The sequence below is a fragment of the Ursus maritimus genome, unplaced genomic scaffold (assembly GCF_017311325.1).
Source record: "Ursus maritimus isolate PB19 unplaced genomic scaffold, ASM1731132v1 scaffold_10, whole genome shotgun sequence".
NCBI lineage: Eukaryota > Metazoa > Chordata > Mammalia > Carnivora > Ursidae > Ursus > Ursus maritimus.
The window spans coordinates 6657984-6729832 of NW_024423344.1; the positions used below are offsets into that span (position 1 = coordinate 6657984).

The 71849-nt window shown below is 44.1% G+C and overlaps 2 protein-coding genes across 2 annotated transcripts in view; one reads left to right on the forward strand and one right to left on the reverse strand.

The window, feature by feature from the left end:
• Positions 1–15518, forward strand: part of LOC103664303 (phospholipid-transporting ATPase IB) — a 565982-nt gene extending 550464 nt beyond the window's left edge. Inside the window, exons 36-37 of the mRNA XM_040621665.1 lie at positions 8904–8995; positions 15148–15518. Coding sequence (XP_040477599.1) covers positions 8904–8995; positions 15148–15245 — 190 coding nt within the window. The 3' untranslated portion in view covers positions 15246–15518. The remainder of the gene's footprint in view (positions 1–8903; positions 8996–15147) is intronic.
• A 17105-nt stretch (positions 15519–32623) lies between these two features.
• On the reverse strand, positions 32624–38731 carry SHISA2 (shisa family member 2). The gene is made up of 2 exons (XM_040621666.1): positions 38333–38731; positions 32624–34832 (listed from the first exon to the last, which is right to left on the reverse strand). Exons 1-2 carry the CDS (start codon positions 38664–38666, stop codon positions 34279–34281), a joined length of 888 nt encoding a protein of 295 aa, XP_040477600.1. The 5' UTR covers positions 38667–38731; the 3' UTR covers positions 32624–34278.
• Between the last annotated feature and the right edge of the window lie 33118 nt (positions 38732–71849).

Below are 71849 nucleotides of genomic sequence, written 5' to 3' on the forward strand. Positions count from 1 at the left end.
TTGTTTGTTTTTAAATTATGGCCATCCTCGTAGATGTTAAGTGCTGTCTCTTTGTGGTTTGATTTGTGTTTCCCTAATGACCAATGATGTTGAATATCTTTTCATGTGCTTGTTGACCATCATGTTTATTCTTTGGATCAATGTCTATGTAAGTCTTTTGCCCATTTTTGCACTGGGTTGTTTGTCTTTTTTGTTGTTAAATTTTGGGGATTATTGATATATTCAGAATACTAGACCCTTATCTGATAAGTGATTTGCAAATAGTTTCTCTCATTTTGTGGTTGCCTTTCTACTTTCTTGATAATGTCCTTTGATGAGCAAAAGTTTTTAATTTTGATGAAATCCAGTGTGTTTTTTCTTTTGTTGCCTTTGCTTTGGGTGTCATATTTCTGAAACCATTGCCAAATCCAAGGTTATAAAGATGTGTAGTTGTTTATAAAGATTAAACAACTCCTTTGTTTTCTTCTAAGGTTTATATAGTTTCAACTCTTATGTTTCAATCTTTTATCCATATTTAGTTAATTTTTGTATATGATTGCAGGTAAGGGCCCAACTTCATTCTTTTGATTTGGAAATCCAGTTGTTCCCAACACCATTTGCTGAACAGACTATTCTTTCCTCATAAAATGATTTTGGTCACCTAACCAAACCAAACCCAACTAACCTTGACCATAGATATACATGAGTTTATTTCTAGGCTCTTAATCACATTACATTGATTTATATGTCTAGCTTTATGCCAGTGCCATACTGTTTTTATTACCATAGTTTTGTATTAAGTTTTGAAATCAGGAAGTATGCATCCTATAACTTTGTTCTTTTTTCAAGATTATTTTGGCAATTTGGGGGTCCCTTACAGTTCCCTATGAATCTTAGGATAAGTTTTTCCATTTTTGCAAAAAAGACTATTGGGATTTTTGTCTAACTACTTTGATTAAAATTTCCAACAAATTCATCGAACAGAAGTGGTGAAAGCAGGCTTCCTTTGTCTTGTTCCTAATTATAGAGATGTGACTTTCAGTCTTTCACCACTGGATATGGTGCTAGCTATGGGTCTTTCATAAATGACCTGTGCTGTGTTGAGGAATTTCTCTTCTATCCTTTGTTTGCTGAGTATTTTTATCATGAAGGAGTGTTGGATTTTGTCAAATGCTTTTTCTGCATCAATTGAGATGATCATGTGATATTTTTCTTTCATTCTGTTAATGTGTCTTATATTACATTGATTGATTTCTGTATGTTGAACCATCCTTGCATTGCTGGGATAAATCCTATTTGGTCCTGGTGTATAATCCTTTTATTATACTGCTGAATTCCGTTTGCCAGTAGTTTCTTGAGGATTCTCTCTCCTTTTTTAAACTAAAATCTCATAGATTTAAATAGTCCTCCCCTGTGCTAATATATACTCCTTTATTCTCTTCTTCCGAACATTATTCAAAATTAACCAAATATTTGGTTGTATTTCCTTCACCTTTTTTCCTATGTCTTTGTGAGTAGAAAGCTTCCAAAACATATGTAGATTACAGAATACTATGAAGGGCAAATGTTATTATCACCCCTTTCTATCTTGAGCTTTTTCAATATTATCATTCATGAGAAATTTTAATAATATTCATTCATAATGCTTTTTTTCTTCCACAGAGAAGAAAAAGGGAAATTGGGAAAATAATATTCCTTTGCATTTTTTTTAAAGATTTTATTTATTTATTCGACAGAGATAGAGACAGCCAGCGAGAGAGGGAACACAAGTAGGGGGAGTGGGAGAGGAAGAAGCAGGCAATAGAGACAGCCAGAGAGAGAGGGAACACAAGCAGGGGGAGTGGGAGAGAAAGAAGCAGGCTCATAGCGGAGGAGCCTGATGTGGGGCTCGATCCCATAATGCCAGGATCACACCCTGAGCCAAAGGCAGACGCTTAACCGCTGTGCCACCCAGGCGCCCCATAATATTCCTTTGCATTTTTGACATTGGAACACATAGAGAAGCCAGTGGCTCAAACATCTCCACTTCAGTGTTTCATAAGCTCCAGGACGCTTTTTATTAAAAAGCTTTGTCAAACGTGTTGCTATTTAAAGGTCTCCAGAAAGAGTTGTTTCTAAGGATGGCAAGACTTGAGAAAGAACAGTTCTATGACTTTGTTTTGTAGCCATAATGTTTTCCAGTAATTGGGTCAGGGGAATATAAATTATTCACAGAAACCAGATAAAGTCAATATGGTAGACTGATTCAGAACTTTTCCAGATGCATAGAAATGCTCAGTGAAATATGAACAAAGAAAGGCTTTTAGTATGTAACAAGTTCAAAAGAAACACACAGAAACCTAGGTGCCAAAAATGGAAGGACACAAAAGCCAGTGGGCTAAGAGGGAGATGAAGCTGAAGAAGGGACATCAGAGCACATAAGAGGCTCGGCGACTGATGGTTCAGAGATTAATGCAGGGAGAGGAGATAAAACGTCAGTCCCACATGAGATAGAAGAGAACCCTATGCATAATGCTGCAAATTTGGTTCGGCTGCTATTTTAATGAAACAGAAACTAGAAACGTTTTACTCAGTAGATTGACAAAGCAGCAATGCAGAGGAAAGAATTACCCACTAGAAACTGGAAGCCCATGCTTATGCATGAGGTCCAATTTTAGACTACTCCCAATGCTATAGGAACTAAGCTAAGATAATATAAAAATTGATGTAACCCATAGGATCCTGGCAGAGGCAAAAGAAAATCATTCTGAAGAATGATTTCATAACTAGAATACACACAGTAAATGAACCACAGTGAAGGAGAGTCATGGAATACTGCAGACATTTATTAGTCGCCGCCCCCCCACCCCCACAAGAACAGGAGATGCAAGGGATGTCTGAAAGAATCTATAAAATACTGAAGAAAGAAGATACAGAAATCAAAAAGCAAAGAGTAAGGCAGTATGTAAAAACAGGTGGGTCTGGAAGATAAACATGAAAAGGGTACTAATTTAAATTAAAGCATGCCAGTCAGCTGAATAATAGTTTAGATAAAGCCAAAGAAAGAAAGGAAATGGAAAATGTAGAGATGTAGGGATGTGGAAGATAGAATTTTATTTGTAAGAAGCCCCTGAATAAGAAAAAACAGAGAACTGGGGACAGGCAGCATTCAGAGTGTTTTCCATACGTGAAAATAAACTTTCAAGTTATAGTGACTTTCCAGGTCTGAGCAGCTGAGCAGGATATAAAACCAAATCTACACCTCGTCACACTAAGTGTTGTAACAAAACTGCAGAACACCAAAGACAGAGTAATTATAAAAATATCTAGAAGGAGAAAGACAGATTACCTGCAAAGAACTCGTCCTCTAAATGAGTAGATAATTAAAAAGAATATAAGAAAGAAGAAAAGGAGCAAAGAAAAATGTGATACACAAGAAACATAAAATAAACGATACTACCTAAACATATTTTAGAACATGATTAAGTATTACTTGTGTTGCTTATATATGTAAAACAAAAGTATGACATATAGATGGAAGATTATTTCTAACCTTATTATACTCGAAGGGAAAAGAATGAGATCTGAGAGGAATATAGGGACTTTATATTTGAGCTTTTATTGTTTTGTTAAAATTTGAAGTAGGGGTGCCTGGCTGGCTCAGTAGAGGAGCGTGTGACCCTTGATCTCAAGGTCATGAGTTCAAGCCACACATTGGGTATAGAGATTACAAAAAGTAAATAAATAAATAAATACATTTAAATATCTTTTTGAAGTAATTCTCACAACCAGGACAGGACTTGGTGCAAGAGTGCAAATGGAAACCAAGTCCCACGCCTGATTATGTGGAAGTTATAAGTCAAGCTAACAAATAGCCATATACCTTGATTAACATACCTTCAAAATGACTGTGGTGCTTTGTGATTCCCAGATTCTCTGGGGGTAGGAGCCAGAAAGTGGTGCCATGGAGAAGAGTTGGCAGATCCCCGCTTTGTATACACTGTGAGGGAGTTTGCACACATGTGTTTGGACATCCCCATCCATACATATCCCATGCAAAAAACCACTCATTGGCCACCCACAAGCCTAGGAGAGTGCACACTGGCTATAGGGTCTGCTCTTAGGAAAATAGAGCTAGTGAGGAGATCAGGTTGGCCTTGGATGCTAGCTTGGAGAGGTATCACTCAACAGGGACTTCTGGCATCCCAAATACCTGGGCTGGGGGACAGACATGGGCTCTGGGTGGACATATCTCCTTGGCCCTAGGTACCCTTTGCCACATGGAAGGAAGGGCTGCAGGACAGAGTGGGTCCCTCTAAAATAAGGGGTCAAATGGTGGAGCTACCATTTGCTAATGCTCAGCAGGTTAGTGGACATGCACTGTACTAGTTTCTATGTGTTTGGAGTGTTTCATCTTAAAAAAGAGAGAAGCATCCATCATTTCATGAAGGATAAGGACATCTGCCCAGCACAAAGGCAGGGGCAGGAACAGTGCCAGTAAGGCACCCTGTGTTTGGTACAACGGAATATCTGTTTCCTCACCTGCCCATTGAGAGACCAAGATGTGTGATTTCCCACTTGTGTGGTCCTGTGAAGTTCTCATTCGCCCCACCCCTAAGCAGAGCTTCTGGACCTGAGTGTGGAGGGACAGGGATGGCCAGGGAGAGGAGTGGTGTGCTAGAAGAGCCTAGGCTGAGACTGTCCTCTAGGTTCCTGGGGAGGGAGTGCCTTTCCCTGACCACAACCTGGCTGGAAAGCCTGTCCTAGGGAGCTGCAGCCCAGCCCTCAGGAGCCCCCGCTTCACACACACCCTGGGCAGAACCTGGAAGTGCCTTCCATGGAGGCATCCTGACCAGCGCTGGGTCACACAGGGAGCAGAGCCCTTCATTACCTTCCCCATGTGCTAAGAGCAGCCAGCACAGGGAGCCCCAGCCTGTCAGGGGGCAGCGAACTCCCCGAGGGACGGCACACGGCACACTTACAGGCTCCTCCTCGTTCATCTGCTCCTGTCTGCCTGCTGGCCAGGGCAGTTGCTCAGCAGGGCCCAGTGAGATTAATTTAGCCCGTGGAAGAAAAAGACATGAGGGAGAAGGGAAAGCCAGTGTGAAGGGATAGAGAAAGTGTTTTTCCTCATCAGCCCTCAGACATTTTGCCAAGCTTAGCTAGCTGAGGCTCACCTTTAATTGGTGATGAATTAAACATTGTCCTTTCAACCAACATAATCAGAAAATGTTCTGGAAATTCAAGTGCAAAGTGAACTTCTGCTCAGAGAATATCGAGAATACCTTGGGCCCCGTTCTTCTTTCGAGGCTCTTGAGGTTGCTGGGAAGTGAATTCCGGTCAGGAGCTCAAGGCCTGCAGACATGGGACAGGGGGAGGTGCTCGGGACAGCAGGCAACTGCAGCTTCTGTGCCCTCATGTTCCCACAAACAGCAGATCATGGATTTGTCTGCCATGGCTGCCATTGCAAAGTACCACAGACTGAGTGACTTAGCAGGGATTTATTTTCTCACACTTCTGGATGCTGGCAGTCCAAGACCAAGGTGTTGGCAGTGTTGGTTCTTTCTGAGGCTGATAGTCTTCTTAGTCTTCATATGGTCTTCCTTCCATGCGTGTCTGTGTCCTAATCCCCTCTCCTCAAGAGGACACCAGTCATCTTGCATTAAGACCCACCCTAATGACCTCATTTAACTTAACTACCTCTTTAAAGGCCCCATTTTCAAATACAATCTCATTCTGAGGTAACTGGAGGTTAAGACTTCAACATATGAATTTGGAGGGAACACAGTTCAGCCCGTATCAGAGGGCATTGGCAAACTCCCACACACCAGGAATCTCCTGTGGCAAGCAAAGTGATGTCATAATGATAAGAAATCAAAGCCCTCTGGCCTACCTGGGCAATTTTAAAGCACCCCCGCTTTCTGCTTTTTTTTTTTTTATGTTTTTTTATTATGTTAGTCACCATACAGTACATCCCTGATTTCTGATGTAAAGTTCGATGATTCATTAGTTGCATATAACACCCAGTGCACCATGCAATACATGCCCTCCTTACTACCCATCACCAGCCTATCCCATTCCCCCACCCCCCTCCCCTCTGAAGCCCTCAGTTTGTTTCTCAGAGTCCATAGTCTCTCATGCTTCATTCCCTCTTCTGATTATCCCCCCTTTCTTTATCCCTTTCTTCCCCTACCGATCTTCCTAGTTCTTATGTTCCATAGATGAGAGAAATTATATGATAGTTGTCTTTCTCTGCTTGACTTATTTCACTTAGCATTATCTCCTCCAGTGCCGTCCATGTTGCAGCAAATGTTGACAACTCGTTCTTTCTGATAGCTGAGTAATATTCCGTTGTATATATGGACCACAACTTCTTAATCCAGTCATCTGTTGAAGGGCATCTCGGTTCCTTCCACGATTTAGCTATTGTGGACAATGCTGCTATGAACATTGGGGTGCATATGGCCCTTCTCTTCACTACGTCTGTATCTTTGTGGTAAATACCCAGTAGTGCAATGGCTGGGTCATAGGGTAGCTCAATTTTTAACTTTTTAAGGGACCTCCACACTGTTTTCCAGAGTGGCTGTACCAACTTGCATTCCCACCAACAATGTAGGAGGGATCCCCTTTCTCCACATCCTCTCCAGCAATTGTTGTTTTTTTGCCTTGTCAATTTTTGCCATTCTAACTGGCGTAAGGTGGTATCTTAGTGTAGTTTTGATTTGAATTTCCCTGATGGCTAATGATTTTGAACATTTTTTCATGTGTCTGTTAGCCATTTGTATGTCTTCATTGAAAAAGTGTCTGTTCATATCTTCTGCCCATTTTATGATTTGTTTATTTGTTTCTCATGTATTGAGTTTGAGAAGTTCTTTGTAGATCTTGGATACCAGTCTTTGTAGCATCATTTGCAAATATCTTCTCCTTTTCCGTGGGCTGCCTCTTAGGTTTTTTGACTGTTTCCTTGGCTGTGCAGAAGCTTTTTATCTTGATGAAGTCCCACAAGTTCATTCTATCTTTTGTTTCTCTTGCCTTTGGAGATGTGTCATGAAAAAGGTTACTTTGGCCGATGTCGTATAGGTTGCTGCCTATGTTCTCCTCTAGGATTTTGATGGATTCCTGTCTCACATCGAGGTCTTTCATCCATTTGGAGTTTATCTTTGTGTATGGTGTGAGAGAGTGGTCAAGTTTCATTCTTTTGCATGCAGCTGTCCAATTTTCCCAGCGCCATTTATTGAAGAGACTGTCTTTTTTCCACCGGATGTTTTTTCTTGCTTTATCAAAGATTAGTTGCCCAAAGAGCCGAGGGTCCATTTCTGGGTTCTCTATTCTGTCCCATTGGTCTAAGTGTCTAGTTTTGTGCCAGTACCATGCTGTCTTTGTGATCACAGCTTTGTAGTACAGCTCGAAATCCAGCATTGTGATGCCCCCAGCTTTGTTTTTCCTTTTCAACAATTCCTTGGAGATTCGGGGCCTTTTCTGGTTCCATACAAATTTAAGGACTATTTGTTCCAGTTCTTTGAAAAATGTCATCGGTATTTGATCGGGATAGCATTGAAAGTGTAGATTGCTCTGGGTAGCATGGACATTTTTAACTATGTTAATTCTTCCAATCCATGAGCATGGAATATTTTTCCATCTTTTTGTGTCTTCCTCAATGTCTTTCAAGAGTGATTTATAGTTTCTAGAATATAGGTTCTTTACGTCTCTGGTTAAATTAATTCCAAGGTAACATATGGTTTTTGGTGCTATTGTAAATGGGATGGATTCCCTAATTTCTCTTTCTTCAGTCTCATTATTCGTGTATAGAAATGCAACTGATTTCTGAGCATTGATTTTGTATCCCGCCACATTACTGAATTGCTCTATAACTTCTAATAGTTTGGGAGTGGCTTCTTTTGGGTTTTCCATATAGAGTATCATGTCATCTGCGAAGAGAGACATTTTGACTTCTTCTCTGCCGATTTGGATACCTTTGATCCCTTTTTGTTGTCTGATTGCTGTTGCCAGGACTTCTAGTACTATGTTGAATAATAGTGGCGAGAGTGGGCATCCTTGTCGTGTTCCTGATTTTAAGGGAAAGGCTTCCAGCTTTTCCCCATAGAGAATGATATTTGCTGTAGGCTTTTCATAGATGGTTTTTATGAGATTGAGGAATGTACCCTCTATCCCTACACTCTGAAGAGTTTTAATCAGGAAAGGATGCTGTATTTTGTCAAATGCTTTTTCTGCATCTATTGAGAGAATAATATGATTTTTGATTTTTTCTTTCTGGATAAAATCTAAGACACCGATAGATTTGCAAATGTTGAACCACTCCCTTTCTGCTTTATAGGAATAAACAGTGGCTGTGTGCCATATTTCATTACGGTAGTGGCAAACTTGATGGGAACCATTTCCAGGAAAGGCAAGAAGAGCTCCTAATCCTTGTGTTTTCTAAGAAAACTCACCTTGATTTTAACTGTTTGAAAATAACAGTCAGGTTGTGCAGAAAGAAATCGGTCTCTTGCTGGAGACCCAAGGCTCTTGCCCTTGGTAATTTATTGGCTCAGGAAGAGGCAGCTGCAGGTGGAACGGAGGCTTTAAGACATTTACCCTAGAAACAGATCACTGCTTGCAGAAGCCTTCTGGAAAGCCAAGGGTGTGACTGGTATGAAAGGGCACTTGTAGTGCATTTCAATTAAGAGGAAGGCAGCGTTGAGAGGCATTCTGTACAGGACAGACTGGAAACAGAGCGCCTTTTAGAAGAGGGAGCAGCGCACTCAAGGTGTCGAGATAGCATCTACTGTACATAATAGAGCTGCTTGCCAACCTGGACATTTTTCCTGACATGAGGAAGCCTTTTTCCCCTGTCTATTTTATTTTTGCAACCTCAAGTCACTGGGTGAGGCCCTTTGAGAGGTGTGCACATGAACCGGGACTGACTGCGTTTGATCTGCCTACAGGATGAATGAACGTGACCGCCTACTGAAGAGGCTCAGCAGGAAGACGCCGCCCACTCTCTTCCGGGGAGGCTCCATCCAGCAGTGTGTCCCCCGTAAGTAGCCCTGGTCACGTTCTGTCAGGCCGACCCCGGGCACGCAGGGAAGGCCGTGGCTTCGTTAAAGCACGCCGGTGCTGACAGGGCTGGACCCCAACCGCTGCCAAGCCAGAGTGCTACATTTGGAAGGGGAATTTGTGTATTTGGCCCGATGCGAACGTGGCTTGAGTGTAGGTAATTCCCTGGGACCCCATCAAATGCCTGAATGACAAAAATCCTGAAACTTAAAATCCTGATGTAGTTGAGATCCTTCTGTCAGCCTTCCAATAGGATTTTGTTCTAAGGCTGAAATGATCGTACTTTTAGATTATTGCCCCCAAAGATAGCAATATGCACTGTTTTAGTTAATATAAGCTTATTAATTAAAACAATGACAATCACTGGGGGAAAAAAATCTCTGTACTTTTCCCAGGAAGGCTGCCCCACATCTAGCATTGGTGCCCCACTCAACACCAGAGGCCAGGCCTGGTTTCTGCTGAAGGGACCAGACCTAAGCCAGGGTCAGTGGAATTGCGCCAGACCCAGGGGAGCGGGCAGGAGGCCATGAGAGAGAGATGGTGGCAGAGCTCATGAGGTTGTGGGGCTATTTCAGCAATTCAGCCACTTGAATCCCTGCTTGGGAGGGGGGAGCATTGTTAGCATAGGTTTCCTTCAGGAGGGGGTCATCTGCCTTCCCCAAGGTGAGGCCTGTTGGCATGTCATCATCTGTCACCTGCTTCTGCCCCTCCAAATCCCACCTCTTTTTCCAGAATCCCCTCTCTTACACACGCATGTCACATCTCTTCAACAACACTGCTTCCTACTTCCCTTTCTCTCCTTGAGGTGTTCAGAAGGAAACAAGAACAGTTTAGGAGAAGTGAGGAATCTTTGTATCCATAGTACAGGCATTGAGGGGTCTGTGTCAGGTTCAGTTGAGCCCCTCCCAGCAATAGATCTTCACAGATTTTCTAAGAGAGAAGGAAAGGGGTGTACTCCCTCTCCTCGCTTCCCCACATGGAATACCAACATGGCAGACAGCTCCATGTGATGCCTCACATGCTTTGTGTGCCGTTCCTGGGAGTAGGAGGTTTCAGCCCCAAGAGCACCTGGCAGAGGCTCAGGTCACTATAGTAACTGGCCCAGTGGGGCCCAGTGATCTGCCTCGCAGCCATGGTCTCTCTGAGCCAGGAGAGAGGTCCAGTCATGAGGCTTGATGGTGCAGTCCAGGGAGCGAGGTCTGTGGGGCCCCACTTCTGGAGCTGGGCTGCCTGGGGGTCCTCTTCCAGCTCTGTCACTTTTTTTGTGCACTTAGGTAAGTTAACCTCTCTGTTTCTATATAGGTAAAATGGAGATGATGTAAGAACTGGGTTTTTGGGTAGAATTAAATTAGATCATTTATACAAAGAGCCTAGAATAGTACCTGATGATAATGGAGTCCAATAAATGTGAGGTATTACTGGTTTTTTTCTGCCACTAGTTGAGTAACTTTGGGTGATGTATATATTTCTCTAAATTTCTGTTTCCTCCACTGGGAGAAAAAAAGAAATCTAATAATATACATCTAAAAGGAAAAAAATAGTACACATCTTACACAGTCTTTGTGAGGCTTCAAGACAATGTATATAAAGTGCTTCTTTCTAGCAGACACAGAGAAAATGAGTACTGATTCTGTAAACAGTGAGGTTCATGCCATGGAGCCCTGCTGCTTCTCAAATAAATATTTCATAATAACCCTAGAAAGAATATATAAGATACATATATTAAGATCAAAGACCGAGTAAGAACTTTTACAGGAGAGTCATAAAATGTCTTAAAACAACTACTAAAAAAATTTTGTAAACTTGGGATTTTGAAGGACAAAAGAAAATTAGAATGAATAAGTACAAGAAATTAAAAAACCTCTAAAATCACACCAGATTTTAAAAATACCCATCAACTAATAGTTGAATAGAATAGAATAGAATAGAATAGAATAGAATAGAATAGAATAGAAACCGATCGATAACCAAACGTTCTGTCAGTAACAACCAGAGAAGGCCGTGGAGCAACCAGAGTGGTCCTGGTCTGTGAGAAGTTCTGCGTTCTCCTCTCAGCTTCCGCCTAGCTATCCTTCTGGGTCTGTCCTTCCGCTGTCCTGAGCCTGTCTTCCCAGGAAACTGGAAGGAAATCTGTCATCTTGGCAGCATTTTTAGTTCCTTACAGGACACCAACACACAGTATTCATAAATGAGATCAGCATTTCCTACAGTCTCATTTCCTTGTTGTCCTCATGGTCGTCCCCATTTCTGTTGCTCAGGAATCTTTTTCCAGACAGGAAACTTCAACTCTCATGAAGATGTTATCAGAGCTTCTTAAGGAGAGTTCTATTACAAAATAATGGGGGAAAAAATGACATGGTTTTATGGACTTCACCAAATGTTCTATCAGGAGAACACAAAACAACTAAGACACTCCCCTCCCCTCCATCTCCTTTCACCTACCCCCATTCTGCCCCCAGATTCCAGCTGCAGCTGAGCATTTAGGAAGCAGATACACTGGGAAGCCAGCCTGGGGAAGTTCAGGAGTTGGGTCCATGGACGGCTTTCCCAGGCCCCCACCATTACTTTCTGGCTGTCAGGACTTCCTGAAAGATGAATGAAAGTGGGAAAGGCTAAGAGCTGGAGGCTTCCTCTGAGCTCCCCATTTGGATGCAAATGGTGGCTAAATGTTCATCAGGCAGAAGCTGGTGACCTGATGGTGCATCTTTGTCAGGCTGGGGGTGTAGGCTGGACAAGTGGAGGCTAGTTGGGTGGTTAGAGTCTCTCTTGCCCCACTGAAGCTTTTCCCATTACAGCCCTAACGCCCACCAGGCCCAGTTTCTGAGAGGAAAATATTGTATCTGAACCAGGGAGATACGCCTGCTCCAATATAACCCTACCAAGCCATCCTCCTTTCCTCATGAGTTGCAGAGTTCACTTCAAGTCTTGGTGGAGGCTAAGAAAGTCTAGTGAGGAAAGTCTTAATGCATAACATTCTGGAAACAAGATGGTGGATGCAACCAATGGGAACTGCGGGACAAGCCCTTTGGTCGTGACCCCAGGGTACTCAGCTTACCCTGAGAGGAGAGATTTGGTATTGGGAAAGTCCTCTCAAGTAGATACCCAGAAACCCTTCCCAGTCTGGAGTGGCTGAGTAATCCAGCAGAAGACCCTTGTGACAGTGGGACAAATACAAGCCACAGATGCCTTCCAGCTATCAGCTGTGTCTCTGTCCCAGTAGGCATAGGCGGGATGCAAATGAAAAACAGAAGAAGCAAGACAAGGCTTTTGCTCCTTCCACTTGACCGAGAAGTAGGAAATTCTACATGCTAAGCTAACTTTCCCAAAAGGAAACTCCCAAAAAATGTTTCTTTTCTTTTTTTTTTTTTTTTTTTGTCTCAACAAGTCCCCTTCATTTCTTCCTCTCCACCAGGACCCCCTCCAAAAGCCCACTAAAAAAGATAGGTAGCAGCTATTCTATTTGGATGGGTTGTTGTGACAGATGCCCTTCTTCTTTGGTATGGAGGTAGAGGCTTCTTCCTTTGGTGCTGAGTGTGAATCACCCCTGAATGAAGGAGAGGGTTCTATGGCCTGGGTATAGTTAGCCATGGAGAAACCTGGTGCCCGTTGGGTGGGCGGGAGCTCTGAGGGAACTTGGACCTCACCTGGTCCCAGGCCCTTTGTTTCACAGAACAGTAAACTAAGAAGACCCAAAGAACTTAAAGAACCCATGGTCCTGTGGCCAAGTTACTGCCAGGCAAGGAATAGAAGCATACTTCTTGCCTCAGACTCTGGGCCCCTGGATCCAAGATGGAAGCAAAGCAGGAGGAGAACGCCGCCTTCAGGGTGGAGAGCTCACTAGTCCTCAGCCTGCCACCAGAAAGGCTCCTGGAGAGCATGTAGAAGGGGCCCCCCTGCTTGAGATCAGAGCCACATCCACCTGGGGTGGTACTGCAGGCCACAGGACAACCACTGCGTGGCCCCCACAGGAAAACATCAAATGTTTACTAGAAATGTTCCCTTTAAAGACCAAAGAATAAAGATTATGCACATTGACCACAGAACACAGCCTTGTGACTGGAGGAAACAGTGTGGTTTGCTAGATTCTGCTTTGAAACATCCCAAGGAAAGGCGTCTGGTCTTGGACTGCAGTCAAAAAGCTGCACAAAGAGCACCTTGTCTTAGAGGGGCCACCACAGCACAGGCGAGGGAGGGAGCCGCCCCTCAGAAGCCAGACAAAGGACGGCTCCTTGTCCCCGGGGCCTCACTGATCAACTCATCCCGGGAAAATCTAAAAGCTCTCAGAGGAACGGAGGAGAAAGGAGGCATTTCCTCCTCAGATCCCGTGAAGCCTCTGAAGGCTCCTTGTGTGGAAAGCCATCACAAGGAAGTTCAAGTGCCCCTCACCCAGCACCCTCAGGGCCTCCCTCTCTGGGCCTGTTCCTACATCGCAGCCCAGGGACACTGCGGGCTCCTGGAGGCAGCCAGACTGCACCACAACTGCCAGCTGCCACACAGTGCAATGTTTTGATTGGTGAATTTGGTTTTGTTAGAGATGGTGGTGAGCCAGTAGACGGAGATCTCCCTGTGGAAGACTCCTTTCTGTCCTAATCCTTCACTAGTTCTTTCTTCGCTCCCACCAGCCCCTGCTATCTAGCCCAGATCCTTCATTGCCTCCCAGGCCGGCTGCGCAGACAAACCCTCGCCTCCCAGTGTGGCCCTCCTGAGCCCCGGGGTTTCCTCAGGCGGTGGCCAGGAGAGCGGGGTCGCCAGCCCTGGGTCAGAGACTCTGGGTTACAAGCCTATGCGGGATGCAAAGTCACCCTGAGCGTCTTCTACCAGGGCCTCTTCTCTGCAACCCCCACCAAGACTCCGTTCCACGTGGCTGTTCTATGTCTTTATAGTTCAGGAACTTTCCTTTGTGAGCCAAGTGTCTGAGTAAAATAATTAGCAATCCAGGAGGTGATACATGGGCACAATTTCTGATTTCTTTTTCCTCTTTAAAGAATGTGACGGTGAACTAACCTGTCCGTTGACTAGTCATATATACACGTGGATGGGAGTTACCCTTGTCAGACATGTTACTGTGGTTGTCTTTGGGTCAGAAAGTCGAATCCAGCTGTGGGACTTTTCCATACCCCAGACCCAGAAAGGTTAGCCAACAGAGAGAGAGTCTTGTAAATGCTCCTTCGGTGGGAAGGACCAGATAGGAAGGAGGGCCCTACTTTGGGTTTTTGAATGTTGAACCTCTCCCTCAAACTAGAGATTTAGGAAGAGTGTGGGTCCTGAAAAAGCACTGCCTGGGTTTGGCTCCCAGCTCTACCACTCACTAGGTCTGTGAACTTGGGCAAGTCATGGGGGTGGGGATCACCCCTGCCTCAATTTCCCCATCTGTGAAATGGGAAGAATACTATCACCTGTCTCATGGGGCTGTTGGGGGGAACGAATGAGCTGTTTGTGCATCGTACATAGAACAGGCCCAATACACAGAGCATTTGATCGTGGTTGGCGGCTGCCGCTAGTATTATTCTTATTATTGGAACTGATTATAAGAACTGGCCTTCCTGTGGCCTCTTGACTTTATTTTGTGAACTTTTCCTTTATTTCTACAAAAATAAACCCTCTGTAATTTCTGATTACCCGTCCACATCAGTCCCATGTAAAAGCATCACGTTCCCATGGCCAGTTTTCCCTACTAGGGTTGCGTGTGTGTTCCCAGGCCTGTTTATAGCTTCATCAATTGCCCAGCCAGCCTGCAGTTTCAGGCAGCTTGAGACACTTCTGGAGCAGAGCAAGTCGCCTTCCCTCTTGATGGGCACTGGGAAAGTACAGACATGTACCAGTGACCCACTGTTTACACTTCCCAGGCTGAGCTCAGCGGCAGGGTGGCCAAACCCCTCCCATCCCAGCCTCGGCATCAGCAGCCAGAACCCGTCAGGCCCTGTCTGGTCAGGCCTTGTCCTGCTCCACCCCACACTCTGCCCACGTTTCCCTTCCAAGCCACAGGTCCGTCCCGGGTCCCCACCTGCCTGAGGCTGGTGAGCCCAGTGTGGCAAAGGTCAGCTGCCATCTCCCACAAAAGCGTTTTCTTCTAAACCCCCCATGCTCCCTGATTCTCCTCCTTACCAACCCCCGTGTGTGCTCCTCTTGCAGATGGGTATGCCTTCTCTCAAGAAGAGCATGGAGCTGTTACTCAGGAAGAAATAGTCCGTGCTTATGACACCACCAAAAAGAAATCGAGGAAGAAATAAGACGGGAGTCGTCCTGATTGGTCCCAGGAAAGAGATGCGGTTTGTTGCACCCAGTGTTAACACATCTCTGTCAGAAGAGACTGGTGTCAGCAGCCAAAACACCATAAAACCCAGTTCTGTGGCCTTAGCCAACCGGTTAGTTACACATTCCCCCGCAAACCTGGAGTAGATGCCGCAGGGGAAGCTGTTCTGCCCCTTCCGGTCCGTCCGCAGTGCTTGGCCTAACTTCTGTTTACGTTGTTATGAAGCATTCAACTGTGCTCTGTGAGGTGTGAAATTAAAAACGCTCTGTTTCATCAATATTTAAACATCCGTACTAGTTGTTCTGGGAGAAAGGTAAGGGAGTTTTATGTTGCGTGAGAAACCCATCTTGTGGAATTGGAGTGGGGGCAGGCTTCCTTCCTGTTTCGTTCGCTCACAGATGAAGTCCACCAGCTGCATGTGAACTCCGTTGTAGGCAGGTTGACACCTTGCTTTGATTCCTGTCTTGTTTGTACGAAGTGGACATAAACTTCTTGATTGCAGTGAAATCACAAAAATGTCTATCATCAGGGTGGTAACCCTGAGAATGCGTCTCTGAACCTCTTAGCCACACTCCCGGCAGGCGGGTCCGTGTTCTAGCATTCTCCTGCACTCTTCCCAGGTGCCTTCCGGGCTGTCGGGCTTCCCTCGTCTCAGACCTTCTGCATGGCTGACCGCTGTGCTCAGCGCATGGCAGCTGGTGGGCAACTACCCAAACGTGCATGATTTCTTGTCCTAACACAGATTCAGATATGATGCGAGATATCCCCTCTACCACCGCCCTTCTCCTCCCGTGACTAAGGAAAAGAAGCATAGCTATTCGAGCTGCCTCTTCCTGACCACAGAGAAGCCTGAAGGTCAGTGTGTGGTAGTTCGCGTCGGCGCTCCACTCTGGTCAGGCTCTCAATACTCATTCCCCATCCTCCAGGCCACTGGACCTTGGGCATTTAGTTCAGTGAGACCCACACGTGTTTGTGCGGGAGTTCAAAGCCCATTTTGGATTTTCATTGTGGGAAACCAGTGAACAGATAGCATGTCTCCCTAGCGAAGGGACACACCTGTCACTCTGTAACTCTAAAATCAGGCAGAATGAGTGTACCCAGTAGGAGAGGAGGGGCCCCTGAGGCTGGTGGAGGAAGATGACCATCGAAGGGGACAGCGAGAGACGAGGAACACGGAGACCCGGGGAGGAGGACAGAGAGGACATGTTAGCCAAGTCTCCCCAGTAGATACTGAAATCAAGCCCGGAAGCCCAGGCACTTGTGAGAATGCCCGTGGGAGGCTAGACAAGACTTTGACATGCAGTTTTAATCAGCAAGAATTCCAGACATTTCAACAAAATGCCCTTTTCTATATGGATGAGGTTTCCATTCTTATCCAGTCAGTGGGAGACACAGGCACCTCTGAAAAGAAAGTGTCCTGACTCTAAGACATGGAGGAGAAGTGCTGTGTCACTGACTTCCCAAACTGCGGAGTCCCACCTTCCAAATTTGGACGGAACTTGTGTGCCCTCGGGCGTGAATATGAGCACCTGGAGCCCTTAATAAATGGCCAGCCTGGAGGCACGTTCTCTCCTCTCGGCTTTGGTTGCCAAACCAGATTTTTGGATGGCTTAACATGAATACTTCTGGACAGCTGTTACTGCTTAAAATGGCACAGTTCTGGGGGATGGCTGCACTAAATTGGGAAATAAAACAATAGTGCACTTTCCTTCCTTATCCTTTATTTTTGGAGCATCCACATCTCACTGGGCATTGTAATAACTGAAACTGTGTTTTGCATTGACAAAGAAAACTAATCCTTTACTTATGATGTGACCAGGATCCAGGGAGGGCTTAAGGGGAAGCAGAATAATGCAGTGAACAGGTGAGGCTTAGAAAATTCCCATTCCTTCCTCCCCGAGGTGGTAAACCATTTTTAAATACTAGAGTACCCGGTGAGATGAATCCCTGAAGGACCATCATGTGGGAATTACAACCCCCTGGAATGTGCCTGGAATTAACACACCAGACCGAGGTCTTCATTGGACACCCAGAGAGAAGATGTCCTAAATATAGAGGAGAGATGAAAATTTGAATTGAATGTGGATTAGGCATCCTGACTCTTTGGTTTCGTTTGGAACTAAGCCTCTGCAAAGGGGACTCAAACTCATTCTTTGTCAGACACTTAGCTCTTTCTTAAACTTGAAGCCTTCTGAATTAGATTTGTGAATTACAGTCTGCGTATGTTTTGTTTGGGGCTTTTCATTTTTTAGTTTATTTTTTACATTAAAATACAGTTCACATTTTCTGAGATTCAAGTATAATTTCCGATTCTTTTGACAACTGGACTTAACAGTGTTTACAATAATGAAATGTGCACACAGAAGAAAACATTAGATGGGATACCTTTCTATTCTATCAATTCTCGTATGCGATTAAGCTATCTGATGGCCAAATGACTAAATTGGGCTTCAAGGAGGAGCAGCTGTCACTGTGTGTGATGTATGATATTTAGCCGTGGCCAACTCAGGGGCTGTGTCATTTGTCCTATCTTCAAACTGAGGTCAGAGTGTCACACAGGCCCCTCCCCAGGGAGCAAGGTGGACTGGAGTAAGTTGCATACTCTGGCTGTCAGCTCTGTGGAAATGCCACATGGGACATGTCACTCTGCCTCATGGTAAGTGACATACAGGCTAGCAGGCCATACTTGGTCAGCACTATAGGGCCGGCCTCTGGATTGGGCAAACGTAGCGGACTCCGCTGAGGCCTGCCGACTCTTATTTAAGAGAGTGTGTTCCGTTCTCGCCGAGTCTGTAGAAGGAAAAGAGCAGCCCTTCCGTGCGTTAGCTCTGAGTTCCACTACACGCCAGCACGGATGATCAAGGGGGGCCGTGGAAGTGCTCATTGAAAAGGCGGGATTGGAGAACAGAATAAACCAACCATTTCTGCCTGGTTGTCCAGGTTAGCGCTTCGTTGCTGATCAGAATGGGCTTGGTCATAATTTTGGGGTGTGGCTGATGTGTCCATCCTGCCTATCTGTGGAATATTCAGGACTTCCTGACCATGTTACGTTCTGCCATCTCCTGGCACACGTATGATCATCTTGGGGGGGGGGGTCAGTAGAGCATATAAAACCTGTGCTTTGGAGAAAGGATATGCTGTTGCTTTAACATTCGTGGAGTCATATCCTAAAACGTGAACCTGAGTTTTGGCAGAGCATGGCTGGGAACTCCGTTGACATTTTCTTTTCCTTGACAAGGCTTCAAGTCTTGCTGTAGGGAGCTGGCAGTAAAAATCAGTGATAACTTGTCAAGAAGCAGTGAATAATGAAAAAAAAGAGTATGAGTAACTAATGTCTGAAAATGCATATAGATGTATATATTACAGGCTTTACGTTTGAATATTTTTAAAAGAAAGGTATAGTCTGTAATCTCCGTTTGTTATAATAATGACCCTTAATCTCATTTTTTGAAGAGAATTTCTTATCCTATTTCTGTTCCTAGGGGTTTATGTCTTAGACTATACGTTGAATAGAATGTTTGCAAAACTCTGCAAGAGGATAAGGTAGTCTTTGGTCTTGAACATGGGAAGGAAATGCACACATTTCAGCTGGCATTTGGCTTACTGCCAAGGGTCAATGTCCCAAGGTAATTCAAGGAGCGATTCAGCCTCAGCATTTGAAAGGTAGACTTCATCTCCAGGGATCCATAAAAAATGGGAACAGGGAAACTGTGGTGAAGCAGAGCCCGAAATAATCACCTGGCAAAGAAATGAATTTATCAGGTCAAGGTAAAGGTTGGCATCCCCCATCATATTCGTTAAATACTTTCTTCATGCCAATGCTTGTATTAGCAAATTTAGTAATGATGGAGATTGTAAAAGGACACCCATCCCCCCTGAGAGGGAAAGCATACATCAGTTGGCTTTGTTGCTGGTTCTCCATTGGCTGAAGACAGTTGTTGTCTCAGTACAGCCTTGGAGGAGAGTATTTAGCCTCATCCTGGCCACTTTCCCATCCTCAGGGGCAATGAGGATGGTGAGAATGGTTTCCCGTGGGTCGTAGAGGTGAGAGTCCAAGGTCCCCCAAAATGTATTAATAAGTATCCCCGAAAGGAATAGACCTGAAATACTCTACCTTGATGTGTTGTACTCTTCATTTATGTTTTTCTCAGCAACCCGTGTTGTCCCGTAGTACACATTTCCCTTGACATTACAAGAGCTTCATTGAATGCCAAGCCTCCACTAGCACTCTGTGGAAAGCTCTGTCTTAGCTTGTTGGGTCTGAGTGTGGCCAACCGGCATGCAGTCTTCAACGGGAAGAAAAGGCTACTGAGCCAACATAGTGTTCAGAAGCTGTGAAACAAAAAGGGGCAGAAAAGAGGGGCGAGCTCACCCTGTTACCCCACCCTGGGCATAATCCATAGCTGTTAACTCTGACAAACACCTCTGCTCCCCTGAGTGAGGGGAGACAAAAGAGTGATTCTTTTACACCGGGCTGGCTCATTTTCAATGACAATCTCTTGCCCTAGTTGCCTTAGAGACATCCACTCTGCTCTTTCTCTCAGGCTCCAGACCAAGAAAAACATGCTCCCAAGATTAGCCCATCCGCATTTCTTTTGACCTGGCTAAAGAAAGAAAGGAGACCTGTTCCTTTTACAAGTCAGGAACGAAGTGTCAGGTGGCTTTGATTTATGACAGAAATAGGAAGAAGAAAGTTGAGGTAATAGCGCTATCCAAATAACCCTGCCCAGGAAACTGAGGGGTCAAGAGAGCTTATCAAGAGCCTTTTATAGGCAGGCTCTTCCGTATGGCAGAGAAGGGGCCAGATGGAGGGGGACAGCCTGAAGGTGAGGATGTGAACCCACTTCCTTCCGATGACGTTGGATTCATTCCCCGCCGCCCCACCCCCCCGCCGAAGACCGCCACGCAACTACAGATGGATCAGTAAACACCAGTTAAAAAGTGGAAAAAGAAAATCTGCCCTGTCCTAGGGCTTCTCTCCTTCCCACAAGATCCCTGCACAAGTAGATACTTTGCAGGTTTGTCATTAATAAAATGAGTGTGTGTGCTGACACGTGCATTCCTCCACCATCCTTCTCCCATGTTGCCGGTGATTGCTGAGTTCAGAAGTGTGCCCGGCTGCTTCCCTAGGAAGCCTCCCTCCGAAGGGCCCTGCTACCAGCTGCAGCCCAGCCAGCTGCAGGGGTGGGGCCCGCGGGGGCTCCGCCAGGAGTGGCCAGGTCTGTAGCCTGCCTGCGTCATCCTTCCCGCAGGTCACTGAATTGCTGTCTGAAGGCAACATCTTTTGGTGTCTTTCTCATGCCAGCAAAGCCGTGTGCCCTCCTGTCTGCTGTCACATCTGTGCTCAGATTGCTTAAATATTGTTTGCGACAGGGAGGTTTTAATCTGGTTATGCAGAGGGAAGCGGGGCTGTGGGGGCACGTTTAATTGGCTCCCAGCAGAGTAGTGAGTGCGTCTATGGAGTGTGGGTTTTTTTGTTCCCTCCCTCTAGAAGTGTTACCATTTTCACGTCCTATTAATGTCCTCTGGTTGTTAAATTACAGCCGCACGTTACAGCGGAGCTGGGTTCCCTCCTGGAGTGAATACAAATGAAGGGCATTTACTTGTATTTTTAGAGGTTTTGGAAAATGTAGTGATTTGTGGCTTTGATCAATCCTGTTGACTGGTATATGTCTGCACAAACCTGTTTCAAATAAATCTTTTGTTAAAGTAAATGATTGGACCGTGTTTTATTTTGGAATTTTCTCTTGCACTAATAAGCAGTTGCTGCCGTAGGGACTTGGGACGTAATACAGGGGTTCTGTCAGCAGGTGCAGGCCACGTATACGCTCTGCCCCAAGAGCCGATGGCCAAGGAAACGCTGTTCAATGGAGGAGCGCAGAAAAATGTGCACTGTAGATTAACATGAGCTCTGCCAGTCCCGGGACCCCTCATGAGAGCAGAGTCCAAGAGGCCACAATGAATTTGGGTTGACCACACAATGGAAAGAATCAAGCATCTAAGGGCGTCTCCCATCAGTTACTGGACTCCCCTTGGTTTATCTCCGTTTCCCTGCAAACTGAGATGTGAACAGTTCAAATTCTATTGTCAAGCATGAAATGACAACACCGTCCCTGAAGGGGTGCCGAACATGCCACCCAGAGTATGCCTCTCTGACATATTGATTATTTTGAATTGAAGGCCATTGAGAAACAGCAGATGCAGGGACGGCTCTTTGACCTCCCCCTTCTACCCAAAAGCAGGTCATAACATTGCCACTGAGAAAGGTACACTCCCTGCACCGGGAAGAGAATGTTCTTATCACTGGAGAGAGGGGGTGGACGCTGGATGGATCTGTACGAACGAACCTACTGAAATAACCCTGACCTTCCATTCGTTTCCCCTGTATCTTTCCCAAGGACGGTCCGACAGTTTACTGCCCCAGCCAGAGCCCCTTTGTCCGGTCCCATTCCCAATTTCTCTCTCTTTGTGTGAAAAGGTGTATAAGCTTCTAGATCTAATGGCTTCTCGGGGTCTTCATCTTCCTTCTGAAGATTCCCATGTACATGTAAAAATATTAAATAAACATGTACGTTTTTCTCCTGTTAGTCTGTCTTATGTCAATTAAATTCTTAGGCCAGCCACAGAACCTAAGAGTTTAGTAGAAGGAAGGAAGTTTCTTCTCCCTTCCGTTATTTTAAAGAGAGTAAGGGGACACCTGCCTGTTCCCGGAAGGTACCCTAAGTCACATTTAGGTAAGCATCCACTGTGTCAAGTTTCCCTGGGATAGACAAGTCACACGGCAGGGGCCACATTGCACCTGGGGTAAAAGGGGAGCTGGAGGACCCAGACGTTGGCCTGGGAAGCACGGAGGCAGGGCCCTTCCTCACTGGAAAGCAGCCTCAAGCTTGGTGTATCACCTGCTTGCCTGGCTTTGTGTGGGCAGTTCTTCCTTCAGCTGTGTGCAGTGAGGACAGACTCCAGGGGTGGAGGACAGAAAGGAAAGAAAGCTTTCGAGAGGTCGTTCCCTGCAGAGGCACCCGTCTGGAACCCCAAAATGTCTTCACGGCCCACTTCAGATTTACTATAGATTCGCAGAGCTGACTCTGATTCCTCCCAGATAATCTTATCACAGCTGAATTTGGCCATTTTAAGGCAGTCATGACCTCGGTGGCCACACCTGCAGGCGCGGGCAAGGACAGGAGGCGGGGCCACATTTCAGGCAGAGTTCTGCAGCTTAGGGCAGAACGGAGAAGGACTTCCTTCTGCTCTGCATAGGCCCAGCCTTATTTTCCTTAAATCATGCAAAATCGAAAATGATTTAATACAATCAATAGGAAAGTGTTATATTCTAAACCTTTGCCATTTCTTGGTCGTGTCTACAAAATCTGCCTTTGCTGCGGCAGTGATTTTTTTGAGATGTCATCCTTCACTCGTGCTCACCAGAATAAACTTGAATCATTGAGAGGCCATTAGCAGCTGAAGACAGTTTGCAGACCCTACATTTCTGCCTACAGCAATACTCTTTAGAATAGTTTTCCCTGTGACAAAGACTCCGGCTTCTTTGAAAAATCATTCAGATTCCACTATTTATTTTCAACATGTTTGTGTAAGAGACATATATAATGTGAGGGATTGAAATGTATATCAAAGCAACAGGGCACACGACAGGAACCCACTCCAGCCTCTAATCTTCTGCCTACATTCCATTCCACATATGACTCTTTCAAGGGAACTTTCCAGCAATTGTTGAAAAGGCCAGCCGTTGCTGTAACTGGGACTATGGGTGAGGTCTGCACTTTATTTTTTCCCAGAAGAGGACAAAATAAAATCCCTTCACCCACCAAGGCTAGAAGCACCAAACACACACAGTCCAGCTCATAAACATTAAGTTTTCATTTTCTTGAAATAGGCCATACACATAAATACAATTTTATTTTATTATACACATAGTAAAATTACATTTCTTGAGGGTGGGCCCCAAAGCTCCACCTTCAGCGATTTGCCTCTTCCAGAAACTGTGCTGTCCTTGACTTTCGACTGCAGAGTGATGGAAGTTTAAAGAAAGCTGCACAAGGACCCTAAGAGCCACAGCCTTGGCCTGAGCCGTGAATTGGCAGGGTCTGTCCTGGCAGTCGCTATTAGAGTTGTCGACATTGAATGCTACCTGTACTCTCTCCCCTGCTCCAAAGAAAACGTGTTTTGATTTGAAATATTCTAATTACCAAGAAAGTTCCTGATTTTCTCCCGACTTTCAAAATGGCAATTGTGCCTATATTAAGTTTTATTTGATTTAGAGCTCTTCTGCTGACCTAACACATCTTGCCCGTGGCTGGGGGGACCCATGGTTGTCCCTGTTGCTTTCCAAATGGCTTTGAGTGGAGGGTGTGGATAGAACAGCCTTCAGCCATAAACAAAGCTGTTAATGTCATTTCCCCCCTTCCCCGTGTCCTTAAGAGAAGCTGCCTGCTTCTTGTAATTACTTACAAAGATGGTTGCAGGAAAAGACCTTGGATTCGTCTCACGATTACATTTAAAATTGGATGGGGGTGGGAAGAGCGGGGCTGGGGGAGACCCTTACTCAGCTGTAAAAGAAACCACCTCCAAGTGAATTTCTTGGATACTTCAGCTGGAAAATGTTCTAATGGATTCCCACTTTCTGTGGATGCAGTGACGAGCCCCGGCAGGCTTGCTGCTGACGGGAATCACTGGGGAGCGGGGAGCTGAGGGTGCCCCCAAACCACCTGCACTGGTGCGTGAGGGAGATTCAGTCACACGTGCAGGAGGCCCTTGAAATCGTGTGTGGATAAACGCATGTGTGCGCAATCATGCATGCACACACGTCAGCTCTGTGGGAGAGAAGAAGACACAAAGCTACGTGAACACAAAAGAAAAAAATCCTTCTTAACCTCGAGAACTTCGCAAGGCAGCAACCTGCAACAACGCTATGGAAAGGGTATAAGGCTTAAAGCAGTTCTTATATTAGAAGACAGGAGAAAACCCGCTCCTGGCCACTGTGTGCGCTGAAAGGAAAATGTGGCAGGGCTCTATCAGCCTGGCCACATAGCCAAACATTTGTCTGAGAACCTGGGGCCTTCACTGCTAAAATGCCAAGGTCCCTGCTCCCAAAGCAGGGCCTCCGTGGGCCGGCATCGTGCAAGAGCAATGGGTGGTGCAGTTCAGGTGTGGTCCTGCGCTGACTGACGTCAAGGGAGACCCGCTAACGATCTTGAGCTCTGCCCATCCCAGGGAGCTTCAGCGGGGAGGGCATCAGGCACCCTTTCTCACTGCCCTTTGGAATACGAGCTATCTTCCAACACGGAAGATGTGTTGAGATGTAGAGGTGAACCAAAGTCCCCGCCTCACAGAGTAAGCTTATATTCTAGTGGGAGAGACAGACAATAAACAAAAGAACATATAATCTGACACCATGTCCTGCAGCATAGATGGTGTCTTAGTTTGGGTCTGCTACAGCAAAAGTACCATAGACTGGGCAGCTTCTAAGCAACAAACATTTATTTTGCTTATAAGCAACAAACATTATCTGGAGGCTGGAAGACCAAGATCAGGGGCCTGCTGATTTGGTCCGGGGAAAGCCTATTCTTGACTGATAACCTAGGAATGACTGCAGCAAGCCTAACGTGTGGAGAGATATGCATGCGTTTCGGGAACCAAGCGCCCTGTGGATGATGTCCAAGTGGGGCCCCTCACTCTGCATTCCACTGTACGGCAAATTAAGGCCACAAACACGCACTGAATGCCAGTGCGCTCCAAAGTGAATTGTAGCCATGAGGTTCTAACATAGTTCTAGCTCACTTTCTACTAGTCGTGGAGATGAATGTGGGCTTAAATACTGCTTGTCAATCACAGAGCTTTCTTATAAGTACATTGTGAAGAAGAGAAGTCACTGAATCACATGAGTTCCTGATACTTCTCAATAAAAGATTGCTGAAAGAATATTGATCATTAGATATTCAACAAACGAGTCTTTCTGTTCTAAGACATTTTTCATTGGATATAAAATTTTTTTTAAGATTTTATTTATTCATTTGACAGAGATAGAGACAGCCAGTGAGAGAGGGAACACAAGCAGGGGGAGCGGGAGAGGAAGAAGCAGGTTCATAGCGGAGGAGCCTGACTTGGGGCTCGAGCCTGACGTGGGGCTGGATCCTAGAACGCCGGGATCACGCCCTGAGCCAAGGCAGACGCTTAACGACTGCGCCACCCAGGCGCCCCTGGATATAAAATTTCTTAAAATTAAAACTAATACAGAAATTCTGGACTGGTTAAAAAAAAAGTGATCACTATAGATCATTCTTAGCCTTCCAATTTGTTATCAGGAGAAATTGTTTTAAGGTGGCGCTAGTGATTTCAAACTTTGCTATCCTCACATAGTTCTGTTGGGCCAAATATTTGGAGTCAACCTGTGACAAAAATCTAGATAGAAGCAGCAAATATCATTCTTACAGAGGTCACCACGAGAAGGGTCCAAGAACAAAGCAAACAGGACTACATTTCTATTCTGTCTCGGCCATTGTTAACTGAATGGCTATTTGAAAATTTTTGTAAGGGAAGAAAAATCTGTGTGCTAGTCCACATCATGTCAAGTTCTTTGGATGCTACTTTTCAGGACATGTGGCATTGCCTTGGCCTAAGGACGTCTCTTATTAAATTCCTTTTGAATACTTAGAATCTTTGTGTCCAAATACATTTTCTATCCTGCAGAGGTAAAGCGCACGCGCATGCGCACTGGACGCAGGCATCGTGCTAGGCGCCGAGGCGTCGTTTAGAGCTGAAGTCTTGGTCTCTAGCCTTGAGAAACTCGGCGTCGACGGGGACACGTACACGATTCAACACGGCACCAAGCACCACGACGCAAGGGGGCCAGCAAGTGCTGTAGAAAACAAAGAGGAATCCACACCCAGTGTGTGTGAAAGGAGCAGAGAACAGCACTGTCCCCTCCCCGGTTTCTACCGCTCTCGGTTCCCATAGCCCAGTCTCTATGAATTATTGGAGAACGTGAAAACAGGAACAACAAAGGATCAACAAAGAGTGTGGTAAGGTGAGGTTTTAAAGATAGTTTAAAATTTAGCCAAAAAGCCGTCACTTAATAGAACCGAGCCGCTGGAAAGCAGCCTACAGAACCAGTCCCATGTTGGGAGAAAGCTGAGGTAGCCACCGTCCTAGTATGTCACTTAATCCACACCACTGCCCGCGAGTGGATGTGATGCTGAGTCCCATTTTGACCAACTGAAGCTCCGAGAGGTGTCTTGACTTGTCACATAGGCTTGTGACGGGTGGAAGAGGAACTCGAATCCAACTCCCACCTCCTCCCAGGCCCATGTTTGATTTACCTCAAAGGGCTGTGCTGAAGCAGGTCTCCCAGAAGACGCCTGCGAAGTCCCCACCAATGCAGCTGCCCAACTCCGATGGAACACTTAGCTTTTATTTTTGCCTTGAAATGAGACATTTTAAGTACTCCGAATTCAGTCACCCACTGGATACACAACTGTCATGAGTAGATTAGCAGATCTGCGACATACAGTCAGAAAGAAGAGGAAAGTCCTAGGAGCCATTGGGATCACAAAACACAGTATCAGCTTGAAGATGCCGGTTATTGACTTCCAACCCCACGCTTCCGGCCCTGCCCTGTGATGTTGTGGTGGGGCAGCCAAGCCCCTTACCCTTTGCCTGCTGGCCGTGCTAGGCTCTGCCAACAGGGGGCGCTAGACGGAGCCTGAAAGGCGGGAAGAGTAGAAGGGCAAGGTCCTGTCTGTCCCCTGACCTGTCCATGTCCACAGACACAACCTCCACCCTGGCAGCAGTTGGCACCAGTTTCCCGCTTTGAAAACATTTGGCATTCCCAGAACCAACCACACTGTGTCCTCCTGGGGTCCCGGTCAGCAGGTGCCCCCTCTCTAAGCATGACAGGGCCTTTCCTTCAAGCATCTGGATTCTAACACTCCCAACTTCTTCCCTTTGTTCCTTTGAACCTAGGGGTAGTAACTGCCTCAGTTAATCACTAGCTCTGCATTGCCTCAGTTTCCCCCTTTGCTGTTTCAGTTCCCTAACACCTGTTTAACCCATGCTTTTTACAAATTCTCTGTTACAAATAATTGGTGTGACAATGGCCATATCTACTAAGGCAAACATCCACATATCCTCGGCTAGAGCAATTCCTCTCCTGGAATTCCACCCAAGAGAGCTGAGGGCTGTGTTCACCAAAATATATGTTTAGAGATGTTCCTAACACCCCAGCCTGAGAGTAACCCAAACATCCATCAACAGTAGAGTGGATAAATACAGTATATTTATGGTATTTTTCTATGATGGAATACTGCACGGCAATGAAAAGGATCTGCAGCTGCTCTCAACAGCAATCACAACACGGAGTGAGGGAAGCTGGACACGGAAGACTACATGTTGTATGATTCCATTTGTGTGAAGTTCAAAACCAGGCAAAGCTAATCTCCGGCGAGAGAGATCAGCGGAACCCTTCTCTTTGAAGAGGACTGTCAACAAGATTCTTTGTGTCTTGACCTTGATGATGGTTTATTGAGCTGTACATTTACAATTCGTGTGCTTTCCTGTGCACAGAAAATGATTCAGTGTGTGTTCCTGACCGAACACAAGTTGGTTCAGAGAGATACCAACTGGCAGACTAGGAAGGCTCCGTAGGTATAGCCAAACGCAGTGGAGACAGAGGAGAGAAATCCTGAGTGCAGAGGAATCAGACAGGCCACCTAGGGCATCACAAAGAGTGGTATTGATTCACCGTCAGAGAAAGCCAATTCTATGCAAGTCTCTTAGGCAACCTAAAAACACTAGAAATATAGACTAACCCAGGTAAAACCAGTTATTGAAACAAAAAAAAGAAAAACCTCCTAATGTTCTATCTATCTATATCTGACATATTTTGTCAATATAAATTACATATTTCTTTGTATCGGGCAGGTTAAAAAAATCTGAAAAGAAATTAAATTATAGGGGCGCCTGGGTAGCGCAGTCGTTAAGCTCTGCCTTCGGCTCAGGGCGTGATCCTGGCGTTCTGGGATCGAGTCCCACATCGGGCTCCTCGGCTGGGAACCTGCTTCTTCCTCTCCCTCTCCCCTGCTGTGTTCCCTCTCTCCCTGGCTGTCTCTCTGTCACATAAATAAATAAAATCTTAAAAAAAAAAAAGAAATTAAATTATATGTGTATTATAAAAACCTACCAGACGCTGCTAGCTTGGGCGGTACGTTATGTCTTTTTTCTCCACACCAACCCGAGGAGGTAGGTGTTGCTGATGCCCTTTCCCAGAGGCACGCTGACGTTCAGAGACATGAAAGTTCACGTTGAAGGCCACACCATCGCTGGCAGAGATGGGTTCTAACTTAGGTCCACCCAACTCCAGAGGAAGTTCGATACAACCAGTTACAGCTGAGACGAGGACAGCTGAGGGCTGCAAACCAGCTCCGGTTTTAAAAAAATCAGTCAAGAATTGATAGGAGAGTCTTGGATGAGATAGCCTCATATAATAAGTTATTTCTGTTTCAAATTTTCCTGTGATCATTCTGCACACATATGTATACACACGTGGTAATTTTATATACGTGTTGCAGATGGTAATCAGTCTTCTGCAGCTATTATGTCTACTGAGTAAATAATGTCTTGTGCAACCTATGATTTTTCTAAATGGAAAGCCCTACACTTCAAGATGGTTGAAACTGAGATGCAAGTTTTCTGTTTAAAATCCATCTTAAGGCCGCCACCATACACTTTTTACCCCTTTTATCATCTCTCATTTAAAAGCTTTTTTTTTAAAGCATTAACTTTAAATTTCTTGTTCCGTTTTTTTTTTTAAAGATTTTATTTATTTATTTGACAGAGAGAGAGACAGCCAGCGAGAGCGGGAACACAACCAGGGGGAGTGGGAGAGGAAGAAGCAGGCTCCCAGCGGAGGAGCCTGACGTGGGGCTCGATCCCAGAACGCTGGGATCACGCCCTGAGCCGAAGGCAGACGCTTAACGACTAAGCCACCGAAGAGCCCCTTAAATTTCTTGTTCTCGATTTGAGTCTAGTTCCTTCAATTTGGGGTACAAATGTTGAAGGCATTCTGAAGATTTAACTGTAAAAAGCACAATGACCCTCACTGCCAACTCCCTCTGTAAAACTGTAATGTTATCTCAAAGTTATGCGGTCATGGTACTGTGCGCTTATAGTTAACAGTCAAAAATACTGAACTTCTTCGACAGGAGTCACTGTTTCTCTCGGGTTTTATTCTCCCGTTTCTCACTGATAGAGGATTCTATCCGGAACAACAGAGGGCAAAGAAAAGCAAATGCAAATCATGAACTAAAAAATGTTGACCTAGAGTATCTTTCATTTTTAGGAAAAAAGTTAATAATTTCTAACTCTTTGTCATCTCTCCCCGACTCAACCCCTTCAAGGCACTTGAAGCCCAGGAACATTCATGTTTTCAATTTAAGAAAAAAACTCCAGAAGGCAAAGAAATTTTCTATATAAGTTTTTTGGAATGAATAAGCTGAATGAAAATAGCTGATCTCCGGCTCTTAAAAAAACAGAGAGAAAGGGCGAGGGGTAGCAGGGTGGAATTGTCCTCAAGGCTCTAGCATCTAAAAAGGAAAAGAAAAGGAGGATTAAGGTTGAGTGATGAGGAAAGGTGTTCTCATTTGTATGCATGATTTATTCCTCCTTGCAATGTTTAGGCTGCTCCTTTTAAAAATGAAAGGGGTTCTAAAAGTTGAACACAAGGGGTTTGCCTTCCCCCGTGGCCAGGTCCAGACCCACTGCCCGGCTCCCGGCCTTGAGCTCCCTCCACTCAAGATTATACAGCCTGCTCGGACGCTTTGATTTATCTCCTCAAGAGGCGAGGGAAAGAAGCAGAATGGGGAGGAGATCACAGATTATAAAATCCTAGAAAGTTCCCTTAACTGTAACCACTGATCCATTATTTACTTAGCAGGAACTCAGCAAGTCCAGGAAGGCGGGCAGTTTCCTGGGCCACTCCCTGTCCATCCTAATGACTGACAGGTTAGTCGGATTTCTCTGCCCATCATAATAACCCCTCTCCCCAAATTCCGCCAAGCTCCGCCAAGAGCATAGATCAAGCAGAGGTTTGCAGTGGACAGTGTAGGGAAATACACATGACACGTTTTAATGGGGCAGTTCTGGCAGTGGGAGCCCAGGCCAAATTAGTGAGAAGTCTGGACGCCCAAGTCCCTTAAACAGAAACAAACGTATTCCTTTTAAGCATTTGAAAAGCTGAAGCAATGGAAAGCCAGCATGCTGCTCATTCATTTAAATGGCTTTTAAATGAATCACTGAGGGTCTGCGTGGTAGGGAGACAGAATATGAATTTGCAGGAAACAGAGCCTCTGACTAAGACGGGGAGTAGTGTGAGTGTTTGAGTGTTGTTACCAGGCCCTGGGGGGGGGGGGCAGTGCTGAGGGCAAGCCCTTCCCTGCCCCAACCGTGAGCACCACTGAAACTTTTCTCCCCTGTGTCCAGTCCATTGGTGGACTTCTGCCCTATCTTTCCTCACCAACTTAGTTCTGATGGTCATGGTTTCTTCAAGAAATACTTCTGAAAGCACCTGAAATCTGAATTTGTATCCAAACAAGGAGAAAAGATCAGCCATAGAATTCATGAAATAAAACTGTGCAATCTTGAGAAAAACAAGCTCAAAGTACATTTAAGACAGGAAGTATTAGTCATGCATCTAGGAACGTAATCAGAAGTGGAGCACTAGCCTGAAACCGGGGGTATCGCAGAGTAGATGGGCCAGACCCACATGCATTTGTCTTAATGGTCTTCTTGCCACTTTGGACGTTGGTATTACTGTGAAATTGTAACTTTTCCAGACACAGCAGGAATGATAGGAGATGCTTAGTTTCCCAGGGGCCCTTAAATGGACAGAAAGAGCTGGTTAATTTCTTCTTCTTTACAATCAGAGGGTCTGATTTTCTTTCTTTTTTTTTTTTTTTAAAGATTTTATTTATTTATCTGACAGACAGCCAGACAGAGAGGGAACACAAGCAGGGGGAGTGGGAGAGGAAGAAGCAGGCTCCCAGCAGAGGAGCCTGATGTGGGGCTCGATCCCAGAACGCTGGGATCACGCCCTGAGCCAAAGGCAGCCGCTTAACAACTGCGCTACCCAGGCGCCCCAGAGGGTCTGATTTTCTGCCCCCCACAGAGGGATACAGAAATCCCCAGAACCATCATGAACAAAAGGTTTAGATACAGAAGAAAATGTACAGCAGCAAACTATTTTCCCATCTGCAACTGCTCCTTTTTTTCCAGCAGACATTAAAATATTCCTACTGGGTACAAAACACCATACAGATTCTGATTTCACAATAGTAAGGAAGGTATCCTTAAACCAGCTGTCTGAACTTTTACTTTGGCAGTTAAACTTCTCGAGTTTTCACCAAAATTGAAAAGGTCTGAGGGTGCTTCAGTGATGTTATTCATACTTTTGGAAAGACCAGGTAGCACTAAGTGAAGAGCTCATTTATTAAAGTGCCCTTATGCTTTAATCGTGATATTTAATACCACAGAGAAAAGAAGGAAAAGTTAGTCTTAGAGAAGCAAGTACTCCCAGCCCTCCATGTTTAAGAAAAGGCTGTGAAAAATGTCACAGAGGGACTCCTGCATCAGGTAAGGATGGACTAGATGAGGGATGGGTGAGCTAAGACCAACGGCCAAATCTGGTCCGCTACCTGGTTTTTATGGCCCAAGAGTTCAGAATGATTTTTACATTTTGAAATTGTTGAGACAAACAAAAAAATCAAGTATTTTGTGACATGTGAAAATAGTATGAAATTCAAACATTAGTGTCCATCAGTAAGGTGTTACTGGAACCCGGCTACACTCATGTGTTTATGTATCCCCTCCGGCAGCTTTGCGTGACAATGGCAGAATTGCGTAGCTGGCGGAGACCATCTGGCCTGCAAAACCTAAAATATTTACTCTCTGGCTCCTTCCCAGAAAAAAAAAAAAAAAGTTTGCTAATCTCTAGGCTGAGTAATCTCTGAGGTCCTTTTCACCTCCACATTTCTAGGAATTTTACTTCCTTAGATAATCAGGCTCCTCCCCCAAAGAGAAGGCATGGAACATGCATTAGCCCCATAGTATAATAATCCCAAACGACTGTCTCCGTTGTGTTGTCAACACTTCCCATGGAATACGTAAAATAACACTCACTCCTAGAATATAAACTTCCCAGGTATTGATTACTTTTAAAGGTAAGCTCTTGATTCTAGAAAGCAATATTTATCATTTTTAGCAATTTTATGATGCTAACAGGCTAAATAGATCATCTGAAAAGTTACCAAGTAAAACAAAACAAAAAACCCAACTCCCTTGGAATTCATACCATAAAATATTTATTAATAAGTAAAATGATTTCCCCTGCCTTTGTTATTTAAAAAAAATTTGATTGAGCATCTTCCTTGATATCTCTTGCCAACAATGGTTTTCCATCATTCAGTCATGAGAGGGCGCGAGATGATGGACAGATATAGAGAGGAGACTACGGCAGCTAGCTGATGAACGGGTGGACGGATAAATATAGGTATAAACGTGTGAAAGACCGTACCTTACAATGTTTCAATTGCAAACCTCAGTTTTGCCAGCAGTTGGAAATTTGCTTGCATATACTTAGACGTATTTCTTTTAAGTAAACGATACACGGACTCACTCGAATTTCATAATTCAGAACATTAGTAATGAATGCAGTGCTTGTTGAGGACTAAGAGAGGAAAACAAAAACTAACTTTGTGGGGAAAGAAAGGCAATATCTCTTTGAAAAGCTTTTCTCTTGACTCAACAGTCCCCACTGCCTGAAAAATAAGCCATTTTGATAACAAGAGTATAAGAAACCTTATGATTTGCAAAGGAAATTCTATTTGTGGTTTAAATTTCATCCCAAGTCTCAGATTATGGCTGAGAAGCTAGACGAAGTATCTTTGTAAAGCATTTCTTTGAATTTTTATAGGAAAACAAGAAAACGTTTGATCAGATCTAGGCAGTAATGCTGATCTTCATCTGTAACAGTAATTACCTGCACACGGTGCTGTATAGACATGGGGTCCGAAAGCCGAACAGAACGAATGCCAAGCCGTACCACACGGTAAAATTCAAAGTAACCCGGAGAAGTAGCAGGTGACAGTTTGTGATTTCAATATAAAAACATCTACTTGCTGCTTCTCAGATGTCACTGTAAAGTCAGCAAATCAGATGATACGATAGAGAATGAGATGAATGGAGTATTACTACACCCCTGCTACTTCCAAGCTTAAAATAATCCCAGAGTTCTGAAATGTCATTAGTTAAGTAACTATACAATTTCTTTCAGTCTCTTTTTAATGTAGAAAATCACTTTGTAATAAGATCTCTACACAAGGTAAAAAAGCACAAAATAGACCAAAAAAGAAAAAAAGCACAAAAATAGACAAAATATATATATCTTTTTACAATGAAATTAAGATGTGCCTAGGAAACACTGAGATGGAGGACTAATCTAGGGAGTTCCAACTGGATTTCCTTTCATCAAAGTTCTGTTCTTTACGTCTTCCCCTGAACCTTGGATGCTTATACAAATCGTCCCCAGGTCAAAGGGAGGGAATAGGTATTCTGATCTTGTACAGTAAAAAACAAAAAAAGAAACACTAATAAGGATATAATAAAAACCTTAGTCTACCCAGTTACAAAATTCTTCTGACAGCCATGCCTCAAGGGCACTTAAGGCCTCAAGCATTTGTCACACAACCAGGGGCAACAACACAGTCATCTCCAAATGATGCTTTTTTTCCATCATAAATCGATCATGCACTGGGATGAAACGTATCCAGAAAGGCTAATTCGGGAAGAGACGCTTTCATACACTTGGGGGCCAAATGAAGCGATCCAAAAGAACGGGGCTGTCTGCACCAGCAAGGCAGGCAGACTTCCTCGTAGAGAATCCTTTCCAAGTCTACAGCCTCCCTGGGCTCCTGGGTCTCGTAAAGGGACCTGGCCGGCGCCCCGAGTTACACAGTCACAGCTGGGTACATCTTCTGTTCACTGTTAGTGTGAGGGAAGGGCGCCTGGATCTGCCGGTAGCCCGTCTGCAGGCTGTCCAGGAAAGGGGGCACGGGAGTCATAGGCACAGAGTCGTGCTGCACCGTGTACCCCACATAGGGGGGGTGCAGGTACTGCCCTTGATGGGGCACAATCTGGGTGGCCTGCTGACAGTTCAGCACAGAGAAATTTGTGGGCATGTTGACATACACGTTGTTCATGGTCCCCTCGGGCAAGCAGCAGTTGGTCTGGGACCTTGTGGGGGGCGCCCGGGCCCCTGAGTTGGCGCTGGAGCTGGAGCTGGCCGCTGTGCTGGACTGGCGGGAGGATGACCCTCGCGAAGTGCTGGCGCTGGGGATCATGGGGATGGTCTCCATCAAGCGGTTCCCTCCCGGGGCGCGGCTCTGCTGGGGCTCCTGCTTAGGCCGGAGGCATCTGCAGCAACAAGCGGCCACAAGCGACCCCAAGATGATGAAGGCGACAAAGACGGACCCAACGATGAGGAATGGCACGTAGATGGGGACTAAAGGATAAAAACACATCATCAGGATTTACTCTCAGAATGCAGTGAGAACCGGTGCTCGGCAGCGGAGATCCACAAATGAGCGACGTGCACACCCGGAACTGAACGACCAGTGTGGGGCCTCCCGTTGCTGGGCAGGCTTGCAAGCTTATTAGCAGTCCACAGGATGCACCGTCCTTTATCAGGCCCTTAGGAAAGGTGCTAGGGCCCTATAGGCAGGGCAGATCAGCACCCCCAAAAGCAAAATGGTTAACCTTCACAGCTAGGCTCACCAACTGCAACACTGGCTGAGACAAATGTCCAATTTAGCAAAAATATGAATTTAATGTTTTGAGACTTCTAAGAGTCCTACAATAACTCAGTGGCTTAAACTTAAGTCTGCCCTAACAGATGGGTGCAGGATCTGCATCGAAATGAGTTACATTATTTAAGTCTTTTTTCCCCCAAAAATGATATTCTTTGCAAACCTCTTTTGCCACTTTTGAACTGTTTTTTTCTCAGGCAAATAAATAAAAAATTGAGGGGCACCTGGGTGGCTCAGTCAGTTAAACGTCTGCCTTCGACTCAGGTCATGATCTCAGGGTCCTGGGAGTGAGCCTGAGGTCAAGCTCCCTGCTCAGCAAGGAGTCTGCTTCTCCCTCTCCCTCTGCCCCTCCCGCCACCAGCTTGTGCTCTCTCTCTCTTAAATAGATAAAATCTTTGAAAAAAGAAATAAAAAATTTAGGTCTAGCCATGCCCATTTCCAAATCTATAATGTAAGATACAAAGGTCAAAAAAGGGTTAAAAAAAAAAAAAAGACATAAAAAGCACCTCTGTACTCACTTGCCCAGCTGAGGGCTGGTCCTTGGGCCCACGCGCACTGGAGTGGAAAGGTGGAGTGACTTATGTACGGGGAAGCTATTTGAGGCCACAGGTCAGCATGAAGCAATGTACCAAGAAGAACAAATGTTGACAGCAACCAGACATTTGTTCCAGGAAGAAGAGCAGCCCCCAGTGCTCAAGAAGGCCCCCAGGTGGGCCCAGGGTGGCTGGAGCTCAGCAGTGACACCTGGACTTAACAACACTGGGTTCTGTGTGCAGAACTATCGGGAAAGCCTGCAGACCATAAAGCAGTGGGCATCATCTTTAACACGTGAGGTGTATTCTGAAAAATAATGTGAAAGATGAAAAGAACAACTTTCCTCTAGTTGGTAGTGAGTCCCATTTTTACACTGTGTTACTTGAAACAAGCTTCTGGAAGCCATAGGGCTAACACTCTAGGGCTTTCAGAAGCTAGACACACTGACTGATGGGGGCAGAGAATGGGGAGAGAGGAGGCTGCAGAAGGACTCAGAGCCGCTTCTGTGAACTTCCACCCCATGTTACCAAGAACCGGTTTTTTGATGCGCCCCTTCCCGTTGCCTCGACTATTTGATTGGAAAATACGTAAGGACAGGAACTAGGGCTCCCCAGTCCTAGCCAAGCCCAGGGCCAGGGCAGTGGTACAGGGCAGCACTTGGGGAACAAGCCCAGTTCTCCCACACTTCTGAGGTCAAATTCGTGAAAAACCCTTGGACGGCTGCTAGAGCAGCGGGCTTTCTAATTATGCTCCTTTCTACGGCTCTGATATTCCTGACCATAGGGTTTTTAGAATACAGTGCCACGTGGAGTCCTGGAAGAATCATGCCCTGGTGAAGTAAAACATACTTTACAGGCATTTCACCGAAGGCTGACATTTGAAGATTTCCTAAGCCTTCAATGCTGAAGAATAAATACTATATTTACATGGTGCCCGTTCAGTGGGTGGGAGCACTGGCTCTAGGGCCTGCAGTGAGCACAGCGCGTCTTCGGATGATGGGACTGTTCTAATAACAGTCTAGCCATAACGTCCTGGAGCAGTGGACGCAGGTGATAAATATTTCATTAAATTAAGATACCAGCCTAAATATGTTATTAGGATGTAAACAAACAAAAGTAAAAAAAAAAAAAAAGAATACTTCAAACATGACAGCAGAAACTAGCTGAAAGCAGGATAAGTCCACAGAATGAGTTTCGGGGAGAAAGAACTGCTCTCCTTCCAGGATTTTTAATTGGGAAGGTATATAACCACACAGAGGTAAGGAATGCTGCGCTCCCATACTCTCTGCACTGCCTGATAGGCATGTGGTCCTTGACTGCAGAAAAGAAGTGAGAGGAACAGAATTTTTAGGAAAAAAGATTAAAAAGTAAAGTGAAGAAGGCACCCACGCACATCACACGGCCTCATGAGGAGTCGGCTGCCTCCTGATTTGTCCAAAGTCAACCCAACTTTTTAGAGATCACTAATGAGCCCAACTTAGCAGATACAACAAGGTAGCAGTTCCGTCTTTGGCTCATTTCTTCAGGCTTTAGTCCGCCACCACACACCCCTGCAACCATGAGCTCCAGCTTTAAGATGGCACTTTTTCTGCAATGATTACCCTCAGTTCTCCACTCCTCAGATTTAAGGCAGCGGAACAATAGGAGTAGCTTGCTCATAAAATGCCTGCCTGCAAAGGGAACAGCACTGAAGAGAGCTGCCTGCTACCAGGCCCCTGAGACAGTTCTGTAAACACACAGCGCCAAAGCTCAGGGAGCTTAAACCCTGGCTCAGGGTGCTGGTAAAAAGTCTCCTCCTTAACATAACCAGCTGCAAAAGGAGGAGACACCCATTCTGTGACATGTTTGCCATTTGACCTCTACCCCTAGCCTGGTGCTAACTCCTCCCTCCCACACACACACAGTGGTGTAGACCCTCAAGGGAGGCAGTCTGTGAGGTTTCTGAAGAATGGAGGAAGTAGAACCTATCAAATTCGTTCCTGGATTTGTTTATGTTTCCAGCTCTGGCAACTTAAAAAAAATATAATTTTAAAAAATCAAAGCCACAAAGAGCAAGCTTGGGCACTGCTCTAATGTTACACCTACTAAGTCTGACGTGGTCAGGAGAACTGTCCAGAAACCAGAGAGGCCATGCAGCCAAGTGCTCCAGAGGATGAGAATGCCGCGGGGTCTGGTACAGCGCATCACCCACAAGAAGGCCCTGAGGAGCTGCCTGCCTTCTGCGGAGCCTTGATGGACGGAAGCTCCCCCCACCAACGCTGTCGCTGGGGTCGCGCCCTCACCACTTCCTGGGGTACCATCAAGACACTCACCCTTACTAGAAGTTAGGCCCGCGGAGAGAGGAGGTATGGGAGGGGAAACAGAGGTCCCTGGCCAGGAGGAATGCGGCGGTGTCTGCACCCCACACTGCCTGACGTATGTGATTTTCTCCGGAAAATCCAAGCCAACCCACTCTTTGGGTGGCAGATGGGGAAACTGAGGCTCAGGGCAGTGAAGTGGTGCTCCACTTGGCACAAGTTAACAGCTGGGCCAGGATGCAGACACCACCTCCTGGTCCAAGACCTTTTCTGAAATTCCAGTGCTCCCGATTCCTTTCCCGTCCCCAGGCTGCCCGGGCGAAGCTAACCTCCCTCCCCTCTCGGGCCCGGACCCGCCTGTCCTACCTGCCGAGCCGTCTGGGCCGTCTTTGTCCGCCCGGCCAGGCTCGCCAGCGCCCTGCTGGCGGTCGTTGTCGCAGCCGCCCTGGTCCAGGCGCGCCTCGGCGCTGGAGCAGCAGTAGCGCAGCGCGCAGCTGCCGCAGCAGATGGTGGCGTCGCCGCCGTCGAAGCGCTCAGGGCACTGGAAGCCGATGCGCCAGACGCCCTGCGCGTCCAGCCAGCCGTGGCAGTACTCGCCGCTGGCCCGCGCCCCCGCCGCCAGCAGCGCGGCCAGCAGCAGCTGCAGGAGCGACGCGGCGTTCCGAGGGGAGGCGGCGGGCGAGCGGCGTCCGCCCCACATGGCACCACCCTGGGCGCGGGCGGCGCGGCTCCAGCGGGCGCAGAGCGCTCTCTGGGAAGTCGCGGTCCCGGCGAGCCGGCTCCCAGTGGTGCGGAGGCCGGGTCCTGGACGCCCGAGCGTCCCTTCCGCGGCGCTCTCCGAGGGGGCCTCTGCCCTCTGCCGCGACGTCCAGGAGCTGACGACGCCGGGCTGCCGGGGCAGGGGTCCTAAGCCATCCCTCCCTCGGCCGGGCGGCCCGGTCCCTGGTGGGGCTGCCTGGAGAGCGGACACTCGCTGACGTAACTCTCTGGGCGTAAAGTCAGAGGGGTCCCGGAGCTGCCGTCCCGCAGCCCCTGGAGGCTTCACCCGCGAGAGGAGCCTCCCCGCGCATCCCCGAGGGGATGCTCACTCCCGCTGCGGACCTGAAGCCAGGTCGCTGCCGCGGAGTTTAAGCCTCGGGGTCCCGCGCACGAGTCGGGGAGCGTCTCCCCTCCTTTATTCCCCTCTCGGGAGGCGAGAAGGGGCCAAAACGGCGGGCAGCGCGCGCAGGGCTCCGGGCAGCAAGTGCATCGGCCGGCCGTGCTCAGCCTCCACAGCTCCGAACTCGGTCCGCATGGCTCGGGCAGCGCTGCGCCCCGCGGGGCTGACCGCCGATCCTCCCAGCGCACGCCGGCGTTCGGGACACGAGCGACAGTCCGGCGCGCCCCCGCCGCAGCCCCGGGAGCCTGCCCGGCTGGCGGCGGCCGCGGCTGCTGCTGGGCGCGGGTCCAAGCGGGCGGCTGGCCCCCGGCTCCCCTGCTCCGCCTCTCCGGCTGCAGCTCGCTCCCACGGGCGCCGGGCAGCTTCCGTCCGGCTCTCCCTCTCGCCTTGGCCGCCGCTTCCCTCGGGAGGGGCGCACCGATGGGAGACTCCCACGGAAGTTTCAGTCCTTGGGGCTGCGGAAGAAGTCGAGCGCGGCAGCCGCCTGCACACTCACAGCACCCGGCACCTAGCCAGCTCCGACTGGACTCGCCGTGGCAATGCGCGGCGCTCTTAAGGGCCGGCGGCTCCTAGGACGCGCATGCGCGCTGCGCGGGCTTCCCTCCTCCCCGGGACTCCCGGAGGCGCCTGGAGCCCTTCACCTTCCGACGCCCGTGGGGCCGCGGGCAGCCGGCTGGGATAGGCGAGGGAGAAAACAGAAGTCAACGATCTGGGCCTTGCTAACACAAGAACAGCGATAATGGTAATGAAAGCAGACTAAGCTGGCTTATGGAAGATCCTCGGCATTCGATTTGATTCTTAAAACTTCCCCAAGGAAGGATTATAATTACTTCCCATTTTACAGACAGTGAAATTGCCACTCAGATTAACTGTCTCTCTCAGCTTCCACCAGCTCGTGTCCTGGCCACGACTGGGCACAGACCACAAACGTGGATGTCTGTGGAAGGGTTGGCACGCCTGGGGCTGCCTCTGGTGGGCTCCGGGCTTCCGCCAGGTGGAATGGAGAGACTACAGGAAAAACATTATAAATTTGGCCACTGTCTAGATGATCTGTGTCGAATTTTTTCTTTCCATATTTGGCCTTGGCGATTTACTGGGTTTAAGCAGAAAGGTGCCTCCGTTCAACATTTGGCCTTACGGGTGCAGACAGCTGCAGTGAGGAAGCAAACAAGGTTCAGACAGACCCGAAATGCGGCTTTGATGAAGGAGAAATTAATAGCTTCTCCCTTGCGGAAGCTAAAACAACAGGTGCTGATGCTATTAAAGCAGCAGTGATTATTTTTAAAAGAACTAGTGACCCTTCCGACACGGTCTGGAAGTCAGCGGACCTGATACCTCGGCCCAGCCCTACCAGTAAAGAAGTACTGCATTTTGTTGGCCTCAGTTTCTTCCTCTTTAAAGTGGAGCCTGGGATGTGACTAAGGTCCCTTCCAAGTCCTCGACGGTAGAGCACAAGACAATTGCATTCACAGCAAAGACACTGCTGTTCACACAACCACTGGGCACTTGTGTATGCCTGGTAAATGCATAGACTCAGACGTGGTTAATGTTCTTCCACTCGGCCCAACACAATCAATCGAATCAAAAGAAAAAAACCTACCCTCTCCTCCATCCTCAATGGACACCTCATTCTTTTCACTAAGCCTCTCTCCAAGGATTGCAATTAATTTCATTGCTTTTGGGGGGTTAGTTTCAGCTTCATAAAATTATGTATTTTAAACGCACCAGCCACCAACTTTTCTCAACCCAATATGTTAACAAAATTTCAATGTCAAATTTTTCATTCAACAACACGTGTTAAGGTCTTACAGTAAGTATATTGTACTCTGTTGGGTACCGTGGATTCATCGAGGATCCAGACATCACCGACATTCCCTTCAAACCGAGCTCAAGGTCTCTGGGGTAAGACAAATTGGACAGAGATACAAAGAGTTGAATAAACACAGATAATGTAAGTCTGATAGAAGCTGTGATTGGTGGTGTACTGGGTCAATTTAAGCACATAACCTAGGGGTGAGGAGGCTCGGGAGGTCAGAAAAATCATCAGAGGAATGGCATTAAGTTAGACCAGAAGTAAGTGAGGAAAGACCCAGTTATTTCAGGTTGAGTCATTTTCTTAAAAGATCCTATTACCTAGGTTTCCTGAGGGCTTATTCTGTACCAGGCCCTGTGCGGAGGTTTACATATATGGCCTCATGGAATCCTCACAATAACCCTATGAAGAAGACATAGTCACTATGCTCATTTTACTAGTGAGGACAACTTGCCCAGTCCATGCAGATAGAAATTGTCTGTTTGCCTGGACTGCACCAAGTTCTGGCCTACTCCACCACACTGCCAGTCCCCATAATCTCCACTGCAGTAAGCCCCGGATTGACGGTGAGCTCTATGCCAATCACCAGATGCTTACGTATCGTTATTTCCCTATGGATTAGAGTGGTGTCTAGAGGGTTAATACTTGCAATGCAAAACAATTGTACATTTCCCCAGACAGTACCTATACCATACTCTTCTTCCACTATCCATTTATCCTTCTCTGCAAAACACTGACAATTGGTTGGTGTTTTGTTATTAAGAAAACAACATTGAGCATTTTCATGTTCGAATTGATTGGGTGAAACTAGTAGTGCCACAGTTTCAACTCAGTATGTTTTTTCCAAACAACTTCACAACTTAGACACTGTTAGTAAACTTGGAAGAGCAGAGTTCATAACAAATTCATTGTCTTTCTTATTGCTGTGTTCTTTTATTTCTTGAAAATTAAGGAGAAGTCTGGGGCACCTGGGTGGCTCAGTCGGTTGAGCTTCTGACTCTTGGTTTCAGCTCAGGTGGTGACCTCAGTGTCCTGATCTCAGGGTCCTGAGATCGAGCCCTGTGTCAGGCTCTGTGCTCATCCAGGAGTCTGCTTGAGAGTCTCTCTCCCTCTCCCTCCCTCTCTGCTCCAACCCCCCAATCGTGCTCTCTCTGCTCTCTCTAATAAATAAATGAATAAATAAATGAAATCTTTTTAAAAAATGGAGAAAAGTCCTGTTTTGTAGTTAGTTCGTGCGGTGGTTGATTGTCTTCAAGGCTCAGATTCTTTAAATCATTCTGTTCTTCTCTGGCTTGTTTTTACTTTTAATTTGTGTCTCTAGGATGTCGTATTAAAATTTTATAAAATAAGTTGCCAAATACTTATTGAGCTTCTCTATGGGAGGTGCTACTGGGAGATATTAAGTTGGTCTTGTTCCTTCCATAAGAAATAAAAAGAAATTCCCTCACTGTCCTTAATAGACAGCCTAAACTAATTTTACTAGTCTCTTCTGAGAAATTGTAACTAGAAGTCATAACACATAGGTAGTAGTAATAATAATAATTTATTATAATCAAAACTAAATGTCAGGCAATCTGCCAAAATGTATTTAAACACATATGAAAGAGTGCCCTCTTCCCTTTCAAAAAGCTTAATTCTATAGACGTTCACTGCAGAAGTACATTTTCAGGTAATTTTGTCTTTCAGTCTGTGCCTGTATATATGAATGAAATGCAATTGATTTAAATGCAAACTGCTGACATATCTTCAAAAGTACAAGTAGAAAGTCCTATAACTAAAGAAATGATTACTTACACCTTTACTAACTGAAGTTGACACAAATCATATGGAGGTAATCATACTTCACATGGCTGGCAGTTCTAAACGACGCCAGAGCCACAGTGTTGTTCTGCAAGCTCCGGCAAGAGCAGAAGGTTCTTACCATCTGTACACCAGTCAGCAGTCTGTTTAGGAATAATGGCTTTCACTGGGTTCATTCATTTTTTTCCTTCCTTTTTTATAAATAGGAGTAGTATTGAAAATTCACATTTGGTTTACCAGAAGTTCTTTTAAGTTAAAGTGTTTGTGTTAACAAATGAGACCTCAAACCCAAACAAATATGCTAATTTACATTTCTTTTTATTTTGCCTCGTGGTTACCTAACCTCATCTGAAAATAAAAATGGTCATAAAATTTTGAAAAAAAAAGATCTTTCTTGTTGCTTTTAAATTTCTCATCTTTCATCCTCCTGGCTTTTTTCCTTGTAATTAATATACCGACTTTCAGCAAAGTAATTCCATGTTTTAAATTCTTTTTTTTTTCTCGGGATGCCTGGGTGGCTCAGTTGGTTAAGTGACAGATGTTCTATTTTGGCTCAGGTCAAGATCTCAGGGTTGTAAGATTGAGCCCCACCTCCAGTCCTGCATTTGGGCTCCACGCTCAAAGGGAGTCTGCTTCTCTCCCTCTCTCCCTCTCCTTCTCTCTCTGCCCTCCCCCCTTGCACCTCCCACGCACTTGCTTTCTCTCAAATACATAATAAATATTTTTTAAAAATATTTTTTTCTCATCTACCATTGACTTTAAACATTTGACATACTTCTCTCCCTTCCCCATCCTCACCCTTAACTCCAGAGTTTTTTTATATTGATTTTGATGTTTACTATTGGTAGATTTCCTTTTTGGAAATATAGAGTTACAAGCCAGCCAGGACTTCCGGTAAGGATGGAATATCGAAAAGGGTGGCATAAACAAAATTAACCTGGCATCAAAAGCGTACAACAAATATCTGCAAATCACATAACTGATAAGAGTCTAGTATCCGGAGTATATATACAAATCGACAAGAAAAAGACAAACCACCCAATTAAAAAACTCAAAGGGCTTAAGTAGACATTTCTCCAACAACCAACAAACACATGAAGAGATATCTCACATCGTTAGTCATTAGGGAAATGCACATCAAAATCACAATGAGATACCATGTCACACCTGCTAGAAGGGCAATAATAAAAATAATAATAACCAGAAAACAAGATTGGAGAGGATGTGGAGATATGGGAACCCTTCCGCATTGCTAGTGGGAATATAAAATGGTGCAACCACTGTACAAAACAGCTTGACAGTTTCTCAAAATAATATACCAAAAAGAACTGAAAACATAAGTCCCTGGGGGCGCCTAGATGGCTTAGTCAGTCAGGTGTCCAACACTTGATTTTGGCTCAGGTCATGATCTCAGAGTTGTGGGATAGAGTCCCATGTTGTTCTCTGCACTCAGCACTGAGTTGGCTTGAGCTTCTCCCTCTCTCTCTCCTTCCCCTACCCCCACCAGCATGCTCTCTCTCTCTCTCAAATAAATAAATAAAATCTTAAAAAAAAAAAAAGAAAGGAGAGAAAACCTATCTCCCTGTATATATTTGTACACAAATGCTCATGGCAGCATTATTCGTAATAGCCAAAAAGTGGAAACAATCCAACGTCCGTCAACTGATGAACAGGTAAACATGCAGCATATCATGCAATCGGAATGTTAATCATCCATGAAAAGTAATGAAGAACTGATACTTGCTACAACACGAATTAATCTTGAAAGTATTATGCTAAGTGAAAGGAGGCAAACACAAAAGGCACATATTGTGTGATTCCATTTCTAGGAAATGTCCAGAATAGGCAAATCCAGAGAGACAGAAAATCTCTATGGGGGCGGGGGGGTGCGGGGGTGCGGGGGAAGAAGGGAGTGACTGCTTCATGGGTACGAATCTTCCTCCAGGGTCGAAGATGTTCTGGAACTAGATGTTAGTGATAGTTGCACAACACTGTGTATGCACCAAATTCACCAGTGGTAAAACTGATGTTATGTGTATTTTACCACAGTAAGAAAGAATCGAGAACTAAAAGAAAAAGCCTCCGCCTGTGAAACTAGTCACCTGCCCATGATATCACATGAGGATCCTGAAGTAGGCTTTTCAATGTCAAGTCTCCGTTCTCTTGGAAATGAACAGTACTATAAGAGTATCAGTTAAGAAGTCCTGTGACACCGCCAGGTACTTCCGAGTATAATTCCAAGCCCTTAAATTAATGTTGCAAATCCTTTGTTACCGACTGAATAGCATCTCCACCCCCTCAAGTTCATAGGTTGAAGCCCTAATCCCAATGTGACTGTATTTAGAGATAGAGCCTTTAGGGCGATAATTAAAGTTCACAAGAGGGGGGCCCTAATCCAGTAGGACAGGTGTCCTTGTAAAAAGAGGAAGAGACACCAGGGATAGGTGTGCACAGAGGCATGACCATGTGAAGACACAGAAGAAGGTGGCTATCTGTAAGCCAAGGAGAGAGTCTTCAGGAAAACGCAATCCTGCCAGCACTTGACCTCAAGCTTTCTGTTGTTTAAGCCTCGCAGTCTGGGGTATGTTGTAATGGCAGCCTGAGCAGACTAATATACCCTGCTCCCCCCACCTCCCTCCAACTGACTAACATCAGGAATGCCCTAAGACAACTGTGAGGTCTTCTTTAAAATGGGAGGCAGCTTGGGTCAGAGCTCTATCTCTGCACCATAGAGGGAGGACTTGAGGTGACAGGGATATGTGCTAAAAACAGTTGGAGAAAATTGCGTGACCATCTAGAATAAGATACAGTAAATGTGTGCTGATTCAAAATGGTTGGAAGGTGGAGTAGAGCTAACTGATTGCTGAAAGTGGCCTTGCCCACAGATCCATGTTCAATTTATCCCCCCAAACATTTTATTGAATCTTACTCATCTTTGAGTCCCCACAGTGTGGGACATAGAATGGGCTCAGGCCTCCCAGTCAATAAACATTTATTAAGCATGTGTATGTGCCAGGCACAAAAATACTCAATATTGAATTGAAGTGTTAATTGTAAGGAATTTAAAACCAATAAAACTTGGGGCACCTGGGTGGCTCAGTTGGTTAAGCGTCTGCCTTAGGCTCAGGTCATGATCTCGGGGTCCTGGGACTTGATCCCGCATTGGGCTCCCTGCTAAATGGAGAGTCTGCTTCTCCCTCTGTTCCTCTCCCTGCTTGTGCTCTCTCGCTTGCTCTCTCTCTCTCAAATAAATAAAATCTTTAAAAATAAAATAAAACCAACAAAACTTACCTAAATATTAAGCCATTTTGGGTATCGAAGCTTGGATATAAAATATCTGGTAAGATTAGTCTAAAAAAACATAAAAGTGGTGCTTGGGAAGAAATCCTTAGACAGTGAGTGAGTTCAGGGGGAGGGAATTCCTAGCCAGAGCCGCCCCAGCCCCACCTGCACAAACCTTCATTTGAAAGACTTAGGGTGAGAGATGTTTCGCAATGAGAGAAGATGCAAGAAAGGAACAGACTGTTTCTGGATGTCACCATGTGAAAATCAACATGTAAGCCAGGCGCAGAATTGTGCCAGCAGCTTTCAGACGAAGCAGGAGAAGCTCCATTGTGCCACCATCGGTGGTCTTGATTTTGCCTCAGCACCTGGTTTGGTGGGGGCAGTGTCATTGCCAGCACCTTCTGCGGGCACGAGGGGTATCACTTCTGTCCTGAGCATATGAGGTGGTACTGCTGAGAGCTAGAGGTGCCACAAGGAAACCGCACCAGCCTTGTGGGTACCAGAAGAATGAGTTTAGAAGGGGACACTCGGGGGGGATTCTCACAACTAAGAGGAATTTCTGGGTGGGGTGGGCTCCTCCCCCAGAGCAAGAGAGGGTGGAGAAATATCTAATCTTGTTATGTAGTAAGGAATTACATTGTTTCACATCCAGGCTAAGAAACTAGATGCCTTCAATCTAGTTTCATATTATTTATGAAAATAGTTCAGAAGGCACTTTAGATCACAGGTTCCTTGGGATTTCACATTATTAAGATCATCGTTTTTATGACCCGGTCATAGGGGGGAAAAAGCCCATTTATCCTGGGTGTTTAGATTTGATGTAAATAGGAATTTCCTTCATCAAAGCTGCCTCACCAGTCTCCTGGTAAAAACATAAAAAGATAAAAGGACCATTGTGCTGCTTATTTTAGCAGAAGCGGAATGATGGAATTCACAGCGCAGTCTCCCGGTAATTATCCCTGTCCAAAGACTTTAACTTTTCTAAACCAAGCCCTCCCCCGTTTTATGGTTTCAACCTTCTTTTTGTACCTTTTGGATTAGTAAGCGATTTTCTTTGGCTTTTGCAAGAAGTCAATCTCTCAGGAAACAATTGAATTAAACTTCATATTTGTTTAAAAGTCCTTGGGTAGTGCCTCACATCTGCATTTCCTCAAGACGTCTCCGCTGGAAGAATAAAGAACGTTCTGCATTGTGTAGTATTCAAATGAGCAGAAAAATGTGTAATGAGTTCCATCTCCTAAAAATGTTAGCGTCCTGATAACTCCTTAAGATTTGTTAAGTATTTCAGGCCACTTTACAAACTCTACATCGTTCAGATACTTCTTGCTTGGTAGGGTGAGTTCTTATACAATGTAACAGTTATCTGCAGGGTCTCCAGTTTGCTAGCCTTCATTACTTAATTAAAAGGAAAGGGTTGTTTGTTTTTTTCCCCCAAATGTTTTCATGTTAAGAAATATGCTTCAATAGCCCTAAGACTGAAGCCCAATCAGTTAATAACTACTGTTTATTGAGTGTCTGGGTACGTGCCACAGGTATTGTGCTAAATTCTTTGATAGCATTATAGTGTCTCTTAAAATGAATATGTTATTAATAAGCTAAAAAAGGTTTAAATTCATCTACTTTTCTAAATTTCCTAATGAGTTAAAAAAAAGAAAGCCTATGCAGAATGTCATCCAATTAATTTTAATACAAACACTGTTAGTATTCCTTTCCCAGCTTTTATTTTCAATGAACCCGCTTCTAATGTTACACAAATGAGATGAAATGTCTTAGAAAAAATACACAAATCACTGGCATTCTTAATTTGTTACCAATTTCCTTTTTGGCGCATGCTGGTTTGATTTTATAAGGTGCACATATTTTTAGTTATTTTATTTCTGGAAGTAGGTCAGTTTACTTTGGAGATACGAGGCTGGGAAGAAAATATTAGAAAAATAGAAAGTAGAAAAGTACAGGAAGGTCTAAGATGATGAGAATATTATGCCTAAAGAAAATAAGGTGAAGGAGGTGGTTTCAAAAAATCCTTCAGCGTGAAGGATTGTTTCAGGAGAGCGCTTAGCCCCCCAGTACAGAGAAGACAAACCAGGGGAAGTGGAGTCACATTACAGAAACTGATCTTTAAAGAGCATTCTCTAACCAGTGTGGATGAAGAAGTTGTAATGTGGATGATGGAAGAAGTAATGGAAACTCCCAACCCCTAGCTCCCTAGGAACCTGTTCAATCAACTCCAGCCTTGTAAGGAGGAGGGGGTTCTCAGGACAACCGTGTCAATGGACACAACCAGAACTGGTTAAATTCTTGAGATTCCTTACGAGTATTCCTCAAATCTTACCATGCCACATAAAAGTTTTAGGCCTATAGTAAAGGAAACAGCAAACAGGTTTAATATTTGTTCTTTTGACATTGATCAAGTTTCCTGACTTCCTCCAGCAAATAAAATATTTTAAAACAAGACAAGATTATTGCCTCTATTAATGTATCTGGTATGCCCTTCCAATAATATTTAAAGGTTCTGGGATAATACGCATTTTAGTGCTTCTGAGCAGGAGGAAAGGGAGAGTGGGAGGCGACTTGCTGCCTCCAGGTTACCTTGAGACCTGGTCTGGTCTGTGGAAGTTGCACGATTCCAACTCCTGCACGCTCAAAAGCCATCCGGGGTGAGTTTCAGATGTAGGCAATTTACATTTATAGACTGGGTCAAGCAAATTCGACAGTTTAAGTGAGCACTGAATGAATGGGAACATAAATATGTTGGGGCCAATAAATGGTCATATTTATAGAGTGCAGTAAAACCCATATCTCTCACTCCACTCGGAGAAATCCTGCCAACTGGATTGAATGCGTGGTCGTGATATTGAGTGCTAAAACCACAGGAGAGGTGAACTCAGCTCTTTAAATCGAACTTGCAACTTCTGCAGTGTTATTTCAGATGCACTTGAATATTCAATATCCTTTTGGTAGAGAACGAATAATAAGTGCTAAGACACAAAACAAAACAGAAACTACAACCGAACAAACAAGCAAAAACCAAAACAAAACAACAAAAAACACTTCCTTTTAAACTCATTCATACATTTCCAGAATCTATATGAGGCTGCCAAATTCTGCCTAATTTGGGGGAAAATATAATCCACGTGTTGCTTGATAGGAAGAGATGGATTAAGCCAGCCTCCAAGTAATAAAAAAATGGGTAACTGGTTCCAAGAAACAGCACTCACTGCTGTTTTCTTCATTATGGTCGGTCCTGTTTTGGTAGCGTTGGAGGAGACGCTGAAGAGCGGGGCTTGGTTTGCTTTAAAGTCTGAGTGTTGGAATAGATCGAGCCTCCCATATGAGAAGCACAGCCCCCCACTTGTTGAGTTCAGACTCAAGGAGCAGAGTGCTCCGACACACGCCGAAATGACAGGGGCTGAGTCATGAATACAGAGCAGGCTCACTAAGCTGAAGATTCTTTCTAGAACACAAGCAGAGAAGCCCAATAGCAGACTCCTCACCCTTTCCACGTGTCACAGAAAGCCAACACTGCCTCTCTATGCAAGTATTTTGACACTATTTGTCATGTGTCCAGCTCAGAAAGATTCCAAATTTCCAAGATAATGAAAACTTGGAATTCTGATAATTGACCCATCAAATCTTCCAACTCCCTTAATTAATGTTCATTGTGTTTAATTTCACAATTGGCTGTAGATGTCGGCAAACTCCTGTATTTGACTGTTTTTTCCCTACGACGGAAGATCTAGGCAATGTAAGAGTTGTTGTTTTTAACCAAATGATAAAATCATACCAAGTCTGGTTGACTGAATAAACTATGAAATCTGGGCGGTTTTTGTTTTTACTTTTGACTTGCAAGTAATTTCAAGCTTGGAGAAAGGGCCCTGCGGATAAGAATCATGTACAGAATTCCCGTGTACCCCTTCACCATACTTGTCAATTGTTAACATTTGAGAAATATGTTTTATGTCCAAACAATGACTCATAAAAATGGCTTAACCTTGCTCCTTCTGATTTGGGACTATCTGTCCTACAGACATGCAGACAAAAAGCACCAACAGCCCTAATTTAATTGTACCTTGCTTGTTAGAACAAAACCAAACCCATTCTCTGATGCTGGTCTTTGATACATTTTCCCCCTTGTCAACAAATTATTAAATCTAAATCATATTAAATCTAAATCATTATTAAATCTAAACACACTTATTTGGGTAGCTTGCCCCTAACAGCTTGCCTAACTTTACACTTATTATGATGCTAAACTTTGGGTTCTAAGTGTCACAGCAAAGAATAACATTTCAAGTCTTTCAATACAGAGAAAAATCTGTGACAGCCGTAAACTTCCCAAGATTTCCGTCTTTGGCTCTTGCACTCCATCTTCTGGCTAAAAGTTGGCTGTGAGACAGTTGAGTTGAACACACCAACCGTTACAATCAATTGCCTAATGCAGAGCCTCTGCAGCACAAGATTAAAACAAGAAGAGAAGCATTGACATTCTGCCAGCAAAAATGGACAGAATCCACAGGAAAAAAAGCAATCCACAAGAGAGAAGACGACGACAGGCTGAAATGGCACCCCTGCTTACCTGGAATGTCAATCCCAGAAACCCACTCCAAGGTTTGATGACCCAGTGGGTGATGAAGGTGGGGGAGAATGAAGTGCGGATAAAGCTTGGGAGGCCAGGCATGGGGAGCAATCAGCTGATCATCATGATTTTACTCTAAATTTTAGGTAACTTTTCTCCAAATCACTACTCTGAAATCTAAGCCCTTTGAAGGTAAGAAGAGAGTCCAATTTACCTTTTCATCATCCATAAGATGTAGACTTGCTTGTCAAATGCGTGAAGAATGAGAAACTAATTTCTTTGCTTTTGTTTAACACATGCAGGCACACTGTTAAAGTTTTAATCTGAAATACAAATATTCAAGTAATAAATGACTGTAGGACACAATAGCAAAATACCGAGGATAATAGCTTTTCTGTAGCCAAAGTTGTACATGCCTATTTAGTCATATTTTCAATTTCAATCCAACCTACTTGCAGAAACTAATTATCTACTTAGAATCCTAATACTCTCAACTTGGAATGGGCTGTAAAAAGTATATACTTTACGTCCAAAATCAATAAGATATCTGTTTGGTTTTGAAACATTATCATAAATAATTCTACAGATCCCATACCCTTTGAAAGCCTATTCTGGGTTTAATCATATTTGCAACATAGCCTTAAAACAGGCAAAATCATTGTCATAATGCCATAGTACTGACAGTCACACCAGAGTGAAACATGGAGGTATTGGTTAACTAAGATAATGTGGATAGAGCCTTTTTTTTTTTAATGATTTTTTATTATATTATGTTAGTCACCATACAGTACATCCCCGGTTTCCGATGTAAGGCTCGATGATTCATTAGTTGTGTATAACACCCAGTGCACCATGCAATACGTGCCCTCCTTACTACCCATCACCAGTCTATCCCATTCCCCCACCCCCCTCCCCTCTGAAGTCCTCAGTTTGTTTCTCATAGTCCATAGTCGGATAGAGCCTTTTATACAACATTCAGTTAAAATCTCCAAGGGACCAGATTTTTGCGCAAACATTCCCCCATTCTTAACTTTGTGTCTGCTTTGATTCAAGAAGGCTTGTTGGTAAGTTTCCCTTGGGGTCAAAATACATTGCAATAGTATAAATCCAACAAAAGTCGCAAATAGTGGAAAATAATATCTGTCATTTATTGAAGACCTACTACGTGCCATAGATTGTTTATATACGTTGTCTCATTTAATCTCCCAAAACCCCTTTGGGAGTATAGTTATATGCATAGCTCGGCTTTGGTCTCCATGTCCAACTGAAATCTATCATTTGCCTTTGGCATCAACTTCGGAAGCCTGCTTCAACAGTCTCTTCAGCATCCCTGAACTTGTATGACCAGTGGTCATCTTCTTGCATAGTCTATCATCATATCTAATCATTATAACATGTTTGTAGAAAACCAAACATGGTGTGACATTTGGATGAGTTGTTAATATTAAAATAGAGCACTTACTTTCCAATGTGGGTAAGTGTTTCTACATGGAACTTGACCAAAAATCACTCTTGTGCATTTAGAGTTTGGAATTCTATCAGTCAGTTAAAGTATAAAACTATGTTTATTATAGTAAGACTATGCTGAGTATGAAAATCATAAAGATTATATGAAAGAAAGTATGTTAACTTCAAGATACATCCTTTTTTGAGTAAACAAATGTTCGTGCAAATTGAAATGAAAATACGAGGCAGAATAATAAGGATTATCAATTATATCATAATTGTAGACTTTGTGGAATTGTTTTTGTGTACTAGCATTCTTAAAATCAAATAAAGTGACAAGTAAGAACTGTATTTCTTTTTTCTTTTTTTAAAATTCTATGTAAGCCATGATCCTTTAAGGAAAAATACTCTTTAGAAATTGTTCAACTTTTTTATGGATGCTTTAAAATCAGCATGTTAACCTTACCACTAAAAATTTCACAGGAAAAACTCCCAAATCACTCTGCAGCAACATCCAGGATAAATCATCTCTGAGCTAGACATAATAAAAACTAACGAAAGAAGAACAGAGTATTTACTTAAAAATGAGCTGCTCAAACACTTTGCTTCTCTACCAGTCAAAGGCAAAAATGGGTTCTATCCAGTATTGAAAAATATAGGTAGCTAGGGGCACCTGGGCGGCTCAGTCGGTTAAACATCTGCCTTCAGCTTGGGTCATGATATTAGGGTCCTGGGATGGAGCCCTGTGGGGGGGGCGGGAGCACTCAGTGGGGAGTCTGCTTCTCCCTCTGCCTCTGCCCCTCCCCCCTGCTTGTGTGTGCGTGCTCTCTCTCTCTCAGGTGAGTAAAAATCTTTTTTAAAAAATGTAGGTAGCTACCAGAAATCTAGTAGCCAACAGTGAAGAAATTATTGTTTCTTTCACCTAATGTTAAATTTATAACATTTGGGCACCTGGGTGGCTGAGACACTTAAGGGTCTGACTGTTGGTTCAGCTCAGGTCACGATCTTAGGGTCATGAGATCAAGCTCCTCATTGGGTTCTGTGCTCAGTGCAGAGCCTGCTTAAGAGTCTCTCTCCCTCTCCTTCTGGCCCACGCCCTGCTTGAGTGTGCACTCTTTCTCTAGATAAACGAATAAAATCTTTAAAAATTTTTTATAACATTTGACTGATAAAATCTGAATAATAAAACTTGTTACTGTAACATGTTGACTGAAAAAAAAAAGACTCTAATTCTCTACCCCAACATTTATTCATAGCCTTTGCAACGTGACTTTGAAGACCCTCCCTTGGAGAGGTGGAGTCTATTTTCCCACTCTGAATCTGGGGAGCTTTGTGATTTACTTTAGCCAACAGAACACAGCAGGAGTGACTGAGAATGCCAGTGCTAAGCCTAATCTCTAGACTTCGCGGGTCAGCTTGCTTCTGCTCTCACTCTTTGAACCCTGCCACGCCCTGAGAACCAGCTCAACCGTCGTCTGGAATAGGAGAGACCACTCAGAGCAGAGACTAGATGTCAGAGGGGATGGCAGGCCGCAGCTGGCCTGCCAGGGGACCACAGCCATGTCAGGGAGCAGACTCGAACCTAGCTGAGATCATTTGGGTCTGACCGGGAGCAGCACAACCACCGGCTGGCCAACAGAATGGTGAAAGACGAATGTTTATTATCGTGCGCCCCTGAAGTTTGGGGTTGAGCAGCAGTGTTGTGACAATACATAACTGATACAGTTAATGGGTACTTTTTAAGAACAATTCAGGCTTCTTCTTTTATTCTAGAAATCCATGGCATGATGGTGATATTTGGCTTTGGCTTCAGTGACTTGACCATAAGGAATTCAACCAAAGCATGGATTTGGTGCTTCTCCAGGAGTTAAGAATCATCATCACCAATTTGTAACTTAAAAACCACATACACACGCAACCGAGGGTTTGGAAGATTTCTCAGGTCCAAGTCAGATCTATCTGCCTCCAGAACGGTGTTCGTAACCACTGAGTTATACAGTGTCTGGGAGGAGCTCAACAGGAATGGAGATGTTCACTCCTAAGAAGTCACCGTATGGCCTGATGGACGATGTATGCTGGGTGGGATATGAAGAAGCGCCCTTCCTTTTGGAAACTGATATCTGTGCATGAAAACAAACTTGATTTTCTGGGAAAAGAGAGTCTGGATGGAAGGAAATGCTGTAACCCCAGCACAGACCTGCTCAGATGCTCAGTAAGTGTACTGAGCTCATGAAATTCCCTTATCAATGAAATGTGCTTTGCAGCCTAAAGAAAGGAAATCTGTTAAACTTATGATTTTATATTACAGTTCTTTCTGTTATTCTCCTGACACATTTACTCTAAAATTAGGCAAGAGTAATTATTTAACCATATGCTTGTTAGTCTAACACCTTCCTCCGATTAGCCGAAACTGACATTTGAAGAAAGATGTTGGGAGTGAAGCAGTGTGTTTGTAGGAGAGACACAGAGCAACAAACTCTCTTGTGAGTAAATGTTCGAGGGAAAGACAGTACATTGGTCGGACAGAGAAGAGCAGTGGCTCTCAAGGTGGCTCCAGGGTCAGCAGCATCAACATCATCGGAGAATCTGTGAGAACTGCCCATTCTCTGGGTCTTTGGTTTCAGCAAACCATTTAGGTGGTTCTGATGCCCACCGGAGGTGAAGAACCACCAGGGAAGGGGAAGGTGTCATCCAAAAGGAAGATTTTTCTTCCTTATGCACTTTAAGTTTGGGTCTTGTGCACAGTTCAGAGAGGTGGGACCAAGCAGCCCAGCTCTCTGCTCCCTGAGGCTGGTGGAGGCCTTGGAGTCTCCTTGTTCCCTAGCTCAGTTGGTGACCAATGGAAGGAGGCAGGGGAAAAGTAACTAGCAGAGGAGCCCAGCCCCCCTGTGACCTCCTCACTCTGCTCCAGCTTCCCTGACTCCTCAAGCTTAACCCTCTGGCTGCCCCACAACGTCAGAGCATCTTGTATGTCATGCAAAAAATATTTCCCAGCCAAATGCTTTGCCTCCAGCTGTGACATTGATTAGTGGCCTCAAAATCCCTGGGGAAGGGTCTCTATTGGCAGCTGTAGTTACTATTTTGAAACTGCAGAAGAAAAGAGTTTGTGAGGGAGGACGAGATTATGTATTACGTACAGGAAAAACAGTTTCAAAATATCCTTTTCTTGGGGCGCCTGGGTGGCTCAGTCGTTAAGCGTCTGCCTTCAGCTCAGGGCGTGATCCCGGAGTCCTGGGATCGAGCCCCACATCAGGCTCCTCCTCTGCTGGGAACCTGCTTCTTCCTCTCCCACTCCCCCTGCCTGTGTTCCCTCTCTTGCTGGCTGCCTCTCTCTCTATCAAATATATACATAAAATCTTAAAAAAAAAAAAAAGAAAGAAAGAAAGAAATGACACATCCAGGAGAAGAAATGTGACATAATTCTACTTCCTGTATTGGAGTTTTTTGTTGGAATAGCCTAATCCTTAGTTAATTGTTACAAAGCTACTTCTGAAATCAGTCTCAAGAAATTTAGCTTGTATGTACTTGAAAGATTGTGGAATCAGAAGATGAAAATCAGCGAGTGCAGATTTTAGGAAGGTGTGCTCCTTGCTGTATGCTTGGCTGGAGTGAAGTGTGTCCATGTATTCAGGAACACTGTCTAAAATATGGGACAGAAATCAAAAGGCCCTCATATAATAGACAGGACGGATTCACGTGATTACTCCGATCTGGAATTCTTCCCTTTAAATTCTTTGCTGTCCATAAGAATGAGTTTTAAATGTCCAGTTAAACACTGTGAATCATTCACAGGATATAAGGATACTAAACCTGCAGAAATGGACGATTCCATTAATGTAGCCATAATTTCATTTACCTAGCTAGGATGCAGATAAGGTGTGATGAATGCTAGAACAAATCTTGTTCAATGGAGCTCAGAAGAGAGAGACAGTGAGGAGACTGGAGAGGAGGCTTCTAAGCAGAATGAAGAAGAGGCAGTGGGAATTTCAGGCAAAAAGAGGAGACTCTGAGAAGGCCAACCTGTCTGAAAACAGCCTGTGCAAAGGCCTTGTGACTGGAAGAGCATGGGGAGGGGTGCTGGGCACTGGGGCAAGGAGGAGAGGTCAGGTGGGATGGATTCTGCAGGTGGGGCAAGGCAATTCAACTGTCACCCCCATAGTCTGCCAAGGTTGCATAGATGATAGATAACTCTACCAGAAGTTCGAAGACAGCCTGGGCAGGTGGATAAAGAGGGCAGGGAGTTTGATCTGCAATGAAAACAGAAGCAAACTGAACCTTTGTCATTTGTCTCTATTTGTTACATGATACAGTTTAGCTGCTCTCACTACCTAAGCTGATAATTCCCCGACCAAAGCAGGCAGGACTTCAGAGTCTCTGGAGGGGGCAGGTATAAAACTCACTGTTATACAAACACTGAGGATTTGGAAAATGAAACATCCACATCACTTTTGAAATTTTCCAACATGATTCAAGAAAAGACAGAAAAAGTATTTTTCATCCCAGAATGTATGTGGTTCAAAATGTCGAATCCTAAAGCACCTCTTATAAATGCATCCCGGTAACTAATATTTATTGAAAACCATATAATGCCTGTCATTTTATTTTAGTTACTGGTGGGATTATTTTCCCATGAAGTATTTTCTAGGAAATACCTCCTACTCCATGAGTAAGATTACCTTATCTTTTTTCCCCTGAGGCACCTTTTGAACATCCTAATATTCTGAAGTAGAAGGATGTTGCTTGATACAGGAGATAATGTATGCCCGGGCCTCAGCTACTGCTTTGGGAGTAAGTTATGTGAAACAGACTAATACTAATCTATCGGCTCAGATGTTTTATTTTCAGTTAATATGTAGCCAGATAGATTTTTACACAGGGAAGGGAGTAGGGAAGCAAGATTCATAATAGGAAAATATATAAACTGAAAAAAACATAAATACAGATCTCCTAGGTGGAAAAGTTACAAACATAGCATTGGAGGGGAAGTGAGTGCTCTTTCTTCATAAACGAGGGGACTGGGCTGACCAGAGGGAAACAAAAAGTCTCTCACGCCCCCTGGTGTCTTCTTCTCAGACTTGCAGCATTCCAAAGTTCCTCAATCAATATTTCAGGAGCAAAGATTCCTGTAGATTTTTTCCTAACTCAGAACAATTCACAACACAGTGAATGAATTCTGATTCCCTGTTTTTATTTATGTAAGGCTTTATTAGTTATCAAACTAACTCACATATCTATCTAAATATGAGAGACAGGAAGGCCCAGTGTTTGCTGATGACTGTCACTGAGTTTACTCCAGCTGTAAAACGGGGCTAATCAAGAATGCTAAGAGCATGAGGTCCTGACCAGATGGCTGCCATCACTGAACACATGCCTGAAGTAATTACTAGGAGGGGACAGGGACAAGGACTGAGTGCCTACAAAAAGCAGTAGAGTTTGGTAAGCAAAGAGACCACAGCCAAGGGGGAAAATCAAGAGTACAGGAGGAGAACCCGAGTTAGGAATTTTGTGGGAAGTACAAACATAGACTAGACCATGGGAGGAAGAAAAACATGAATGGATTGGAATTTTGAATGTTGCTCCCATCTAGTTTAGATCTAAGATAGACAATCAAATGCATCTATCAAAACAAACATAAAGAGGCCATTAAAGAGGGGAGAGAAGAAATCCCATTTCAGAGAAATAATCAAAATAATGTGATCAAACAAGTGAAGAAAGTGGGTTATATACATTTGCTCTTACCAGTTGTACTAGAAGCTTCAGAAATTTTTTTTAAAAGATTATTTATTTATTTATTTGACAGAGATAGAGACAGCCAGTGAGAGAGGGAACACAAGCAGGGGGAGTGGGAGAGGAAGAAGCAGACTCCTACCAGAGGAGCCTGATGTGGGGCTGGGTCCCAGAACACTGGGATCACGCCCTGAGCCGAAGGCAGACGCTTAAGGACTGAGCCACCCAGGCGCCCCAGAAGCTTCAGAAATTTGTTTTAAAATTTTAAATATCTAAAGAACATGAACAAAATAAAGACCAGACACCAAGCTTTGGAAAAATATATTTCACGCGTGTGATTTTCGGGGGGAGGAGGAAATAGAACATCTGGCTCAGTGACTCTGTTGGTTTACCTGCTATCTTGAAAGCCAAATCTCCTATACAGTGATTTGAGACATAAGAATTCTCTTTTCAAGTTCTCCATTATCCAAGTTTCTGGGAAAAGTGTTTCTAGGGCATGGCTATCTACACTCACAGCTCAGCAATATCTGGACTTCCATCTAAATAGCTAGTTAAACTGGTAAAAAGCGAAACACATGAAGGTGTGACCAGTTTGTGGGTCTGTGTTTGAAGTCCCTGCGTGTGCTCTCTGCATATAGCGACAAAACCCAAAGGTGGGTCTCTATGGGCGCCGGTTTGCACTCCTACGTGCATAAGAATCACCTGGAGACATTGAATAAACACAGATCGGTGGGAGGGGGAACCGCTGGAGTCCGATTCTGTAGATCTGGGGTTTCTGACAAGTTCCATGGCCACGCTGGAGCCCGCCCTGAGAACCGCTGCGTTGGGGGCGTTTTTGAGGAGCTGCTTGGAAGGGTGAGGAAGGAGAAGGTTGAGTGTGTCCAGAACATTCTCCGTGACGCTTCATCTCCCTTTGCGCTCCAAGGCAACCCTCTGCCCAGAGCTGACCTACCCCCAGGCTGCCAGGAACAAACGGTGTGCAACGGGGTTCTCGGGCACTTGCCTCTCTTTAGCGGATTGACAGGCAGGCGCGGCTCATACACCTAAGCCCACGCAGTCGCCAAACTCCTTCGCTCACCCCGGGCGCCCCACTGTGGACCTTCCCACCAGAGATGTAAGGAGGGCGTGGAGCAAAGCCGTCCGCGGGCCCCTGGCACCCCTGCCCTGCCCCTCTCCACCTACGCCCGGTCCAAGCCCTGTCCAGGCCCTGCTCTGCTCCTCCCCTCTCCAGCTGCACCCCGTCCAAGCCCCGCCCAGGCCGTGCTCTGCACCTCCCCTCCACACCTGCGCCGGGTCCAAGCCCCGCTCAGTCCTCCCCTCCCCACCGGCGCTTAGCCGACTCCGCCCGAGCCCGGTGTCAGCGCTGCCCTGCCCCTCCCGGCTGAACCCCGCCTTGGTCCCGCTCCGCCCTTACTGAGACCCGCACTCGCCCGAGGGGGCGGAGAGGAACCCAGGATCGTTAAAAGGAGTGGGAATCAAGGTGGCCTGGCAGCAGCTGGGGCAGGGTGTGCTTACTGGGCCTCAACCTGCCCTGAGCTTTGGGGACGCTTCAGGAGGCTTGCTCCTTCCCCTTGGGTGTGGTATTTGGCTTCTCGGGCTGTTGGGCAGGTAGCCCGAGGGGAGGAAATCGCCTAAGTTTGAAAGACGCTTCAGCACGAAGGAAATGGTCCTAGATTAGATGTACGCAGAGGACCACCTTCCTCCTCAGGCCGGCTTCCCTTCTCCCTTGGCCAGCTCACGCACACACCCTGGTAGGTGCTGCGCGGGCTCTTGGTTGTGGCTGTGTGTCCCCAGGGTCGGTGGTCCCGTGTCTCTCCAGAGCCCCCGCCTATCTGCACAGAAATGACGATTCCTACATGGTAAAACTCCAAGAGACCCTAGGGCCGTCCTCCTTGTTCTGCAGAGACACTTTTTTTTTTCCTTTTAAGGTTTTATTTACTTGAGAGAGACCAAGCTAGAGAGAGAGAGCTAGGAGCGCCTGAGTGGGGAGGAGGGGAGGTGGAAGGAGAGGGAGAAGCAAGCAGACTCCCCGCTGAGCAGGGAGCCCTACACCAGACTCCGTCCCAGGACCTCGAGATCATGACTGACAGAGCCACCCAGGCATCCCCAGAGACAAAATTCTTGAAAAGAGACTTTTCTAAGGGTATCTTCATCAATTTTTGTTTGCTTTTAGTATTTAAGTTTTTGAGTAATCTCTACGCCCAACATGGGGCTCAAACTCAGGACCCTGAGATCAAGAGTGACACACCCTTGCAACTGAGCCAGCCAGACGTCCCTGTTTTTAGTTTTCAAAGCATCACATGTGGGTGGTCTCTCTGAACAAGGTGGCATAAATAGAGTCTTTAGGATAACGGGACAAAACCCTGACTTAAGGGATAAAATGAATGCAGGGAAAACCTTATCATTTATGTGCCATCGTCTGTTTCTTGGTAAATATTGCATTTCATTCTGTCTAGGGCAGGGGCCAGTGGTGGACCGAGTGCGGAACTCCGGGAAATGGATGGAACACCGTAAGCCACGTGCAGCTGTGGCTGGCTTCTTGTGAGAGGACACCGACAGAACACAGGTTCCACCTAGTGTCCTATTTCTTAAGCCAAACAACAACAGCAAGTCTGAGCAGTCAGCCTGGAGAGATGCAGTCTGGCAAGAGACAGCAGATGTCTTTCATAAGTTCCTCTCCACGAGGAAGCCTCCAAAAAAGATTTCCTGAGTGGAAATGAGATTTTAACAGGGAGCCTTGGGACACGAAATCTTCCCAAATGATTTACATAAGGTGGTCCACAGCTGGGCTAGTTGTGTGTCAGGCAATCTTTTCTCAATGAGCCTCAGCGGCTGGGAAAGGATAGTTTTTAGGGAATAGGCAAGACTCTGTCAAAGTAAATCATGTATTTAATAATTTTTCCCTAACCAGAAAGTGACCTGTATGATGTCAGGTAACTGGCTTTTCATGTTTCCTGCTGTCACCCTAGGGTGTAGCAAAATGTGTGTCCGGTTATAGCTGCATAATAAATATTTACTACAAAGGCATGTAAAGGCATTGATGAGTCCAGCATTCCTGAAAATCGCCCGTGTAACCCCCATGGCAGCTGGGGGCACCTTCCTTACTTGGCATTTAGTTCACATTGACTCAGTACTCTCCCCTCCCCCTCCCACCTCCTGCTGGCAGCGGGGCCCCCTCTTGGAGATTTCAGTGAGGTGTTCTTGCTGACCTTGAACGAGTTTCCTTTCCACTTAGTCACTCTGTGTGTGCTGACCCCAAGACAGAACCCAGGCATTTTCACCTGACTCCCCAAACACTATTAGGGTAGTAGTGTATTCTAGACATTTACTCAAGATTTGGGGGTTAAGACAGCAAGTAAGTTAAGACCCCCCTGGAGATGCAGGGCTCAGCTTCCTTCTCTTTTCACTCGGCTGTCCCCTAAGCAAGATCATCTACCTACGTAGAGACCATGGACCAGATGAGATCACCTGAAGCCCCTTCTCTCAGTGCTCCTTCTGTGTGCTCAGCTGCTTCCCTTGTGGCTCCATTTGACTGTTGCAAAAGCCTCCTCGTACTTAGTGTATCTTTGGCAAAACCTGAAATAGTAGAGTTATTGCTGGAACGTGCCCAGATCCTTGCAGGCTCAGGCTGCTGTGTGATGTTGCAACCATGGCAACAATTGAGGGAGTTCGGTAAGTTGTGACAAAAGGTGAATCCCTTTTCAATATGTTCTGCCATTTCTTGGTTTCTGCTTGGCTCACTTCATACACATCTTTTTACAGCATTTTCCAGGAAAAAAATATATATATATATATATGAGAGAGAGAGAGAGATGATCGATATTGGTTAGATTTATTGTTGTCTGTTAATAGTGAATACAACTCTGAAGAGTTACCAAGAACGATCATAGCCACTGTTGAGATATACCTTCTTCTTAACCTGAAGATGATGTGTGTGCACAGGTACATTGGCATGGTGGGCCCATCAGGGTTCTGCAGCTGTAGCTTCACAGCCCTCTTGGGAGCTTTCCTGGTGTAACCTGAAACCTGGCCCCATACACAGAGGGCAGGAGAGACCAAAGAGGCAGGCCACTCCAGCTTGGTTGGTGGCAGTTTTAATAATAGCAAAGGGAACATACGTTCGAGGCTTGTCTTTGGCGGTAGCAAGATGATTGGATCCCCGCACCTGCCCTCCAAATTTTAAAAGCTTGTAAACAGGCCCTAACTGGGCTCAGTCATGTACACCATGCAGGTGTTTTCAGCATCACATCACCATCTCAAGGCTCTGTCCTTAGAGCAGCCTCTGGCAGTGGGAAAGACAAGTGGAACCCACATTCCGGGACAGGGGAAGGAGTGAGGAGCTTCTGAGTGCCCCAGTCCAGCTCATGGGTCAATCGGCGATCACATTTCCCAACATACCCACATATTCATGGTTTTTATCTTTATAATGAGAAAAAGCACAAAGAGATCAGCTTACATTAAGGTCAATTTAACAACAGCCATGAGTCTACCTAGAAAGGTGAGTTGGGTCAGTTGGTAAAAGAACTTGAATACCATCCTGGAGAGCTTGGACATAGTATTTCTGAGCAAGAAAGAATGGCATGATACAGCTACCAGCAGAGTTATCTTAGGAAATGCAGCAGGATAAAAAATGAACAGCTGGCACCCATAAAAAGGGAGGTAAATTATATCTTAACAACTTGGCAGTGGAAGGTGAAGATTTAGTGGTTTAGGTGGGAAGAGACCGTACAAGGAGATGGTTCTGCTCTGTTTAAGAAGTGAATAAGAACTTTGGAGTGGGGAAGAGTAGAAAAGAAACTGAGGGAAGTGGGGAGAAAGGAAGGAGGGACTGGACCCCATGGCTGTGATTGAAAACCAATGTAGGGATTTGTATTTAATCCTAAATGCAATAGGAAGTCATCAAAGATTTTAAGCAGAATAGGGCTATTCTAAGTCAAATAGAAATTTAAAAGGTCTTTTGGAATTCCCATGGCTTATCAGAAAAGTTCCCTGATGGCACCTGTATTTTCCACTTACCAATTATTTCCTTAGGTTAAAAGTGCAAGAGGAGTTGCTGTGCCTAAGGTTATATATATATATTTAAAGCATAAGATGTGCATTGAAATAATTTAATCCTTTATTAATTATTGGCTAAGGACCATAATGGGTGTTATATTGTGCTACAGTATGCTGATGGTCCCTGAGCCTATTATTTTCCCCTATACTAAATATTCTAGAATAATCATGCTTTTTATTATAAACAGAAACTTCAGAAAAATTAGAAAATAAGTTTCTTTTGAGATAAATCCTCTTTCATTGGGGATATCAGTAGATAACTGGATTTGTTATGTATGGCACAGGGAATGCTTTTAATAAAGTGGTGAGCTCGGGCTGCACTATGTATATCTCAGCAGCAGTCATGACAAGACCCTGTGTATGAGTTAGGAACTAGGTTTGGCTGCAAGAAAGTCAAAGCTGGCAAACAGTGGCTTAACCAAGTTAGTGGCTTTATAGTAGTCAGATCAGGGCTGGTATATATTTCCAGGATGCCATTGCAGGTTGGACTCCTGTCTTTCTGCTCATTCATTTATAGGATGTGCTTGTTGCCTCACAGTACATCATGGCTGCTGTGACTCCAGCATCAGGCCCACGTGGGAATGAAGCAAGAAAGGGCAAGCAGCAAAACACATGTGCCAACTGGGTATGGTCCTCTCTTAAAGGTCTTTCTCGGATTGCCCCCTCCCCTAATCTGCTTTTAGATTGTTTAGCCTAAAGTTATCACATAGACATCTTCAAAGGAAGCTGAGAAATGTGGTAAATATAATCAGACTGTGTTAATACAGAACATGAGAGTGATTGTGGTAGACAAATGGCAGTCTCTGCCACACCCCAGATGTGAGAAGGATGGTACAGTGACTTTGGCCACAACTCTGGATGAGAAAAGTAAATCAAATTTTAAGTTTACAAATGATAAAGACATTTTTATTAGTTACTTATTGCCATATAACAATTTACTCCAAATACTAGAAATTTAAAAATGACAAACGTTTATCGTCTCACAGAATCTGTGGGGCAAGAATTCAGGTGTGCTTTATCTGGATTAAGGTATCTCACGAGCTTGCAATCAAGGTGAGTGTTGTCTAGGGTTGCGCCCCATCTGAACGCTCAGTCGGAGGAGGATGTGTCACTCTTGTGCTTGTTGTCTGGATTCAAGTCTTCACACGCCATCAGATTTAAAGTCGCTAAGTCCTTGCTGGCAGTTGGCTAGAGGCCTCCCTTAGCAACTTTCTGACTGACTGTTCCCGCAGGGTAGCTCACGACGTGGCAGCCGGCATTCATCAGAGCAAGCAAGAGAGAACCAGAAAGATGGCCAGATGAAATTCAGAGTCTTTGTCACTTAACCTCATGACATCCCACATACCTTTGACCATATTCTATGTATTAGAAGCAAGGTGCTAGGTGCAGACTATATTCAAGGGGATACATTTACACAAGTGCATGAATACCAGGAAGCAGGGACCACTGCATAACACCTTAGAAGCTGCCAATCACCATGTCTGTCTTGGGTGAGGATGCTCAGACTCCATGTCCTTGCAGAGCTCTGAGGAAATTCTCCGAGAGCAGGACCATTTACTCTCCTCCCTCCTAATGCATTTTCTTCTGCCTACTTGAGATAAGCATTCATTTTGATACTTATCCCACTTTTTTTGGTCTCAATTTTTGATAATTATTTAAAATTTTTCTCTTGGTTACCTACCTTCATAACTTTATATTTTTATTTTTTCCCCAAATTTTTAAATTCTAGTTAGTAAATATATAATGTAATATTTGTTTCAGGAGTAGAATTTAGTGGATTCATCATAACTTTATGTTTTTAAACCTTTACCCTTCTTCCATCAACTTTGATCTCTTGACTCTTCTGTTAGTCTGCTCGAGCTGCCATTACCAAATACCACAGACTGGGAGTCTCAAACAACAGAAATTAATTTTCTCACAGTTGCGGAGGCTAGAAGTCCATAATCAAGGTTCTGCCAGGTTTGGTTTCTGGTGAAGTTTTTTCTTGTAGCTTACAGATGGCCACCTCCTTACTGTGTCCTCCCATGACCTCTTCTCTGAGATCTCTGAGGTCTCTTCCTCTTAGGAGGACAGGAGCCCTATCAGATTAAGGCCCCACCCTTCTGAACTCCTTTAACATTATCTCCCTAAAAACCCTATCCAGATACAGTCACACAAGGGGTTAGGGTTTCAATACATGAATTTTAGGGAAACAGTTCAGTCCAAAACAACTCTATTATGTAAATGAATGCTTCTGTATTTTCCTCCTATTAATTATACCTATATTTCCCTATACCTATCTCCTCTTCTATTAACTACACCTTTGCTTTACATTTTCATAGCTGTTAATATTTGTATTCTAAGCATTGTGTGCTTCATTGCAAGTTGAGCCTATGCATTGAAAGCCAATGAACAATATTTATGTTCCTTTTGTTCCATCCATTCCCTGTTCCCTGCCGACTCAAGTGGTATTCTAGGATTAACTTTCCGTCTCTACAGTTCTCTGTTCATTTCACTGGCCTTGGGTCTTCCTTAACAAAACTATGATCGTCTTTGAGGACAAACATACTCTTTCTATTCCTCTTTCCATCTTTTCTTTTATATGCCATCAAATGTTCAATGTCATACAACTTTTTATTTTCCTTCATATTCAGAGCATAATTTTCTTCTATAGCTTTTGGGTTTTCTGGAGGCTTCTCATTGCTTTTCTTTTTTTCTTAATAGAAGAAATACATGCCTTTTTCATGTCTTCCATGCGATCTCACTTCTCAATCATAGTATCTACTGTACGAAATTCTCTTAATTCTTTAAGTCTTTATTTTCAGACCATTATGACCTCCTGCTCCAATCTGTATCTGCTTTGTGTCCGTTTCATCCTTGTCACATAGAAAGATGATATTTTCCAAGCTGCTGCTGCTTTTTTAACTTCCTAGGCTTCTTGAAGATGTTTTTACACCTAGCTTCTTTGTATCTAGTTTTGGCCAGTGTGTCTGGTTCTGGTAAAATGTAGGCCGATGTAATATACACCATTTCCACCTGTACTCCAAACAGAATTCCTCCAGATGGTCATCTCCTTCCATCACAGCATTGGAAGCCCTGTGTTGAAGGTGGTGTCACAAGATATAAGAGGTCTAGATCTTTGAGATTTGAGAAGCAAGTTGTACAAAAGCACCTCAGGATCATGACCTTTGTGTGACTGAGAAATGGATGTTATGGTTTTTGGAAATTGTTGGATACAGCAGTTGCCAATCCTGATTAGTTCAGAAACTGGTGCTGCAAATAGTACTGCAGGCTAATGCATGCAACACTGGCTCAGTGGTCAAGTTGTGGGCTGTAAGAAAACTGATACCAGGCTGTGAGAAGATGGAGGTTCCTGTTGTGCATGTCTGACAGAAGTGTCACCTGTAATAACTTTGTAAGCAGGCCATGTGCTTGGTGAGCCAGTGGCTCTAGAGGATGTAAGTGGACAGAATATTGTCATTGGATGCATTTGGCAAGATGTTGCAGGAAAGAGAGGAATTCAGAGTAATTGGCCATTTTGCAAGCAGATAGGAAAGAGAAGGGAGAATGCAAAGATTAAGGATCTTAAAGGACTGAAAAGCTAACTTTAAGTGGTGAGACATGGGATTTAAAAGCCTTCAAGTGGCATGAACTTAGTGAGATTTTTCAGCTGTACAGAGTGAGCCTCACAGCAAAGATCCAATTAACAGTATGGTTTTCCCACTTAATAACTTCAAGTTCCCTAGTATTAAGGTGAGAGAGATATGTGGGCAAGAATGAAGAAAAAGAAACAGATTTGAGGACTGTATCTAGGAAAGAATTTGAGTGTTGTTAATGACACATGACACTGACTGAAGGCAAGTATATTAGGAGCCTCCTAAAATTCTGATGGAATTATATTGTCAAAGAAACTTTGAGACAGACTTGTACACAGATTATTGGCTGAGATCTGAAACAAGCTTGTTCCTACAGAAAGCAGGCTGTGAAAGTTGTGTAGCCCCTAAGAAGGGTATATTCCCCAACCCCTCTCCAGATGTCATTGAGGAGAATAACAAACACATAAAGAACCTCGCAGATCAGGAGGAGACAGCAGAGGAAATGAACAGGAGGTCCTTCCAAAAGCTAATCCACAGCATCATTAAGGATGTCCCCCACTTCCAGATAAAGGAATTTTCACCGTACCTACTTTGTGGGATTCCTTCATGTGGACCAGTGATGGCTGTGTGTCTTCGGTCTTCCTTTCTTACAAATGGAAGATTTTATTGCAGTTTTCCTGAATGCACCATTGCATTCTGTGTGTGTGGTGAAGAGGGTAGGTGATTGTTCTCTTAGATCATAGGTGACCGTAGCAGGATGGGCCACGTCTGGAACTGATGGAGAAAACTGAACATTGCCTACTATACTTACTGTAGTTAAGTTGGACACTTGGAGAAAACTAGTATCAGTGGATGCAGTGACTGGAAAAAACTTTGGGTCATCCCCTCTAGGGAGAGGCAAGTGTATTCTCTGTGTAGGGAAAAGAACAAAATGGTTCAGTATTATGTGTTCACAAAACTGTTTTGTTTTCCTCCTAGCCATAGACATAGACTACATTTCAAGAGCCTACATAGTCCATTTAGGTAGTGCCAAATAACCAGTCTGGCCAAAATTGAATGGTGGCAGAGATGACAAACTGATACCCAACAGTGCTTCTAAATGGTGTGTGCATATAAATGATCTGGAGATCTTGTTAATAATCACATTTGGACTCAGTAGGTGTGGGTAGGGCCTCAGATTTCTAACAAGAATTTCTAACAGGATTCTAGGTAAGCTAACGTTCCTGGTCTGTGGACCACATATTTTGAATAGTAAGAATATATACCCAGGGGTGGATCACAAAAATATCCCCATATCCTTCTCCTTCAAGGACACATGCTGAAGATGGTCTCATAAGATGGAAGTATCCTGGATCTTTGGGTCTCTGCTTAGGGAAAATCTACCTATAAGAGCTCTTACTAGTGCATGCACATTGGACTTTATTTCACCTTTATCCCTGAAGGATATTTTCACTGATTGTAGACTTTGTATTGACAATTTTCTTTCAGCCCTTGAAAAATAATGTGTTGCCTCACTTAGGACTCCATGGTTTCAGATTCATCACATTTGCTGTCATTCACATTTTTGTTCTGCCGTAGATATAGTTAACTAGCTTTTTTCTTTTTCTTTTCTCATTGAAGTAAAATTAAAATACAACATTAAATTAGTTTCAGGTGTACAATATGATTCAATAATTCTATACATTATTCAGTGTTCATGAAGATAAGTGTCTTCTTTTTTTCCGTTTAATTGAAATTTTTTTTTTATTTTAGTGCTGTTGATTCAAAATATTGAATTAGTTTTAGGTGTACAACATCGTTGACAAGTTTATACGTTATGTTATGCTCACCATAAGTGTAACCGCCACATGTCACCATACAACACTATTAAATAAGATAGGGGTACTTTTAATCCTCTTTATCTATTTCAACCATTCTCCACCCACATTCCCTCTGGCAAACAGCAGTTTCTTCTCTTTATTAAAGAGTCTATTTTTTTTGTCTTTGTTCATTTTGTTTTGCTTTGTTACTTAAATTCCACATATGATTGAAATCGTTTGTATTCATCTGTCTCTGACTATTTCACTTAGCATTATACCCTCTACATGCATTTATGTTGTCACAAATATAAAATCTCATTCTTTTTTATGTTTGGGTAATATCCCACCATACGTATACACCGCATCTTCTTTATCAATTCATCTATCAATGGAGAGTTGGGTTGCTTCCATATCTTGGCTTTTGTAAATAATGCTGCAATAGATGTAGTTATGCATATATCTTTTTGAATTGGTGTTTTTATTTTCTTTGTGTAAATACACAGTAGTGGAATTACTGGTTTATATGGTAATTCTATTTTTAATTTTTTGAGGAACCTCTATACTGTTTTCCACAGTAGCTGCACCAGTTTGCACTCCTACTAACAGTGCACAAGGGCTCCTTTTTCTCCACATCCTCTCCAACACTTATTATTTCTTGTTTTTGGTTTTACTCATTTTGACGGGTGTAAGGTGATAACTCATCATGGTATTGGTTTGCATTTTTGCTGATGAATAGCAATGTTGAACATCTTTTGTGTCTGTTGACCATCTATATGTTGTCGTTGGAAAAATGTATACTCAGGTCCTCTGCCATTTTTAATAGGATTATTATTATTATTTGGTGTAGACCTGTATAAGTTCTTTGTATGTTTTGGATATTAACTCCTTATTAGATATATTATTTGCAAATATCATCTCCCATTCACTAGGTTGTCTTTTTGTTTTGTTAATGGTTTCCTTCGTTGTGCAAAAGCTTTTTATTTTAGTGTAGTCCCAATAGTTTATTTTTGCATGTTTCCCTTGCCTTAGGAGATCTATCTAGAAAAATGTTGCTATCGTTGGTATCAAAGAAATTACTGCTTATGTTTTCTAAGAGTTTTATGGTGTCAGGTCTAACACTTAGGTCTTTAATCCACTTTGAGTTTAGTTTTGTGTATGGTGTAAGAAAGTGGTCCAATTTCATTCTTTTGCTTGTATCTGTTCAGTTGTCCCAGCACCATTTGTTAAAGAGACTGTACTTTCACCATTGTATATTCTTGCGTCCTTTGTTGAAGATTAATTGACCATATAAGCTTGGATTTATTTCTGGGGGTCTATTCTGTTCTATTGATCTATCTATCTATCTATCTATCTATCTATCTATCTATCTATCTATGTGTGATTACCATGCTGTTTTGATTACTATAGCTTTGTAGTATGTCTTGAAATCTAGGATTACAATATCTCTAAATTTGTTCTTCTTTCTCAAGATTGTTTTGGCTGTTCAGGGTCTTTTGTGGTTCCATACAGATTTTAGGATTATTTGTTCTAGTTCTGTTAAAAAAAAAAAGTTCTTGGGGGCGCCTGGGTGGCACAGTCGTTAAGCGTCTGCCTTCGGCTCAGGGTGTGATCCTGGCGTTCTGGGATTGAGCCCCACATCAGGCTCCTCCGCTAGGAGCCTGCTTCTTCCTCTCTCACTCCCCCTGCTTGTGTTCCCTCTCTCGCTGGCTGTCTTTCTCTGTCAAATAAATAAATAAAATCTTTAAAAAAAAAAGTTCTTGGCATTTTGATAGGGATTACATTAAATCCATACATTGCTTTGGACATTTAACAGTATTTGTTCTTCCAACTGTGAGCATGAAATAGCTTTCCATTTGTTTGTGTTGTATTCAATTACTTTCGTGAGTGTCTTACAGTTTTCAGAGTACAGGTCTTTCACCTCCTTGGTTAAATTTATTCCTAGGTATTCTTTTTGGTGTGATTGTAAATGTGATTGTTTTCTTACTTTCTCTTTCTGCTACGTCATTATTAATGTATAGAAATGTAACAGATTTCTCTATATTAATTTTGTATCCTGCAACTTTACTGAATTCATTTATCAGTTCTGGTCAGGTTTTGGTGCAGTCTTTGGAATTTTCTTTATATAGTATCATGTCATCTGCATATAGTGAAAGTTTTACTTTTTCCTTATTGCTTTGGATGCCTTTTATTTCTTTTTCTTGTCTGATTGCTGTAGCTAGGACATCTAGTACTATGTTGAATAAAAGTGTAGGAGAGGACATCCTTGTCTTGTTCCTGATCTTAGAGGAAAAGCTTCCAGTTTTTCACCACTATGGTGTTAATTGTGGGTTTTTCCTATAAGGCTTTTATTATGTTGAGATATATTCTCTTTAACCTCACTTTGTTGAGAGCTTTTATCATGAATGGGTGTTGAATTTTTCAGTGTTTTGTCTGCATCTATTGAGATGATCAATTTTTAGCCTTCCTCTTCTTAATGTGAAGTAGAACATTGATTTGCAAATATTAAACCACCTTAGCATCCCTGGAATAAATCCTACTTGATCATGGTGAATGTTTTTTTTTTAATGAATTGTTGAATTCAGTTTGCTAATATTATGTTGAGGATTTTTGCATTCATGTTCATCAGAGTCTGTATCTTTCTTTTTTTGTAGTGTCTTTATCTCATTTTGGTATCAGAGTAATGCTGGCTTCATAGAATGAATTTGGAAGTTTTCTTCCTCTTCTATTGTTTGGAATAGTTTTGAGAAGAATAGGTATTAACTCTTCTTTAAATGTTTGGTAGAATTCATCTGTGAAGCTATCTGGTCCCAGACTTTTGTTTGTTGGGATGTTTTTGATTACTGATTTAATTTCATTACCAGTCATCACTCTGATCAAATTTTCTATTTCTTCCTGATTCAGTTTTGAAAAATTGTATGTTTCTAGAAAATTATCAATTTTATCTAGGTTGTCCACTTTGCTGGCATATAATTTTTCAAATAAGGATTCAAATAAATAGTATTGAAATAACAAAAGGAGAATACCCTTTGTATTTCTGTGGTATTGGTATTTCTGTGGTATTGGTATTTCTGTGTCTTCATTTCTTACTTTATTGGAATCCTTTCTTTTTCTTTATGAGTCTAGCTAAAGCTTTATCAATTTTGTTTACCTTTTCAAGGAACTAGCTCCTGGTTTTATTGATTTTTTTTCCTATCATTTTTTTAGTCTATATTTCCTCTTATTTCCACTCTAATACTTTTTATTTCTTTTCTTCTACCGGCTTTGGGCTTTATTTCTTCTTTTTATTTCCTTCAGGTATAAGATTGTTTATTGAGATTTCTCTTTTCTCTTGAGGTAGGCTCATATTGCTATAAAATTTCCTCTTAGAACTGCTTTTGGTGAATCCCAAAGATTTTGAACCATTGTGTTTTTATTTTCATGTGTCTCCATGTATTTTTTGATTTCATCTTTTTTAAAATTTTTTCAGTTTTTATTTAAATTCCAGTTAACATACAGTGTAATATTAGTTTCAGGTGTACAACATAGTGATTCAATATTTCCATACAACACCTGCTGCTCATCACAGCGAGTGCCCTCCTTAATCCCTATCACCTGCTTTACTCGTCCACCCCATCCACCTCCTCTCCAATAGCCATCAGTTTGTTCTCT

What these genes read in the sequence shown, in the direction of transcription:
- SHISA2 (XM_040621666.1), bottom strand. Translation starts at nt 38,666, where the DNA reads ATGTGGGGCGGACGCCGCTCGCCCGCCGCCTCCCCTCGGAACGCCGCG. An exon ending in CGGCCCAGACGGCTCGGCAG is followed by an intron (nt 34,833 to 38,332) that starts GTAGGACAGGCG and finishes TTTATCCTTTAG; the next exon opens with TCCCCATCTACGTGCCATTC.